A 72,089-nucleotide genomic window follows, 5' to 3' on the forward strand; every position below is an offset into this window, starting at 1 on the left:
TTTCTTTATTAATATATAGAAATACTTTTGATCATATAGACACAGTAAATAATAAGATTCGCATAGGAGTTGAGTTGGGACAAAAATGTTGAGTTTTGTTACTTATTAATAATTCTGGGCTTGATTTCACTTACATAGAGTCTGTAATAACCTGTAGAATGCATTGTGAAGGTTTTGTCATGTTTAAATGCATTTACACTGCTAAATGAATGTTTGTCACTAGTTTTTAATAAGTTTCCCGCCAAAATGTTAAGAGAGACTATCTGGGATGTGGGCTGTCTCATGCACAGTGTCCATGAGCTACTTCAAAAGCTTCAATTCTCAGAATTCTCACAGAGAAGCTGAAAGCAGCTGGTCTTACCTTTGACCTAGATATCACACTGACACATCACAGATACAGGAATAGCAGATTAATAATATGTGTTAGAAACCTATGTTCCAAACATATACATTACTATAACTCATTTCATTCATCTGATTGACAAGCATAAATAATTTTATAACTCTATACTGGAAGAAATTGTCATGTGATATATTTTAAAGCAGTAGTATAGCATGTTTGTAAAATCTGGTTACTAAAATGTGTTTGCTGTGCATTATTTTGTATAAAGCAGACAGATTTATTGAAGGGACAGCAATGTAAGATGGTGCTCAGTAAAGATACAACTCAGTGAGATCATATATATATATATATATATATATATATATATATATATATATATATGTATGTGTGTGTGTGTGTGTGTGTGTGTATGTGTGTGTATGTGTGTGTGTGTGTGTGTGTGTGTGTGTGTGTGTGTGTGTGTGTGTGTGTGTGTGTGTGTGTGTGTGTGTGTGTGTATGTGCATGTGTATGTGTGTGTGTGTGTGTGTGTGTGTATGTGTGTGTGTGTATACATGTGTATATATATATATATATATGTATATGTGTATATGTGTGTGTGTGTGTGTATATGTATATATATATATATGTGTGTGTGTGTGTGTGTGTGTGTGTGTGTGTGTGTGTGTATGTGTGTGTATGTAGATATGTATATAAATGTTTCTGAGAATCTGCTTAACTATGAAGTATGATTTATAACAATTTCTATGAATACAATATTTTATTCTATTGGCAATAATGAGTTTGAGTAAATGCTCATATACAAGCAATTCAATGTTTTTTGGAAGCTGTTAACTGTATTTACATGACAGAAAATAGATGCATCCTAATATATGTAATGTCTGAATCATATTAGCCAAAGTTTTTGATTTAAATGAATGTTAGAACGTATTTTCTCTCCTCTTGATTTCTAACATCAAGATTATTTGAATGCTATTTGAATACAAGTGTTTTATATTACATGGATGTATATAGTAGTATGAACAGTTTAAAAAAAAAAAAAAAAAAAGGTTTATTTTAGTTTATATGATGCTGTTTTACCAAATGTGTAGTCTTGTCTTGCTAGATAATTGAATTGAAAACTGTTAACTTCAGTTAAATATAACTAGTATTAAATTGATAAGGTGGTAGCTGACGTACTGCTGCTTAGGGTAGGGGGTTAACTTGAGTGGTAAATACTACTCTAAGTTGGAGTTTACAACTCCAGGCTGGATGCAAGGTTTAATCCTTACATTATTTTCACTTGTTCATTGTTATTTGTATATAGTTTTGACATCCACAATATATTTTGTACATTCATTGTCACTACAAACAAAATTGAATCCTATACGAAATCCCATAAGAGATTCAATAAATACAGCTATATTTAAAGGTACACCTAAAGGAGGAGATGTAACATTACTTATCTTGTTATTTGTTATTTTGATCATAAGATTCTTAAGTTTTAAAAATGCCAAATGACATCTTTAAAAGGAATTTCTTTAAACATTAATGGATTGAATAATCCATGTAAAAGGGCAAGCCTAATAAGATACATTAATTTACATAAGGCCAACTTAGTCTTCCTACAAGAAACCCATCTCTTGAAAAAGATATTGATAAACTAGCCACAAACAAATATACAGTATTGGTTAGTTCAGAGCACACTCAGAAAAAGAGGAGTGGCTATTTTATGGAATAAAAGTATGCCCATTCCTAAAACCATTAAGTCTTATCAGGATGACAAAGGAATGTTTTGTATGGTTACAATACAAATTAATGGGAAGACTTACACTTTAATTAATGTATATTGGATACCTGGAATTGGTATTAATACAATGAAACATCATCTTGATAAGATCATATCATTCTCTATAGGAGATATTATTTTAGCTGGTGACTTTAATTGTATACTACATGAAAGTGATACTACCACTATAGGAAAGAGAAGAATTACATCTAATGCAAAACATTTAAAGGATTTTGCTAATTCTTATCATTTGAATGATATTAATAATCAGATAGATTCAAAATAATTACCATACACCTTTTTTCTAACAGATACAAAACTTATTCAAAAATAGATAGGGTCTTTATTTCTAACCAGATGGTAACAGATTTAATTAATTCCAAAATCATTTCATGTCCTATATCTGATCATAATTCAATTGTTTTTGAATTCATGATAAAAAATACTCATAATGTTCAGATCAAAAGGATACCAGCATACTTAACTCAACTAAAGACTATAAAGAATATATACTTTCAGAAGTAAAACATTTTTTAGACATAAATAACACTCCTGAAGTCTCCATTGTTTATGTTTGGGATGCCTTAAAATTATATCTATATGGACAAAGTATCAGATGGTATAATAATAAAAGGAAATCTTGGGATAAGGAATTGTTAGATATTCAAAGTAAATTAGACTCATAAACATAATAATAAAGAAAATATTATGGACAAGAAAGTTATTGAAGAAATAAACAAACTAAATGAGAAATGCAAAGAAATTTTAACTCATAAAGTTAAAATAACTTTAGAGAAATACAAGTTTTGTCTTATTCAATAAGCCCCAAATACTTACATAGACTTAAAAATAAAACAAAAAGGTTGAATAAACAAAACCATATCAAAGAAATCTTTTCTCTAAGGAAAAGAAGAATGTTTCTAGTATACCAGAAATACTAGATGAATTTAGAAATCACTTTCACAAAATTAACCATAATAATATTAACATGGAACCTAAAGATAAAATAAAGGAGTTTATAACCACAAATATGAATAAAAAGCTTAATAAACAACAGATTAAACTATTGGACAAGGGTATTTCATATACAGAAGTTATTACACAAATAAATAAGCTTAAATCAAACAAAGCACCGGGTAATGATGGTATTATACCAGAGATATATAAAATCCTTTCTAAAAATACATATTCATTAATACATAAGGTTTTTATTTTGGCCCAAACTGAGTTAATAACTCCCCCATCTTGGCAATATACATTTATTTCACCAATTTTAAAACCTAATAAAGATCCAACTAGATGTTCTTCTTATCGGCCCATCTCATTACTTAATGTTGATTATAAAATGTTTATGAATATCTTTGCTGATAGATTGAAGACAATCATTCCCGGCATTATAGATATAGATCAGACAGGCTTCATTGTAAATAGAAATACTTTTGATAATATAAGAAGAACTTTAACATTAATAGATTTTGCAAATAGGAAAACGAAAGATTTAACACTTATTAGTCTTGATATAAGTTCAGCATTTGATTCAGTAAGTTGGGACTATCTGTTTACCTTAATGAAGTGCACAAACTTCTCGGATGCATTTGTAAATCTAATTGAATATTTATACAAAGGAACGTTGGCTTATATTAAGGTAGGAACATATGTTTCACAAAAATACCCATTCTTAAAGGTACAAAACAAGGATGTCCACTTTCTCCACTATTATTCACTTTAGTAATGGAGCCTTGGGCTAATTTGATCAGAAACAGTACTGACATAGAGGGTTTTGAAATAGATGAAAATACAACATCCAAAATTCAACTTTTTGCAGATGATGTTCTAATTACATCAGCAGGATCTAATTCTTCTACACAGTCTCTATTTGATAACATGATGAATTTTAAAAGTATTTCTGGTTTAATATTCAATGTTGAAAAAACTAAAATACTACCTATATATACACGAAAAAATATTCTCATTAGTGATTTTACTAAATATGTACCCAATTCAGGTCAGATAACTTATTTAGGTATAATACTATCTAAAGATATTAAATCTATTATATATAATAATTATAATACCTGTTTTCTTAATATACAAAATCTTTTTAATACCTGGAATAATATGTTTTTTACTATGGAGGAGAGACTTACAATTATTAAAATGATAATATTCCCCAAGATTTTATACTTAATACAATCAATAATACTTCCACCTACAAAATTATCAAGAAACTGAACACACTAATGTTAAATTTCTTATGGGCACCTACTAGACCTAGGATTGCATTAAAGAAACATACTAATAGCTGGTCTCAAGGGGTATTTCTTTTCCAGACTTTAATTTATATACTATCTCTTCTATTGTAAAAGTTATTACTTTATTAATAGATCAGTTATATGTCACAAAATGGAAAGATTATTGGGAGCTAATTAGTATACACTTCATGAAAATCTCCTTAACACATAAAAATATGATTGTAAATAACTCCATGTTATGGTTACTAAAGGAATTTTGTACTTCACCTATTACACCTAAACATATGGTTTGTTACCCATTAAATATTATTATTAGTTATCGTGACTTTATATTCATGCACCCTAAGTATAGGGAATGGAATTTTATTGTATTTCCTATAATGTATACTCAGGGTATGCTTTTGTCATCTACATCTGAAGGAACTCATTTAGCTATAGATAATGATCTAAAGTACTGGTATCAGTTGATATCTGATAATAAAGTTAAAAATCTAGATTTCTTAAAACAAGAATTTGATCTAAGAGAAACTTGCTGGTTAGAGGTTCAGACCTTTAGACAACATCTCATTAATAAAATAGATTTAATGTCTATAACTGTTAAAGAATCTATTCCAACACTGATTGATTACTTGATATTAAATTTACAACATAAAGTTTCTGATAAAGGTAAACTTTCATACATACATAAAGTTATCAGACAAGAAACTTTTTACAGTGTAGATTCATACTGGAATTATTTCACTTCTATTAATGGGGACCCACCAAATCAACAAGATAAACAATATATATTGGAATCTGCTTATAGAACTACGTCTTCCATTGTCTGGAGACTTTATACATGGAAATTTTACATAGATCTTTTATACACCTTTGATGATGAATAAAATAAATAATAAAGATAATCTATGTAAGAGATGTAATGTAGAAATTAATGCTGACTGGGCTCATATGTTTTATGACTGTATAAAATTGAAAGAATACTGGAAGTCAATTAATGAATTTTTGCAGGCTCTTTTACAGATAATTTCATTATTTCTAAATCTCTTATATTATTCAACACACCTGTACCTCAAAGTGTTAAAAAGGTTAAGCTTCCCTTGTTATGGTCTATTCTAGCAGTGGCTAGGAAAATAATAACTAGAAATTGGATTTCAGATACACCTCCTTCGTTCAATGAATTTAAAAATGTTATGAATATAGTGTGCCATATGGAAATAAACACAATTAGGACTAGAACAAACAGAAAAACATCTTATTTTATTGTATGGGATAATTTACAAAATTTGTTAAAAAATTTTAATTTCAATAGCATGGTATTTTAGTTTAATTAATTGATCTGATTGTAGTGGATGTCTTTGTAAATACTTTAGTTGTTTTGTTGAATATTATAATAATACCTATTTTTAATTACTTGCATAAAATTGTTATGATATTTCTCTTATATGTTAAAACAATAAACCTGTTTTGAAAAAAAAAAAAATACATTTGTTTATTTAACATTTGTTGACCGGGAATGTCCGACTAGGTTCCACAGATCCTGTTTTCAGCAGAGGCCCGGGGAGAAATGCTCCAGAAGCATGTCTTTTAGAATATGGGAGGAAACCCACGTGAACACAGGGAGAACATGCAAACTCCACACAGAAGGCACCGCAGCCGAGAATCGAACCGGAGAACCTCTTGCTGTGAGGCGACAGCATTAACTGCTGCACCACTGCGTCGCCCAAATCCCCCTCCTAATGTATTTCATATCTGAAACATTGCATATCTGTTACATACCTTACCTTTGTATTACTCACCTCCGCATGTTGTAGGTGTTGATTGTTCTTGTTTTTTTTTTTTTTTTGGTTTTGGTTTCCTCTGTGTGTTGTTCTTTCTTTTCACTGTTTTCCTCCTACTGCTTGTTTGTATCCGTCTCTCTGTCTGTCTGCTGTCTCTCTCTCTCACTTGCTCTCTCTCTCTCCCGGTTGGTGCAATGATATTATTGCATGTGTGGACAGCAGATACAGGCTGCATTTCTAGGTATCTGCACATGTGCATGTGATGGCCTCTGCACCAATTGATGCACAACATTTGGTAATTGCATACAGCCTGCTGTGTGGTAATTGCAGTTCTCACTGTGATTTCAGGACACTGCTATAAAATAGTAGGTTAGGTAGGCATAGCCCTTTCAGCTTTGCAAGGTGGGGACCATGCTTGTTTGCTGTGGACACTGTTGTCTCAGTCAGAAGGTTGACATATGTCTCATATCTAAAGCTGGATTGTAGCTAGTGAAATGCATGTTGTACTGAAACCTGGCTATTGCTTCTTCCAGTCCACTCTTCTCTGTGTGTAGGTTTACTCACACCTCCTAATGCTAACACTGGATACATGGGAGTATGTACTTTCTTTTCGAATTAGAGAATTAACTGGCATACAACAGTAGTTATTGCAATGTATTCCTATGGCTTTCCTATTTTCCCTTTACATTCACTCATTGTAATGCATGTTATATGTCTTTCAGCACCAAGTTATTGCATATCTGCTGCGGTGTAGTGGTACTGCATGCAGATTGGTGAGTCCAAGGTCCCAGGTTCGAGACTGACAAAGTATTTTATTTTGCTGCTGAGCAGTACAAGGGCCTTGTCATACAGAGTGACTAAGGCCCTTTTAAGCAGTTGTAAGCGGGTTTGCATGGGTTTGTGCGACGCTTAGCGATGCTAAGCTATGCTTAGCTCAGCTTACTTTATTTAAGCAATACTACGCCAAGCTTGTCTTAGCTTATCATATCTTAGTGATGCTAAGCTAAGCTTAGCTCAGCTTATTTTATTTTAGCAATACTATGCCAAGCTTGGCTTAGCTTATCATATCTAAGCAATGCTAAGCTAAGCGCACACATGCACACACTGGTGCAAACCCACATACTACTATTTACAAGGGCTCACTCCCGCTAACCCCTGCGCTCATTTATTTGACAGAAAAGTAAATGGGGAGATAGGAATGTAGTGATAAAGGGTGCACAAAGCAGGGAAGACAGTAGGGAAACCACCTCAGGATGTACAGGATGGGTGTGGAGAGGGTCCATAGCTGCCCATTTCTTTACCAGCAACAGCTGTGCATATGCAATACATTAGGAGGGGGATTTGAAACATTCCACCCCTGAGGGAGGGGTGAGGACAACTAAGTATGTAAGGTGCTACTGTAACATTATTCCCTACTAGCATGGCTGATTCTCTTTTCACAGTCATTTCATGCAATTCCACAACACCTGCTGGTTAAGGCACATGGAACAAGATTTGTGTTATGCCATTCCTATTTTCCCTTTACATTCACTCATGGTAATGCATGATATATTGCTTTCAGCACTGTGTTATTGTATACCTGTTGTGGTGTAGTGGTACTTCATGCAGATGGATGAATCTAAGGTCCTGGGTTCGAGACTGACAAGGTGTTATTTTATTTTGCTGCTGATCAGTACAAGGGCCTTGTCATACAGAGTGACTAAGGCACTTTTAAGCAGTTCTAAGCAGGTTTGCGTGGGTTTGCGCGATGCTTAGTGATGCTTAGCTAAGCGCACCCCCTCTTACTACTGCTTAAAAGTGCTTACTCCCACTAACCTCCGCGCTAATTTCTTTTAAAGAAAAGAAAATGGGGAGATAGGAAAGTGATGAAAAAGGGGGCACAAAGAGGGAAAGACGGTAGGGAATCCAGCTCGGGATGTGCAGGATGGGTGTAGGGAAGGTCCATAGCTGCCCATTTCTTTACCAGCAATGGCTGTGCATATGTTTGGAATTTGGTGTGAAATTTGAAACCTTCCACCCCTGAGAGAGGGGTAAGGACAACAAAATATGTTGTACTGCCAATTAGAATTATCAGTTTATATGTCCAGCGGTCATGTGTGCGAATTGGGCAGCTATGTATGGGGCGTAACTTTTTTGTGGGTACATATTGCCCTTTTTTTAAATTTTTTTTTTCAGGTGAGAGTGGAATGTGAGGTAGAGGAAGTAGGTATATTTGGGGGGGTAGGTAGGGGAGGTAAACAGACAAGACAAACAAGATGCATACAGGGGTAGAGTTTGACACATGGGGTGGATGAACACAATTGATGGGGAAGGATGTTTGGAAATCGCAAGCCCATGAGCCCACAAATGGTAACAGTGGAACTGAGATCCCCACCCATGGGCAGTCACCACTGCACCTTCACAGCCCCAAGGGTGGCTGTGCTGGGGGCTGAGTAGGAGGGGCAGGCTCACCCATGAGATGCACCACTCTCACCTAGAGCTTGTGTAGGGGATCAGTGACTGAACGCTTGATCTCCCTATGCACCACAGCATGGACACTAGCAAGGGTGACAGGTGGCCCTCCTCCGCCCATGCTTGCACGGGGGGATGAGCCCCATCCTCTGCAGCGTTTCCACCCGAAGGTGGCACAGGACCAATGGAGGAGGGGAGCCCGGGCTGGGCACCAGAGCCACTGGTGCCAGGTGCACTCGCCAACTGAGGTAGGACAGGAGGGTCCGCTGGGACCAACCTTCCCATACGTTCTGTGGTTAGGTGTATTTAATTTCAACATAAACAACAGCATTCCAGATTAGTTGTAACAGCATGCAGTAATATTCCCATTAACCCAAAACACCAAGGTTCCAACAGTTGAACAGCAAGCATTACACATGCATATATTGAGCAACAGTGGATATTCCAACAGCATGCAAGGATGTTTGGTAGCAACAGGCCACCATGAATGTGGTGTTTGAACAGGGCACATGCATCAACATCAATGCAAATATTTATAAAACAATAGGACATATGTCCCAACAAATATTTAAGTTTACACATACCCATTGAGGTGTGGAATTGCATGGTTTATGCACATACGGTAGGGTGTAGAGAAAACATCAGTTAACATCTTATAATGACCTTTTAGTCTACACTACATTCCCAGTGACTGCAAGTGTATCTCCCCTACCTGTATTATTACACTTCCCAACATACATTAGGTTGTGTCATGGTTTTGGCTAGTTCAATATATGCCTGACCTATATCTGGCATTAACTGTCCAGGCTGCTGATGTTACTGCTACATATTTCCTGTTTGCATTTATATTTCTTTATCTACATATTTGGGATGTTTCACATGACATATTCACTTTGATTTGTACAGAACCCTGCATTTCTTGATACACACTCACATTTCTGGTGAATAATTACATGCTACACATGTGCCAGGTTTACTTATTCATGCCAGCCAGTAAATTACTATTTTGGACTGTATATATGTTCCACAGCTACTAGCACTTTCATCACCCACTTTATATGGGACTGCATAACTCTGGGTTGCCAGCACATTTTCAAACAGTACTGTTTGTATAATGCAAGGGAACAACAACATTTCATACTCTGTGACACAGACACACTCTGGGTTTTAGACCTTTATTAATGACATTGCGCAGTTTTCCACAGGCTCACACCTTTATTTGATTTAATGTTGTTTATGGCAGTCATGTTCAAGACATATTATACCTTTATTAATAGGTTAGAACAATCTTTTTTCAGGGTCACTCACTTATGTTATATGAAAGTGCCTGCAGAGATATTATTCTAAACATGTTACCTTTCTTAATGGGTTACTACACTCTTTTTCTGCCTCTCTGACGTTTTTATCTGGCAGTACATGCAGAGGACTTATTCAGGCAATTATATGGCTGTTTTATTGGACTACAACACATTCTTTCATGCTCTCACTTAATATTTTATATAACAATACATGCAGAATAGTCACTAACCTGCCTGGTGGTGCAACCTTAGCAGCCTATCAGCATAGGCTTGCTGATTCGAGACACGGTCACCTGCAGTTGTGAAGTAAATGAAGGGATATTGAAACATACCTATCCATTATATGTACTCCATTATCAATTCTTACATACTGCATTCCATTGCTACTTACTCAGTTGTGGGGCATCCTGCATCCTACGGGCCTCCTGTATCCACTGGCTCAGGCGGTCCTGCTTTCGTCTCTTCAGGTCTGCATGGTGGTGGCGGACCTGCTCACCAATCTGGGGAACGCCTGTGGCACTGTTGAGGTCACAAGCTAACCGGTTTCACGCCTCTGCCTTGTACTCTGTCCCTTGGAACTGGCCCTGCAGGAGTCTAGACTCGTGACGGTGGACAAGGAGCCAAACCATATATTTAGACTACTCGATGCCCCAACGTTGCACTCAGAAGTGTGATCCCTCTCCTACACCTGCCATTCTGACTGCAAATGTGTGCCACAACCAGTTATGGCGAATATTCCCACCTATGGGGCTTAAATATGCCGCATTTCCCGAACTTTTTTCTGATTGGCCGTTTTGTAAAATTCTCGGCTAACTGCAGACCTGCTTAGTAATGGTTAAACTAACATTCATAAGTATATGAATGTTAATGGTGGCTGCTTCCCCTATGTTATCATGGCTTAGTGGTTCTGTACATTGATTATGATGCACAGGGTCCTGGGTTCGAACCTTGTAATTGTTTTATTTTAATACTGTGTAGACAGGCTAGGGGTTGTGGCTGCGTTTAAGCAACTTAGCTCTACGTTGCTCCCCGGTGCCCTACGGTGCTCTGGTTGGCACAACGCGCACGTCCGCGCAAACACATTGGGCTGGGTAAAACGCTTTTAAACCATGGGCAACTCTGTTTAGCTGGGTAAAGCGCTATTAAACTATGGGCACCTCTGTTTAGCTGGGTAAAGTGCTATTAAACTATGGGCACCTCTGTTTAGCTGGGTAAAGTGCTATTAAACTATGGGCACCTCTGTTTAGCTGGGTAAAGCGCTATTAAACTATGGGCACCTCTGTTTAGCTGGATAAAGCACTGCTTCAGAGCAGGCTATTATATATCTGGATCCTTTGAAAATATATATTTTGTTCACTGATACATTAGCCATTTCACTGCTTTTCATCATATTTTAATCATATATATGTCTGGTATTATTTCAAATACTGATTTAAAACATAAATGTGAAGGGGAGTGGTGGGAATCGAACCGTGAATGCCTCCTCTTTGCGCATACACTCTACCATTACGCTATTGCAATTTGGATTAATTTGCATAAGTAGTTCTTATATGCTCTTCAATGTCACAATTGCTAACTGTGGTTAAGCAACGGGCACACCCGCATAAACAAGTGCAAATACGGGCAGCTATATCGTGGATTTAAAAAAAAAATAATTTATTTGTTACGTTTTATAACTGTGATGGGGGTTTACAGTGTCAGGGAGTGTGGTGTTGGGTGCAAGTACATTTGCGCGAACTCGCTCTTGTTTGTTGACACTATGCTTTTTAAAACCTTGCAGGGGCGTGGACTTTTAGACTGTTCGGCAGTCGGAGATGCCCCCTAATTTCCTACTCAGTCCGTGTAAGAGTTACGGATGAGTCAGGGTGCCCTCATGAATATTCATGGCACGCTGACGTCAATCCATTCAACTGCAGCCTCCGAGTAAGACTTATTAAGTCTTACACAGAGAATTAGTAAATCCGTGGGACAGTGTTATCTTTTCACAACATTTTGGTTGTATTCATAATACTTCTTTTTAACTTGCTTGTCTACTGTCATTTATATTTGTCCAGCCTGAGACTGAAATAGGTCTATCTGTATTAGTGATCTACACTGATTACCAAATTGAATAAATAAATATGTGTGTGTGTGTGTGTGTGTGTGTGTGTGTGTGTGTGTGTGTGTGTGTGTGTGTGTGTGTGTGTGCATTTGTAGTAACTGGTATACATAAAATTAAGTAGGCAAGCTTAACATATTTAGAATTTCTAAGAAAGGAAGAAATGGATAATTACTGAGGTGTAGGAGAGCAAGAAAATATTGTGAAACCTAGTTAAGGAAAATGACATATAGGAGTACTAAGCTACTATCTGAAATGCTATGGTAAAGATAGTGTAAGTGTATACATTTAAGTTGTTGCTTTATAGCGTTATGAAGAGGTAATAGAATAAATTAATCTAATATTTAGGATGCACATCACTGGGTGTTGTTTAGGCATTGTTTAAGTTTTGCTTTCACAATCTTTGTTTATATGTTTTAGCTGCAGTTGAAGGACATTCCAAAGCTGTGAGAGATAATTAGAGTACACCTAGTTTCCTGCAGAATAGTTTGATTTGGCAGTAATTAAGAGAAGTTTTTCATGTTAGTATAGATCCTGAGTTGGTGAATAATGTTGTACGGTATTATATAATGCTGAGCATTTTTGGTGTTTATGGATGAGGTTGTGGGCTGTAAGTAGTCATGTGGGGGATAAGTAGTGTGGTAGTTCCATCCAGTTTAGTTGCTTTAGGCCTAGGCACTGATGTGTTTTGTCAGGGAAGTTGGTAGAAAATTTAACCATTTTATTATAGTATGCTTCAAGTTTTATCTTGTAGGTAGAATGAAGATTTGTAAAAATTGTTGATGCATAAAAGAGTGAGGGGAAGGAGATAGGACTCACCTTTTTTTTTTTAGATGTGTCTATGAGATAGGGTTTTGCTGGCTAGAGAATGCTAAGTTACTGATGGGTTTTCATGGAGACTTGCAAAATGTATTTTTCAAACTTACATTTTTTTCCCCACTGTGACTCCTAGTAATTTAGTATTGGGTATAATTTACAGTGGTATTATTTGCTCATAAGATGCAAAATGTTTGTTTTTGGCCTGATAGATGTTTGGTATGAAAGATATTAATTTTTGTTTCGATTTAGGAGTAAGTTAATAGCTGAGAGCCATGATTCAATGGATGAAAATGACTCTTGAGTATCTGTTTGTTTGTAGTTGTGAGAGAGTTGGAGCTGAGTAGATAATTACAAAGTCATCTATATACCGTACTTTGCAGGGCTGTTTGGTTGTGATACAGATATTATTTATAGAGATATTTAAAGGCAGTGCACTTAAGATAGATCCTTGAGGTACTCCTATGATAGGGGAGGAAAGGAGAGAGATCTTGTTGCTATTTTACCATTTGTCTATTTGAAAAGTAGCTATGGAACCAGGAGAGAGAGAGGAGTGAGTGAGGTCAAGAAGACACAGTTGTGTGAGTAACTACTGGTGGAAGACAGTGTTGAATGATTTGGATATGTAGAGAAAATGAATGGCAGTAGATTACCTGCATTTCTGTTCTGTTAATGGTATCAGGGAAGTTAAGGAGGGCTGCTGTTATGCTGTGATGTGTGTGAAAATCATGTTGAGTCTTGGAGAGGAAGTTGTTATCAGGGAGATTTTTGACAAGCTGACAGTGAATCTGCTATTCTAGGACTTTTGGTAGAGTGAATAATCTGTGTAGGTTCCTTATTTATATAGGGGTATGATGGAACATTTTTCCAAAGAGTGAGGACACAATTTTCTATGATAGAGTGGTTAATCACTATATAATTTGGGTAGGCTAGTTCATCTACACCAGTTTTAATATATTCAGCAGCCGTGTTCACAATGGACAAAGTTAGTTGGTTTTAGCTTAAGAAGTATTTTATGGTTTGCCTTTGTTGTATGAACAGACACAAATGGTGAAGAGTTGCCTTTGAGTAAGGAAAGAATGGCTTCCATGAAATGGGTGCTAAAATATATGGCAATGCTGGTATCACTAGTGGTTGGAGAGTGTGTGGTGGTTTATCTCAGATGAATGAGGTTGTTTATTGATGTCCATAATGCTTTAGAGCTTTTTTGAAATCTGTGCTGAAGGTTGGTGTAGTAAATTTTTTTTGTCAGTTGTAATTTGATTAGACATGCTGTAGAGATGTTTAACATTTGGAGGGTATTTTGGGTTTTGTTATTTGCCTAGACTTTCCAGGCTTTGTTTAGTTGTATCATGCATTCTGTTTTGACTTATTTTGTCAACCTTTGTGCTGAGTTTGATTCTATTATTTAGGTTCATGCAGATGCTAGCCCATTTAGTATGTTGAGAAATGTAGTTTTAAATGTAGAAAAAGCATAATCTAGAGGCATATTTTTTAACCTATTCTGGTTTTATTTTGGATGGTTAGCAATAAAACTTTCCTTATTAAATGTGGAAAGTTAAGCATCCTGCTATATACCAAATGTTATGTAAAATCTGTATTGTTGTCTGAGTGCAAAAGTTAGAAGGTGATCACTGATTGTGTTAGGTAAGCATACAGACATGCTTATGTTGTTTGATATTGAAGTGTATATCCAGTTTAAAGGAGATTGTCTGTCACTACTTTGATACATCTTGTGAAGGAAGTGATAAGCTAAGAAAGTCCATATTGGTTTATAGAGTTTGTGGGGGGTAGTAAAATGTATCACTTGCCAATAAATATTGACGTATCCCAGTATGAGAGTTTCCTGGGGAATGATGTGAGTTATCCACTGAAGGATATCCTCTGCTGCAGTGAAATTGTCACTCGGTGGTATGAATATGACTGTAATACAAATGGTTTTAAGTGTGTTCATTCTGAGGAATTTCAGCATTTTTGAATCCAGGCAGGGTATGCAGGTAGAACATCAATTCCAGAGAGTATTTTGTACAAGATGTCTACTCCACCTGCTGGGTTTTTTTTTTGTTTGTTTTCTCTAGCCTTTCTGTAGATGTTAAATCCTGGGGCAGGATGTCTTCTTCTATGAATGATTTAAGTTTGGGACATATAAGGTTAGGTTTGCATAGATGTCAGGTATCTTACTGCAAATGCTTCTGAGATTCATATGGAGTTAAAGTAAGCTACTCCATCTTGTACAGAGTGGGTGTGTGCTGGAAGTATTTTATTTAGGGGTGGTGAGAGTGGTGAGTGGTTGTTGTGCAAGTCCAGGCTCAGAATGGATAAGACCACTATGACTGACCATAGATATAAAATGATGCTTGTAGGAATATAGGCATTTATATGCATACTTGTAGTTAAAACTGTATTTTGGCAATGTGGGGCTGTGAGACAGACATCTGTAGTTAAAGATGTCACTGCAGGCAATTAAATACGGATTGGGAGATATGTTAAAAAATTTAAGAAGAAATGTATTTGACATCAATGGGTTGGTGGATGCTGCATAGGTAACTTGAATATGTGTAGCGTAAGATGTTGTGAGCCAGAGAAAGTTTATTATCTGGAGTATGAGTATGTGGTGAATAGACATTATGCTGGTGAAGGGATGTTGGGAAAGTAGAAAAGTTGTGTTTGGTTCAGTTGGATGGGACTGTAGGTAGGTGATGTGGCAGGTGATTATTTACTTGTTTGTATCTATTATTGTAGCCTTTGCAGTAGTTTGAGAGTTAGGAATGGGTTGCAGAGACAGAGAAAAGTTACAGTGGTAGGTGGATTACGAAATGCATTCTTTTGTTTTGTGTTTGATTGTGTTTGTACTAAGTAAAATGAGTATATATTATGATATTAACTATATTTGTGAAGCTTTGCTTATAAACCACTCCACGTAAATGCAATACTTACACTATTATGCTTGTTGTAAGCACTTTTTGTGGGCAGAGATGTATATTTTTCCATGCATGTATGCTGTTCATACACATGCATAAAAAGCTGTTTGCTGTCCACAACTGTATGCTGCAGACCTGAACCATCCAGAAGTAGTTGCATATCTATGTCATTGTATTAAAAAAGTAATACATGTAAGTTCAGATGAAGTATCACACATACACACGTGCGCACACACACACACATACACACACACACACACACACACACACACACACACACACACACACACACACACGCGCAAGCACGCACACACACACACACACACACACACACACACACACACACACACACACACACACACAGTCAGAATTATTTCCAGGTGAATGTTTATGAATAGGCAAATTGTCTCTTAACATTGGTATTGTTGTGGGTAAAAAATCTCAAGTTCATCAGGATAAATAGACACAGGCGCAGATTCAATAAAGGCTAACTGGTCCACTAAGACCATGTGCATATCATGGCATGACGTGCACATGGTAGCACACCAATCCACACCCATGTAGTGCTGCACAAACACTGGAAATATTGAGGAATGCTAACTGAAGCATAAGCAGCTGAATTGTTTGCTAATAAACCGATTCAAGATGGAGGAGCTATTCAAAAAGCTATAAAGCAAGAGTGTAGACTTAGTGCAGGTTTTCCCTGCAAATTGCAAAACTTATTGGAATACAGCCATGTAAGGTACTCTACATGGAAACAATGTTAAAGCACAAGCTGATGCTGCCACTGCAAATATACTTTGGGCAAGAAGGAGAATGGCATTTAGACCCCTTTTAACTTACCATGGTCTACATGATGTGGACACTGTAGTGTGCTACAGGGTGGATAGGATAGAGACACACTACAAGAACTGTGCAAACTCTGTCATCCACAGCTAAAAGCAAGGGCAAGCCAAGGGAACAAATACCTGTAGAAACTAAGGTATGTGTAGCACTTAGAATATTAGCTACAGGAACCTTTTAGAGGCCAACAGGGCATATGCTGTGGATATCACAGGCATCCGCAGCCAGAAGCCTACATCAATTGCTGAAGGCTATGCTACAACATGCCACTGATTACATGTATTTTCCCCATACACCCATAGAAACACCAGGATGACTACACAATTGCAAGTGCAAAACTCTTGAAACTCAGCTTTTGATATGGAAACACACAAACAGTACTTGATTTCCCCACCCCCAAAACAACAGGACATTGACAGTTTGTATAATCCAAGGAATAACACATAATTCTCTTGTTATAAATTCTTTCCACACAATTGTCACCAAAATGGGTCCACATTTACAGTACAAAAATTAGTTGTATATGATTACTAGGCACCTCTCACTGTGCCCAGCACTCCCCTGGTGGTGTCTATGGGCCATCTTAGAAGCATAACACCCCTGTGTCATTGATAATGCAAGTACTTTATATTTCTATGGAATAAGATAGAAAAGACTTAATCTAACCAGTTTTAGCAATAAAACGTGCAATGACAGTTATTAGGGTTGTCTGTCTGTGAAAGTCAATGCATGGCAAAAATGCCTATGCCAAGAGTGAAGTATAAAAAATGCATACAGATAAAAGTTTAATCCCTTAATGCATATGTACATAACAGGGCGGGTGGCCTAATGGTTAAGGTGTTTGCCTTACAAACACAAGGTGCAGGGTTGGAGTTTCACAAGGGATAATTGGCTAGGCTTAAAATGGCTTGCAAGGACAGTTAGCTTAGTACTAATCTATGAACCTAAGTATTCTTTGTAACATGTGATCAAATGTAGCATGTACCTGAAAAATCCAAGCATACTTTAGCAACATCATAAGCCTTCTGTGCAGATAAATCTAAAGGAATCATCTATATTCTACAAATATACAAGTCCCCTCACCTTCAAGTTCCCTAGCTACATGGTTACCTTTTTATGGTGTAGACTTACATATTTGGGCAGGGTTAAGGTGCAAATAAGGTGTGAACTCATTGGAATTGCTGAATCCCAAACCTTTGGATTCATGTTTCAGATGTAAACATAGGCACTACCTCAGTATTTGTTGCTAAAGGATTGCAACTATGAATGATTAGCAGGGAGGGGGAAGGAGTACACAACAATTCAGACTCCTTACCTGCAGTGGGTGTGTCAGCCAGGATACCCTTACAAAGTGTAGACATAATTGTAGCAAGCTTTGAAATGGAAGTGAACAGCACGCATTTCTCATTTTCAGTGTACTAATAACCTAACTCTACTTCTTTAATGAAAAATGTATTTTACTGTCATGTAATATTGTCATACATTTTAAGGACAATGATACAAAATGTCCTACAGACTGCATGTATGAGAGTACAGCACAGATAAGAAAAAAATGAACACAATATAACGAGAAGTAAACAAAATCTGTGTCAGTATGAAGAAATTTATTATAATCCAAGCCAATAGTAAGCGCTTTCATCTCTTATGCAAGAGATTTCTTCAGACTATGGCTTTACCATAAAAAAAACATATGCTTTAAATACTACATTAATTAACATTTTAAAACACTAATTAACATTTAAAAGCACAATGACATAAAAATGCACAATGATCATGCATACATTAATGCTTCAACCCCTTTCTTTTTAAATACATTACAAATTCTTCCCTGTTATTTAAACCTGGAGGGAAGCAAGCATTTAGTTTAACTTGCCAACAATATTCTAGCCAACCTAGTTCTTCTTCAACATTTACTGACTTAATATAATGAGAAGATAGAGCTGCACTGGTGCAAACAATACTCATAAGCAGTTGTGTGATCACTCATTGCACTAAATATGTAAGCAGCATGTACAAACAACTGAAAGTGTACAAGTGTTATATGTCTTTAAAATACAGTGGTGGAATGGGACTTTCTTATATGCACAATGATTTTCATTTCTTCTGCAAAGCTGTTTCTGTGGCAAAGAGTGATAAGACACCCTTGCTGTGTTTTGTATGTTCATTAGAGTTTGAGTTCACATCCAGAGTTGTGTAAAAATCTGTAATGTGTGTTAAGGTATATTTGCATTTGTTCTTTTACTTTTTTATAATATTAATATTTGTGTGGTGCGTGGCTTAATGCAAACATTGTAAAATGGATAACTACATTAAAAGTTAATGTTAAGTTACTTATATGATAAAGACTACATAAATTAAAACTGTGAGCAAAGTGTGTTTATAGCACACCTGGTAAACATGATGAACCACACAGTATATTGTATCTGTAGATCACAGTTCAAGTCCCACATTTATTTTTTAATGTTAAAACCTAATGAACACTTCTTACCAGAGTAATGCATGGGTGGCTCTGCTTGCCACTTTTGGGCATCACTTACCTTCATGCAAACATGGTCTAATGGCCCATACAAGAAGCAGACATGCTTGTTTTAATATTATTATTTTAAAGAGTTTTTTAACTGCTTTGATTTAGTAGCTCAATGGAATATTTTAAGAGCAATACTTTATGAAGGTATACAGGAACGCTTAGTTCCTAGTATGGTTTTGAACTGATTGAATGATTGTTTAATTAGATAATTGTGTTTAAAGTGGTTATAGGATTTTTTAAAATTAGTTGTCTTATAAAAGTGAGGTTTTGGGAATGTTTTTGAGATCTGATGAAGTGTACCTTGGCAGTACGTGAAAGCACTTATCCTTTATACATGTAATAAAACTTTTTTGCTTTTCGTGGTGGTCCTCACTCGTTTTGTTTCTTCAGAAGGTATTTTTTGCTTTTTGCTTATCGAGTTGGACCTTCAGATAGCAGCGGTATCTTTTTCCTCAGCTACATTAAAAGTTAATGTTAAGTTACTTATATGATAAAGATTACATAAATTAAAACTGTGAGCGAAGTGTGTTTATATCACACCTGGTAAACATGATGAACCACACAGTATAGCGTATCTGTAGATCACGGTTCAAGTCCCACATTTATTTTTTAATGTTAAAATCTAATGAACACTTCTTACCAGAGTAATGCATGTGTGGCTCTGCTTGCCACTTTTGGGCATCACTTACCTTCATGCAAACATGGTCTAATGGCCCGTACAAGAAGCAGACATTTTTAATTTCCAAAAGGATACATTGTTACCTCTTTTGCTTTACATCGTATAAACCTGCTTAGCGGTGTTGCGTGGTGGTCAGCAACACCTGCAGGTCCAGAACACCTTCTATGAGGAATCAGACAGTAGACAATTTCAAAACGGATACAGTGTATCCTGTGTGGTTTGCCACTGTGCACACATGCTAAGTGACATTGCATGTAATCAGCACACATACATAATAATTAATGTGAAAATATGCACCTGCTGCCTAATTGTTCCTTTGTCAGCAGTTGTAAATGAAGAATTATAGTACAGGTGAACCTGGGTTCTAATCTTTACTTACTGATCTTCTACTTTACTTTATATAAAAATGAACATTAGAAAAATACTTACACACAGGAATAATTATCTATTAGCATGTGCATTGAGCATGCACAGGATATCAGAGATATATTACCTGTGTAACTATGGGTATCAGTACAATTATGGTTCTACAACTACACATTTATTTTCTGAACTTTCATGTCACACACATACATGGTGAAACACTCAACTCTTTAATGTATATGTATAACTAATGAGCAGGTCTGACAAACAAGGTTTCAGTTACTTTGAGCACTCTGCATAGTAATGACTGTAAAACATAGACTTGTTGGATAGCCTTCCCTGTGGCAGAGCCTGGGTTCTGATCTAGCACACTCCCAATCTTATTAATGCTTTTCCACTCAATCTGAAAAAAAATATTAAACAATGTAAACATGATTACTAATAACAGTATGTATAAAACTGGAGCCCATATGAATTACATGTGTGACTGTGGGTATACTGACAATTATGTTTCTGTAATTATAATTGTCTTTTCTGGCCTTGGATGTCATACACACATGAATGTATAAACCCCCTAACTTGTCAGGTCACACACACACATGGATAACCCCTCACTCTGTCATGTCTACCCAGCCAACCCATAAACTAATATCAAGCATCATATTAACCGTCCTATTTGAAAAAAAAAACTGCTTTCCTGTCTGTTTGGCACTGTTACTTTCTACTTAACATCATGCAAACCTGGTTGGCATGGTTGTTCGGGTTTTGGCACTAGCATTAACTAGCATTAGTTAGTACTAATGTGATAACACAAATTGGCAGAAAAACAGTCTTAACTGTTGTTGTTTGACCTGATTGGATACGTCTGGAGCTAGAAGGGAAGCTGCTAAATTTAGGCCTCAAACGTGGGGTGTAGAGGAGTCCAGAATCTTTATTGGACTCCTTGTAAAGCACCATAGCTGAAAGCTGCTGCAGGGGGATTATACCTAGCCTCAGTATAAATCTGAGGGTTGGAATAGTCTGGCTAAGGCTGTACCCAGTGCAACTGGCATTCTACTCACTGGAAAGCAAAGCAGGCAGCACTTTAATGACTTCAAAAGGCACAAACAGAATGCACTCAACCAGTGGCTGGATATGTTCAGGACTACTGATATCCCACAGTTGTGTAAGTATATAGATAAAGATAATTTAAATTAGATAGAAAGTTGCATATAAGTGGGTAGCCGTGGTTGTACAGTGGTTAGTGTTGCCATCTCACAGCAAGAGGCTCTCTCGTTCGATCCTCGGCTGGGGTACCTTTTGTTCGGAGTCTGCATGTCCTCCCTGTGGTCATGTGGGTTTCCTCCGGGTGCTCCAGTTTCCTCCCACATCCCAAAGACATGCTGTAGGTGGATTGGATACTCTAAATTGCCCCTAGGCATGAGTGCATGCGTGCGTATTTGCCTTCTGTGGAAGGTTGGGCACTGGGCTGACAACTCAACATTGTAAAACTCCACTGCCAATCATGAGCATACAGATGATCCACTGTGGTGACCCCTAACCAGGAAAAGCTGAAAGAAGAAGAAAACTGCATATAGGCAAGACTGGTATGCATAATGGTCTTCCTCTGTTCTCTACTTTTCATTCAACACCCAACCAGGAGATAGCAGTGAACAGGGAAGTCCATGCTGATTGTTAAGAAAGACTTAGGGAAGCAAGAGGTATGTAAGTAGCACAACATAACTTATTTTATCTAAAGCATTGCTCTTCAGTACAGTAGTAGCAAATTAAGCTTGCATATCTTAACTGTAAAAATCAAACATGCATGCTTTAGTCTGTAGTATAAGCCGACTATAGTAGTTAATTGTCATACTATATTCAGACATTGCGGGTTCAAATCCCACAAGTAACAAATATATAGCAAACTCAATTAAAAATATTACATAATTTCAACAAAATTGGCATACGTGCCATGCTGTTAACTTAATCTATATTATATGATCAGGCATATTTGTCATATATGCATATTGTGAGAGTTACTTAGAGCAATCATCAATTGTAGTTTGTAGTTGTTAAAAAGTATACTTAAATGTAAAAGTAGAAATAAATTCTTTATATTGTACTAATTTATTCTATGTCACATATGATGGTACTAGTCACTATTTTTTTCTCCTACCCCAATCCTTATCTGTCTTTTTTTATTTTTATATTTGTGGTTACAACACTTTGATGTCAGCAATTTCTGGCATCTCACAAAATGCTTTACAGCACAGGGAGGTTGGTTAAACACTATGGTTTAGCCTACCCACACTGCAACAGCTCCTGCACCAATGCCCAGCACATCTGGGACCCAACCTGGCAGTATGGCATCTGCTGCCCTTGCATTATCTAGGCCCTGCACAGATGGTAGCATTACCCTGGTAGCTGGTGCAGTGGTACCCTCCGGGAGTATTGGTGGAGGTGGTGATTTTGTCACCTGCCAGATGATGCCAGGCATGTTGCATGAGGTCATGGAAAGCACCAATGGTGCACACTTCAGCTGGAATGAGAAGATGTTCTCCAGAATGCTGGGCAAAAGTAAATGTCAAGCACTCTAACAGAAAGCTGAGGAAGGAGACAGTGATGACAGTTTTGAGAGAGAGGACTAGATTTTCACTGTCCCCATGTTTGATGAGCATAGGCATCCAATGTGTCCTCCTTATTCCCAATCATGGTCAACCTGCTGTGTCCCTCACTGTCCCTGTCTCTTGTCTTGTTTTTCCTGTTTGTCTGCATCTGCTTCACCTTCTCTACTTACCTGACCCAGAAATATCTATGTCCCTTACCCAATATTCCTCTCTTACTGAAATAAAAAAATCATAAATGGGCACCTGCCCCCCCACCAAAAAAAAAAAATATCATCCCACACTTAATTCTCCGCTTCACACATGTGTCTTCTCAACACACTTGATTTGGTCCAATTGACTATACAACATGATTGCATTGTTGTCACCCCTCTTTGTTGAGGTGATAGTCCAAGTTCAGCCAATATTCTATGCATATTCATATTACCCTGTTGAAAAATGGATAGCTATGTTTTTTCCTACCTCCATCCTGCACATCCCTATATTGATTTCCCTTTCTTCTTCCCCCTGTTTGCCCCCAATTTCAACACTTTCCTGTCTACCACATTTTGACACTTTTAATCTGGCTAAAAAATAGAATAACACATACCACACACACAAATAAGAAATCCCCAATGAAGCCATTCACTTTTTGTACCCTGTGCTTGTGCAGAGTTTTGCACTGCACATTAATGCCAAGTGACGGTTAATAGCTCTTCACATCCAATGGCATGGTGCGCTTACCTCCTTGCAATGCTGCTTAAACCTGCTGCTCTAAGTAAGCATACAGTTAAAACAGAATAAACACACTTTAACTAAAATTTAATTTAAAAAAATATTTATTTAGTCTGATGGCTGTGTCAATATGCAACTCCATACATGTACTGTTGACATAAATCACTTAAGCACTGTTTATTTATATACAGTACTTCACTGCAGTCATTATGTCTCACATTTCAAATAATTACCACATGTAATTATTCAATTACACAATAAATACATATTTAAAATGATTAGATAGAGCTAGATTCAAACCCTGTATCATCTGGCATCAAAAATAAAAGCCTCAATGCTCTTGTAGCTGCTGTCACAGAGTCAGCTAATCAGCAAGTGTTTTCTTCCACTCAGTACTGTCCAAATTAATGATTGCCATACTTCTCCACTAAATGTTTGCATAGAGGAAAGCAAACCAATAGAACTCTCATAATTTTATCAATGAAACAGAGGCCCATATTTGATTGTTGCTTAACTATGTGCAGACAGGGAAAGCAGTATAAATACTTTTTAAAGTTAGACAATTTATGACACATTTCCAGTATGAACTATATATAAACACCATAGTATCTGTTAGCTGTGTCCAACATAGTCAATATAGATAAGTTAAAGTATGAGTCCTTAAATGTGCATCTCATATGCATGGGCACTTTGCCATCGATTGTGCAAACCATCTGCTTGGTGGTATGCTATGGAAAGTGCTCCATAGCATGTGTTATTTTGTTTACTGTCCGGTTAGTCTTCATTCCATTAAAATATATGTAAAAACACAACCAAAGGGAAGACAATTTTCAATGACTGAACACATATTTACACTCTAGTCATGTGTTACCTGCACCCATGCACTTAAAACTTGATATCTCAGTACTTGTTCCCAAATATCAACTACATACCATGTACATCTTTATACTGACAATACACAATTAGATTGTATAATACATGTACTAATGTGGACAGCAATTATTCACAAATATGAACAGTCAAATATGATAAAAAATGTGTGTGTGTGTGTGTGGCAATTTAAGTGTGTGATGTACATAACATACTGGGAAAATCATCTCATTTCTGCCACATGCATTCCTGACAGCAGTTTGCACATATTTTGTAAAGCTGTCTGTTAAAGTACACCTGCACATTGGGAACACAACAGGATATACTACATCTGCACTTTGCACACCACTCTCATAACAGGATATGGCAACCAGATCATATAATGATGATGGCATAATCTATAAAGACATACTTTAGTGGTGTTGCACTCATCACATACTGTGTTTTGCAGATGGGAACAAAATAACTACATGTGTGATAAATTGGCACAGCAGCCACATGTGTGTGTCTTTATGCATGCGTAAATGTGCTTGCATAGTCAGAGGAACATTAGTCTCTATTCTACTATCATCAATCTGGTAACAAGCAGAACTTTAGTATCTTGACAGTCATTCGTGGCTACCCATTCATTTCATACAGTGCACCCAAGATCTTCTCCATAACATCCAGTGATGATGTCATCAACTATAAAATTTCCAGCAACTTTGTAAAAGTCAGACTTGTGCTGTGGTGCTTGTGTTAAATAGTGAGTTCTCAAGTTAGTATACTTAGGTAGGGGTTCTAAACTCACGGTGGTCAACTTGTGTGTGTGTAGTCAGAAGAGTTTAACTGTATATCATACAATCAATCAGTCCTATGGAGTGTGAATAGTTTGACAGTTGTACATGCCTACATATCCATTTTATTCAGGCCTCCCAATATCTTCTCTCAAACATCCATTGATGATGTCATCCACTGTAAATTGTCCCACAGCATTATAGAAATCAGAATTGTGCTATGGTGCTTGCATTAAATACTGAGTTCTCAACTTGGAGTACTTAGGCTGGGGTTCTAATCTCACTGTGGTCACCTGGTGTGTGTGTGTGTGTGTGTGTGTGTGTGTGTGTGTGTGTGTGTGTGTGTGTGTGTGTGTGTGTCTAGTCAGAAGAGCATAAGTATGCATCCTACAGTTATCAGTGCAACTCCATAGAGTATAAATACTTTGACAGTTGTGCATGACTACACATCCATTTTATACTGGCCACCCAACATCCACTGATGATGCCATCCACTATAAATTGTCCATCAGCACTGTAAACGTTAGCTATGTACCATGGCTCCAGCATTAAATGCTGATTAAATGCTGAGTTCTTTAGGCAGCATACTTAGGCAGGGGTTTTAATCTTACTGTGGCTCAATGGTGTGTGTGTATGTGTCTAGTCAGAAGGGAGTAACTGTGTATCCTACAGTCAGCAAGCCAATCCAATGGAGTACAAATATTTTGACAGTTGTACATGATTACACATCTATTTCATTCAGGCCTCCAAATATCTTCTCTCAAACATCCAGCGATGATGCCATCCACTATAAATTGTCCAACAGCTGTGCAAAGGTCAGACCTGTGCTGTGGCACTTGTATTAAATACTGAGTTCTCTAGTCAGTGTATTTAGTTAGGTAGAGGTTCTAATCTCACTCTGGTTGACTGGTGTGTCTGTGTTTGCTTGGTTGACATTCAAGAGACCATTTTACACCAGCATGTGGGACACTGCTATTACCATTTTCTTCTTCTCACCAGACACTGCTGATATCATCAATTATAAAGTGTTGTCTGACCCTACAAAAGCCAGACTTGTGCTGGAGTGGCTTGTGCTATAAACAGTTAGGTAGGGGTTCTGTCCTGACTGTGGGCAACTGGTTAATGTGTGAGTGTCTTTGTTCACTTAGTTGACATTTGAGAGACCATTTTACACCAGCATGTGGGACACTGCTAATACCATTCTCTTCTCACCAGACACTGCTGATGTCATCAGTTATAAAGTGTTGTCCAACACTGTAAAAGCCAGACTTGTGCTGTGGTGCTTATGTTAAGTGGTGTGCTTTGTAAATAGTTACGTAGAGGTTCTATTCTCACTATAGGCAACTGTGTTTGCATTCAACAATCAGTTTGGTTATAATTTTAAAATGGTATGTGAGTCCACATCTATGTCAAGCCCTCCTCTGAACATCTTGTTGTATCATGCTATGATTATGTCATCCTATTTAACATGCACTATGACAGCATTCAAGAAAAACATGTGCTGTGGCAGTAACATTAACTACTGTGTTTACAAGCTATTTTACCTACTCATACAGGTGTTCTAATCTGACAGCCGGCAACTTGTATGTTCATACATACAACTATCACTTCTGTGACAATTTTACACAGAGATGTGACTCCACATCCATGCTCTACACTCCTCCCAACATGTTCTCCTCTACATACAATGATACCATCATACTCCATAAAGTGCAGTGGGACAGTGTTACAATCAGTCATATGTGGTGTTGCTATTGTGACACTACAAGGAATTCATATTCTATACCTGCACAGGTGTAATGTTCAAATCAGGTCCAGTCTACTGTTGTTTGTGTGGTTGATGATGCATTATGGTCATTATATGATCTTTAGAATCACTTTTCATTTCACTGCCACTTGGGGAACTCATCATGTAGCCCAGTGCATCCACCATCCTCATTTTTCTTCTGGCCACATATCATCCTTCTTGCAGAGGAGTGGAGGATGTCCTCATGTCAAATATGCATACACACATCATGAAGCAGAGTCCTTCCACGAGCATCTGCAAGCCATCTGCAGACCATTGCATTCATGATTGCTAATTCTGTCATGGTGTGGTGCACATCCCATATGGATAGTGGCAGGCTGTAATGCAATCCAACAAATATATACATAAGCACATTAGTCTTTTATCTTCCATAACATAGATATAGGGATTTGTTTTTACATGGTTAGAATAATTTATTTATTTTACATTTGTTAACCGAGTTAGTCTGACTGAGCTTTTGGCTCATTTTCAGCAGAGACCCGGGGAGAAAAGCTTCTCGGGGAAAAAACTATTTTAAATTTTTTAGTAACATAGTAATAACAATCAGCTTTAGACTCTTTCCAGCAGAGATCTGAGAAGAAAAGCTCCTCGGGGAATACAATTTTACAAACAGAGTATTAACAATCAGCAGAAAAATATGAGACTAGTTACAAACAAAGTATTAACAATCAGCAGAGGAATATGAGACTAGTTACAATATAATTTAAGCTGCTTTATACAAAATAAGTTAAAAGTCAGGAAAGGATTATGAAACCAGAAACCATAATTGCTAGGATTTCATGTGATGCTGGCCATTAGCCTAGTAATGTCCTATGACCCCATGAACAATTGACATATCAACATTGCTGTCATTGACGTGCTATATTGAGGTAAAGATGTACAGTATGGCTCAAGAGGGTATTATAATCTGTAATGTGAGCTAATGTATTGATGGCCATTGATGCCAGTACATTACAAACTCCTTCTATAACAGTTCTAGTAATATATCTCCTTAGAACTGTTGATGTAGTATGATACACTTTTATGTATATTGTTGGCATATTAGGACATGTATTGTTGTAGTGCAGCAGATCAACCTTTAACACAGTTCACATTTCACCATTACAGTGACACTTGCAGTATGGCACAGGTGTTTATGTGTCTACATACCATCATTAAATGTTCTGTGACAGACATCAATATAAATTCATATTGATTACATGGTCACATATGTCTTGTTTCATACACATGCTGTTATGCTGTGATAGATGCAAGTAATGTATCACCTGTTTTGATTTAATTGCAACCTTGTGGAATTCATTATATGTGCAGTTGTATTGCTATACCCAAGGATTGGTATTCATTGGTCTGATGAAGCGTATGGTAGCATACGCGAAAGCGCTTACCTTCTGTTTGTTTTAATAATAAAATAATAATAAAAAGTAAAAATTTGTTACGTGGAGAGTCGGAAGTTTTTTGCTATACATATACATTTTTTATACCCAAGGATTGTTAAGGTGGTCAGCAGCACCATTGTGTGACTTTACCATTTGTGTCAGAAAATGTTCTGCATGAGCCAATATGGCATCAAACCACTCAGACACAGCTTGTCCATGAAACATATACAGGTATATGTTCTGGAACTGATGTAAGGGCATGACATTGGTACAGTTGTATGACTGTGTACATAGTACCAGTGTATAGAGTGTGATGAATGACCAAAGTTGTATTTGAAGGCTTTTTCAAAAATAATTTATTCCAAGAAATGTGAATTGTTAAGGGGAATACACAACTAAGCACAGATATGTATGTGAATGCCACCAAACTTATCCAGCTGGAAGAAATAGACAATCTGCTAGCTGACAGTTTTTCTCACACATCAAAATTAGAGATATCTTGCTGTAGAGGGGGGTTAAATATACTTCTCCTTCTAAGGGGATCTATTTTAGTCGTACCTACATTCTCAAACATATGTCTCAAATTTAATTTCCTTGTAAATATTTTAATGTCTAATAACACTTCATCTACCTTTGGTTTCTTGGTGGGAATAAAAGAAAATCCTTTTGTGAATAAACTAAAAAAGCCCGGTGTGATCTCTACATCTGTAAAGTTATATATATTGAAATTGTTTTCCACATGCACTTTACAATGGTTCATGTGATGTATTTCTTCTACTAAACTTGTATTTTCTTCAACTATTATAGTCGTTTCACTTGTCTCTATTAATGGGGTATTGTCTAAACATCTATCCCCTTCCCCAATATGTTCACCATTTTTCTCTTGACTATTATTGTCCAATTGTATTTCATTAGGGATACATTCACTTGCAGTACCTCTTACTATCTGTAATGGGTTTCCACCCGTCCCATCTGGTGATAGTTCCCCATTGCCTCTGCATAGGAATAGTGCCTGTAGCGCGCTCAATCTTGTTTGTTTGCTGTGTGGAGTTCAATAAATTTGTTTGGCTTTATCTTCATGGGTCAGTAACTTTTTTACGATTTTTTAACGTACCTCGAGAGGTGGTGAAGTGGTGTTGCTTTGGAGATCTACCGGAGGATACCCTTTATTGTTGCAGCTAGCGGGCTTGGTGTATCTGTTTTCTTGAGTTCGTTTGTGGTGGAGAGGTGACTTTGTGGTTAATCTAAACAATCCCGTCTTGCTTTGTGATTGACTGTGCAGTTACTTGGTAAGAGAAGTTTTATTTGAATTTATATTTACTTCATACTACTGTTTTTCACTGTTTTTAGAAAGGAAGGGATAGGTAGTAGACAAGAAGATTTAATTTTATTTATATTTTGTTGTTTTTACCTTTCATTTCAGTGTTTGTTGTTAGAAAGGGATAGGTTTCAAACAGCAAACACTAGCCATCCTAAGAGACCTAGTCAGCTATAAATTCATACAGACTGCAGAGGGGATAATCCAGAGCTTAACTAAACAGTCCCATCTTGGTTTGTGATTTATTGATCTGGTAAAAAGTGGTTCTTCTGCAAGCAACATTGACCAGAAGCCACTCCACACATTCACTAGTGATGTAAAGGAATTCCAGCTTTTGAGTGATTTTCACAACTTGTGTGGTCAGAGCAATAACCTTATTGTACTTAATTTAATATTTAGTTATATGTTTGTGCGAATTTTCTTTTAGAAGTTGATTTAAGTTCTCTGAATTCTGTGGTAACTGATTTTGATTATTTCTTTCTTTTAGCATTTTTTCTTCATTTGCAGCTAAATATGGATTCCTTAAATGAGTAAGCCATTAACAATTTGCTAGAGCACAAATATCTTGTACAATGTAATACATGCTATGTATATTTAAAGGTAACACCTGATAACACTGGTGATCTGTGTTCCTCATGTCAAAAGTTGGTTAATTTGGTTATCTTTATTAGTAGTAAATCTAGACTTACTGATGACTATTGTACTTGTACAATTGGCACAGCTTGGAGAACTATTTTATATATTAATGACTGGTCTGATGAAATAAATAATGTAGGGCAAAGAACAGAACACATTCAGGAAAGGATGTGTCTGTTGTCTGTAAAGATCACTCAACCCGAATGAAACAAGATAATGCCACTGACAACTCTAAAATTTTGGATACAAGTATTCAGCAACCTGAGGATTCAGACTGTATAGAAAAAAATGAAAAAAAAGAGAAAGAAAGGGAGAAGTTCACAACAAATAGCAAAAAAAAGAATGATAAATATCTCTAAAGCAGAGAATTCATACTAAAAATAACACTAATTTGTTATGTAACACACAGACTAGACTACAGGGAATGATAATATTTTTCAGTCAAAAAAAACTTCAGTCTGCAGAAAAGGGCATCACTTTTCAAAAAGAGAAGTTAGAAAAAAAAGGCAAGGGGCGGGCGAAAAGGAAGAAATCAAAATTGAATATGGAAGGAGTAAAGAACATTCTTTTAAGAAAAAAAGAAGAGAAAGACAGATGCTGACAACATGGCTCAATTTGTGGATGTACAAAACTAGCTGGATGAGAACTGCATGCTTGCAAATGTAATATGCATTGAGAACAGTGGGATTAATAAGACTAATGGTGATGAAGATCATTCCTTTGTAACAATTGATAGAGCAGATATTATTGAATTAGAAGTTGATGATTCTTCAGATCTGGTCAAGAAAAATATTCTTATAATTGGAGATTCAATTATTAGAGGAACTGATACTTGAAATCTGCAGAGAAGATAATGAAGATCAAATAGTGTTATACTTGCCAGGAGCAAAAAATAGAGGATGTAAGGTAGGCTTTAGAATGCTTTAATGTAAGGAAGTACAAATCTGTTTTTATACGTCAATACAATTTGTCTCATCCACAAGGACTCTCTGACTGTTAGTTGGGAACTTACAGCCCTCATGGATAGCATAGCTTGTACAGGTGTTAGGACATATTTTTCACAAATTATATTTAGAAAGAAGAGTCATGTCACCATGAACGAGAAGATTTTTTGGGTAAATGCCTACATGAAAAAAGGTCCTAGTTTAAAAAATGGAAATGTGTAGAGCATCTGAGCCTAATTTTGAGCACACATGTTCAGAGTGGATGATGTGTACTTGTCAAGATCAGGGAAGAGAATTTTTGCAGCAGATATTTTGCAGTATTTGAAAAACACAAGGCAGGATTTTTGCTAGCTCAAAATTTTAACAGTTCACAGATAGCAACATTTGATGCATCTTTGATGGTTATTAATGCTAGGAGCATAAATAATAATGTTTTTTATTGGAAAAGTTGCTATGTTCCCACAAGATTGATGTTGTTTATGAAGCATAGTTAAAGAAGAAATGACTGGAAACCAGATCTGTCAGGGTATACATGTTTTTACTGTAACAGACATTCTAACAAAGAATCAGGTGGAGGTGTTAGGATAGGGAAGACAATTAAGAGACCTGTGATTGTTGCATGTTCAGTGATAACACCAATACTGTACATTGTGTATCTGTGACAATAAAGACAACCCTGGGACATATAACAATTGTTGGAGAGTATAGACCACCACAGTCAAGTGCTGATGACCTAAAGGAATTCATACATTTCTTGCAAGAAACACAGGAGGGAAGAATAATAGTGGCTGGAGATGTAAATCTAACAGAAGCAGGCTGAAATAATATTGATTCAACAATGCTAGTAAATTCAGACTGTAAAAAAAAAAAAAAAAAAAAAAAAAAAAACTACCAGAGAACAGAACGTGCTAGTGTTAGTCATTGTTTGTGTTTCTAAAGAAATTGCTGTTACTTTATGTCAATTGGTGTGCTGTGAATTTGTTGCTAGATAATTCTGAAAAACTGAAACCTAAACCAATGTACAGAAGATTAGTTACAGATTATATGGAAGCAAAACCATCACTATGAAAAAGTAACTGGAGTGATACATTCAGTAGAAAAACTGCAGAAGGAATCTGAAAATTTAGCAAGAGAAAATGAATGTAAAAAAAAGAAAAACATGTTTAACATTAGGATCAGGAGACCATACTTCCACAAGAACAGGATACTTTATTAAGATGAGAGACAAATAATATAAGAAATGGAAAAGATGTTGAACTACAACTTTGAAAACTGAAATAAACAAGTTGGACAAACAAATTAAGCGCAGTGTGAGCCAAGGTTAAGAAAAAAATTGAAGAAAATGTATATAAAGATATTGAGCATAATAGGCTACCATTTTATAGATACATAAGATGTAGAACAGTTAAAGACTTACAAATAGATAAACTGTGTGTAGAGTCTAAAATTTATTCTTAGACACAATAGATTACAAATATATTTACAAAATCTCATACAAGACAATTTGGTTCCATAAAGGGGATGATAAGTTGCCCTAGTGATATCCAGGTGACATCAGATAATGAAATCAATTTAGATTATATTGAATTATGCAAACTGGATACAACTAATGCGCAGGAAAGAGACATAATTAGTAAAAATGACTGGAGAACACTTCAGCAAGAATTTACAGTCATATTCAGGCAACTCTCATTTTGCACAGCTTCACAACATGCAACTACCCCCTTTTGTATATACCATTCTTGAAAAATGTCCTCTCTAATGATCATGTCAGGGTGCTTATATCACAAAAAAATCATCCCCATTGATATGTCACCTTTTGTGACAGTCACATAATATATAATAACTGCATGATGATATGACTATACCCACACAGGAGGTATACACAGCAGTACATACTGTATCATATAGATATGTGATTACTGTTCATGCTGCAACTGTTTTGTCTTTGTGGTGCATGTACATTAACTTGGCCTCATCTGCTGTACATTACCATATTTCACACGTCCTCTTTCCCTGTGTTTTCCCTGTGTTTATTCCTGCAATTCATGTGTGTGGCCTTTTACTTTTTGTTTTTGTTTGTTAGTTTGGATATTTTTTTGCAGACACCTTAATGGTTATGGACATCAGCTGGGTTTAAAGACCCTGTGTTTCTAGACTATAGCTAAACAGTCCGCTTACGCTGTGCTAATAAGGTCATAAGAAGGCTGAAACGTGCATGTCCACAGCTAGTGGCATTTGGCTTTGTTGGCCTGAATCTGTCCAAGCAGACTTAAAAGGAAAGATTCATGGACATTCAGAAGCCATATAGCGGAAGCACTTGATGTCCTTAAAGGGACATTTGCATATATAACACAGTTAATGGAAAAACGGGAAAATAGACTAGTAAATTCAAATCAAAATCCCGTAACAGAACTCGATGAAGGCTGTCCCACAAAAACGTCACTATCAAACAAACTCCAATCCAGTGTTGTAATTCACGAAGATTTAATAAACACATAACAAGATAAAATACACAAGTTAAGCGCTTCCATTTCCTCAAGCAATGGAAACTTCTTCAGAACAAACTAAATAAATAATTTTTGTACATAATCTAGCTCATTGATCAAATCACCATATCTTGTTGTCATCCGAGCCACCCTGATCATCTGTCCCTTAACAATATTCCTCTTCTGTAGTGGGGGATGGTTACTACCATAGTGGAGATAAGAATTCAAAAAACAAGCTTTCCTGTAAATACTAGATATAAATGTTCTATTGGTATAATCCTTTTTAATAGTTAAGTCCAGGAAGTGTGTTTCATCCATATTAAATTCATGTGTAAATTTGAGAAAGGTGGTGGACTCATTAAAGTACTGCAATGCCTCCAGGGCCTCTTCCACTCATATATAATGTGTAGTTAATTAGTCTAATTAAACTTTTAATTCACTTCCCAAACAAATTTAAAGGAATATAGTGGTGTGATTATTATTGCTTAAAACATGCAATTCATGTGTTTAACTTGTAATAATATACTAAATATACACTTAATGCTGTATTGCAAAAGCCACAATAAAAAGTGACTGTAAAAATAAATAAAATGAGTTAAATTAAGTTAAAATTAGACTATATCAACTTCTGACACCTAGGATTCGAAGTATAAATATTCAACGTATCAAACATGAAGTAAAACATCCAATAAAATAATCCAATATATACCTGCATAAAATCACCTATATATCAGGTGTTTGTTTTAACAACAATGTATGTAGAAACCAAAACTGTATATTGTTGTACCATAACTACCAAAATGAAATCTGTAAATGTATGTATATATATATATATATATATATATATATATATATATATATATATATAATGTACAATATGTAGTATGTATATGCAATATACACAACTACATGGTTAGTTAAATAACTCCCTATGGTTTTTAACCTTATCTTGTGTTTTTCTTTTAATTTTGTTAGCTCTCAATTTTAAAGCTGGTAAAAGAGACGTGATCATTCAACCCAGGAGTTCTGTTGGAATCCAGTCTCAGTTGCCAGATAAGTTCCCTGAAACTGAGCTGGTTTTCCCAATCACCACCTCTGCTGTTTTTGGGTACCTTTTCCATGACCCAAAATTTAAAGATGGCCTGTTTACAAGTTAAAGTGTGTCTATAAAGGGCATTAGTTTCCTTTTTTCTGTTAATATCATATGTATGTTCATAAACTCTCTGATGTAAATGCCTTTCGGTCTTTCTCACATAGTGTGCCCAACATGAAGTACAATGAGCCAAATATACTACTCTACTGGTGTAACACGTGCAATAGCATTTCCCTTTTAGTGTAAACTGGATAGTGGGTAGTTTAATTTCATCCGTATTGGCCATACATGTACAGTGGGGGCATTTACCACAGCGGAATGTGCCCTTTCTTTTGTTGTTATCCTCCCCTTGTCGTTTCCTTTCAAAAATAGTTTTTAAATTTGCCCCCTTTCTAAAGCTGTAACGTAAACGTCTATCAAATATACCTACACTGTAAGGCATGCTCTTAAATATATCCCAGGTCCTATTAATAATCTTTTTTACTAAATTAGTATTAGCGTTATATGTCATAACCAAGAAGGGAGTTTCTAAGGGGATGCTGGAAACTGCATGGTTAACATAATCAAAATTAGTGTCCATAGTAGTGTGAAAGATCATAGTCTCAATGTTCAATAAGGGAATATATTTTGTCCCCCATCCCTTTAATATTTCCTCCTTTAATGGAGAAATGATGGAGTCAGGGTAGCCTCTTTCCAAAAATAATTTTTGTACATAATCTAGCTCATTGATCAAATCACCATATCTTGTAGTCATCTGAGCCACCCTGACCATCTGTCCCTTAACAATATTCCTCTTCTGTAGTGGGGGATGGTTACTACCATAGTGGAGATAAGAATTCGAAAAACAAGCTTTCCTGTAAATACTAGATATAAATGTTCTATTGGTATAATCCTTTTTAATAGTTAAGTCCAGGAAGTGTGTTTCATCCATATTAAATTCATGTGTAAATTTGAGAAAGGTGGTGGACTCATTAAAGTACTGCAATGCCTCCAGGGCCTCTTCAAGTGTACCCCCCCCCCCACACAATCAAAATGTCATCCAAAAAGCGGTAATATTTAATAATATTAGTCATAAAAGGTGACTTAAAAACAAAATGTAATTTCCAAAATAACATAACGATGTTTGCAAAAATGGGGGTACAGGCTGCCCCCATTGCAACCCCATCAACCTGTTGGTAAATTTCATCTTAAAAATAAATAAACATTTTTTTAAGACTAGTTCTATATTCTCAAGAATTAGTCTAAATTCGTTGTTAGATAAAAATTTAAATTCAATTAACATGTATTCAAACCAATCAAGTCCTATGTTATGCGGGATGACAGAAAAAAGATCCTTAACATCTATGGTGAAAAATGCATAATGGGGTTGAAAAGACAATTGATTTAGTTTCTTTAATAGGTCCCAGGAATCAATCAGAATATGCGTATATAATTTGTAAAAAGGTTTTAGTTTTGAATCTATATATATGGCCAATGGTTGTGTTTTAGAGCCTTCTGATGTCACAATAGGTCTCAATGCCACATTTTCTATACCTTTATGTGTCTTAGGGATGCCAAACATAGTGGATAAAAAAGGTTTTTCCACCTTAAAAAATCTATATAATCCCTCGTCAATCAAACCCTGCATTAAGTTATCTTCTATCACCATGTCAATCTTTTGATAAGCTATATTTAATTCATTTCTAGAAGAAATAGTGTACCTACCATACCCATTTAAGATGTCCATCATTTTGGCAGTGTACATCCAATTATTCATTAATACAACACCACCCCCTTTATCAGGCTTCATAATTCTGATATCAGGGTGTTGAAATTTAATTTCTTCCAAAGTTAAACTTTCTTCTGCTGTCAAATTTGATTTTACATTTAAATGTCTGTTGTGACGTGCCAAAATTTTCAATTCATTAATAACCACATTTTCAAAGTTGTAAATGTCACACTGTAAGGCGGGGTTATAAGTACTTCCTCTTGTTAGAACATTCACATAACCGTTAGTATTATTAATGGTGTTACTATTAACATTACTATTTTGTTTTGCTAAAAATTCCAAGTTTAATTTCCTAGTGAACAATTTGATGTCTAAAAATAATTCTGCCATATCCAACCTCCTAGTTGGCACAAAAGTAAATCCCTTTTTAAATAGGGAAAAATGTCTGTTCTCGATTTTTATATCCGTGTAATTGTAAATAAAAAATTCACTACCTGGTTGACTAACTATAATATTTTCCTTGTTTAGTGTAAAAATGTCTGTTTCTAGGATCCTAACGTCCTCAGTTGTGTTTTCACCTATGTTTGGTGCACAACACAAGCCTGGACATTGTTCATTGTTGACTATAGCAGGTAATATGAAGTTCTCTTGATTCATATGTTGTTCACTGTCTAAATCAAAATATTCATTTTCTACAGTGTTATCCATGTTAACCTCACTGTAAGGTGTATCATAACTAGTGTGGGGATCATCTACTGATATCTCTGAGCATGTTGATTCGTCACTTGAGCATATGTAGGATGCGGATATAAATTCCATATTCTTTCGGACCTTCTTGGTCCCTCCTGTTCTAAAGGGATGTCAGTGTCAGTCTCATTATTCCCCCTTAAACAGTTCCCAGCGTCCAAATCTATTTTGCCCCTGCTGTCAAAATGTTCGTATTGTCTAGGTTGATTAAACCTGGTATTACGTTTATTCCAGTGTGAATAAATGTGTTGGGGTCTCCCCCTAGTATACCCATTGTTTTGTCCATTATGATTGTTATTGTGGTTATTGTTGTTGGTTATTAAATACACTTGCTGGTGTTCATAAGCCCAATCATCTCTCTCCAGTTTACCCATCTTTCTCTTATAATTCTTTGTCACAGTGCTGTCAACATCATTAAACAGCCTAAAGTAGTTGTGTTTATATTCCCTTACTGTAAATAATAAATCTTCAGTTATCTCCTTATTAATTCTGTCTATTTTACCTCTTAATTCATCAATTAATACATTGTTGTTTTTAATCATGACCTTAATTATGGCTAAGCCACAACCATTCAAAATTTCCACAATATCATTATACAACGTAGAACCCATAACAGTGTCATTGGGAAATTTGTTTAACCTAAGTGCCTTAGGGACATGTTTTCTTATTAAACACTCATTTAAAAACCAGTTGTCCAAATTTAAATTTTTAAATTTTAACATATATTTTTTCAACAGCTTACATTTCTCCACATATGAGGTATCATGCTGTTTTTGTTTTAGTCCCTGTTCGGGTCGCTCCACAATCCCAAAACTCTTATTTAACCAATCGGTTAAATTGATGTCCGCATATTTGTCAAACAAATTGTCATTATGTCCAGTAATATCTTCTCGACTGGAACTCTGTTCACTGTTGTGCCATCCTTGGCCTCCACCAGTTGCTCCATTTCTCGTGTTTTTCCTATTAGAATTGGCATCGCCACTTCGCACCGGTTGTGCGCATGGAATAAGGTCCTCCATACCCTGCGTACTGGTTTCTGGTTGAGTAAAGGCTTGTAACAGCCTTGTAAGTTCACCAATCAAAGACTGACATTTACAACTTTGAAAATGTGGTTATTAACGAATTGAAAATGTTGGCACGTCACAACAGACATTTAAGTGTAAAATCAAATTTGACAGCAGAAGAAAGTTTAACTTTGGAAGAAATTAAATTTCAACACCCTGATATCAGGATTATGAAGCCTGATAAAGGGGGTGGTGTTGTATTAATGAATAATTGGATGTACACTGCCAAAATGATGGACATCTTAAATGGGTATGGTAGGTACACTATTTCTTCAAGAAATGAATTAAATATAGCTTATCAAAAGATTGACATGGTGATAGAAGACAACTTAATGCAGGGTTTGATTGACGAGGGATTATATAGATTTTTTAAGGTGGAAAAACTTTTTTATCCACTATGTTTGGCATCCCTAAGACACATAAAGGTATAGAAAATGTGGCATTGAGACCTATTGTGGCATCAGAAGGCTCTAAAACACAACCATTGGCCATATATATAGATTCAAAACTAAAACCTTTTTACAAATTATATACGCATATTCTGATTGATTCCTGGGACCTATTAAAAAACTAAATCAATTGTCTTTTCAACCCCATTATGCATTTTTCACCATAGATGTTAAGGATCTTTTTTCTGTCACCCCGCATAACATAGGACTTGATTGGTTTGAATACATGTTAATTGAATTTAAATTTTTATCTAACAACGAATTTAGACTAATTCTTGAGAATATAGAACTAGTCTTAAAAAACAATTTTATTTATTTTCAAGATGGAATTTACCAACAGGTTGATGGGGTTGCAATGGGGGCAGCCTGTGCCCCCATTTTTGCAAACATCGTTATGTTATTTTGGAAATTACATTTTGTTTTTAAGTCACCTTTTATGACTAATATTATTAAATATTACCACTTTTTGGATGACATTTTTATTGTGTCTGGGGGGGGGGGGTACACTTGAAGAGGCCCTGGAGGCATTGCAGTAATTTAATGAGTCCACCACCTTTCTCCAATTTACACATGAATTTAATATGGATGAAACACACTTCCTGGACTTAACTATTAAAAAGGATTATACCAATAGAACATTTATATCTAGTATTTACAGGAAAGCTTGTTTTTCGAATTCTTATCTCCACTATGGTAGTAACCATCCCCCACTACAGAAGAGGAATATTATTGAGGGACAGATGGTCAGAGTGGCTCGGATGACAACAAGATGTGGTGATTTGATCAATGAACTAGATTACGTACAAAAGTTATTTTTGGAAAGAGGCTACCCTGACTCCATCATTTCTCCATTAAAGGAGGAAATATTAAAGGGATGGGGGACAAAATATATTCCCTTATTGAACATTCAGACTATGATCGATCACACTACTATGGACACTAATTTTGATTATGTTAACCATGCAGTTTCCAGCATCCCCTTAGAAACTCCCTTCTTGGTTATGACATATAACGCTAATACTAATTTAGTAAAAAAGGTTATTAATAGGACCTGGGATATATTTAAGAGTATGCCTAACAGTGTAGGTATATTTGATAGACGTTTATGTTACAGCTTTAGAAAGGGGGCAAATTTAAAAACTATTTTTGAAAGGAAATGACAAGGGGAGGATAACAACAAAAGAAAGGGCACATTCCGCTGTGGTAAATGCCCCCAATGTACATTTATGGCCAATACGGATGAAATTAAACTACCCACTATCCAGTTTACACTAAAAGGGAAATGCTATTGCACGTGTTACACCAGTGGAATAGTATATTTGGCTTATTGTACTTCATGTTGGGCACACTATGTGGGAAAGACCGAAAGGCATTTACGTCAGAGGGTTTATGAACATACATATGATATTAGCAGAAAAAAGGAAACTAATGCCCTTTATAGACACACTTTAACTTGTAAACAGGCCATCTTTAAATTTTGGGTCATGGAAAAGGTACCCAAAAACAGCAGAGGTGGTGATTGGGAAAACCAGCTCAGTTTCAGGGAACTTATCTGGCAACTGAGACTGGATTCCAACACACCTCCTGGGTTGAATGATCACATGTCTCTTTTACCAGCTTTAAAATTGAGAGCTAACAAAATTAAAAGAAAAACACAAGATAAGGTTAAAAACCATAGGGAGTTATTTAACTAACGATGTAGTTGTGTATATTACATATACACACTACATATTGTACATTTTATATATATATATATATATATATATATATATATATATATACATTTACAGATTTCATTTTGGTAGTTATGGTACAACAATATACAGTTTTGGTTTCTAGATACATTGTTGTTAAAACAAACACCTGATATATAGGTGATTTTATGAGGGTATATATCGGATTATTTTATTGGATGTTTTACTTCATGTTTGATACGTTGAATATTTATACTTCGAATCCTAGGTGTCAGAAGTTGATATAGTCTAATTTTAACTTAATTTAACTCATTTTATTTATTTTTACAGTCACTTTTTATTGTGGCTTTTGCAATACAGCATTAAGTGTATATTTAGTATATTATTACAAGTTAAACACATGAATTGCATGTTTTAAGCAATAATAATCACACCACTATATTCCTATAAATTTGTTTGGGAAGTGAATTAAAAGTTTAATTAGACTAATTAACTACACATTATATATGAGTGGTAGATTGTTGATTAGCTTGTTCTGAAGAAGTTTCCGTTGCTTTAGGAAATGAAAGCGCTTAACTTGTGTATTTTATCTTGCTATGTGTTTATTAAATCTTCGAGAATTACAACACTGGATTGAAGAGTTTGTTTGATAGTGACGTTTTTGTGGGACAGCCTTCATCGAGTTCTGTTATGGGATTTTGACATTTGCATATATCCTATGGGCCTCTATTCCAGGAGGTTTAAGATATCACACAGTGAAAACTCTAGCTTGGCTAGTTTTTTTTGTTTTTTTTTTTTTGTTTTTACTAATTGGTTTGTTTGTGTGACCTTTCTACTTTTTGGTTTTGCTTTTAGTTAGGATATTTTGCTGATACCTTAATGGTTATGGACATCAGCTGGATTTTAAGACCCTGTGTTTCTAGAGCATAGCAAAGTAGTCTGCTTATTCTGTACCAATGAGGTCATAAGAAGACTGAAATGTCCATATCCACAGCTAGTGGTGCTTGACTTTGGTAGCCTGAATCCATCCATAAAGTCTTAAAAAAGTAAAAAAGTCATGGACATTCAGAAGCTGTATAGCTGACACACTTGATGTCCTTAAGGGGTCATTTACATATATCCAATGGGCCTGTATTCCAGGAGGTTTATTACACAGTGAAAACTTTAACTTGGCAATTTTTTTTGTAGTTTTTACTAATTGTTTTGTCTGTGTGATTTTTTTGCTTTTTGGTTTTACTTATTTAAAACTGTTTATAAGTAGCGATTTTTCTAATCTCCTGGAGTTCTATTGGAATGATTTTGCTAATGCATTTCTTGTTTATGTTGAGGCTGAATGGGGTTCTGTAAGGAAGAAGAGTGTTGTCATCCTGGGAATGAAGACAGTTCGGGAGGCTTTGATACCATAAGTAAATGAACCTGTATAGCTTAGGGTCAGTTTAAATTGTATGAATGTTTTGGGATGAGAAAAGGGTATTGATATGAAGGCCATGTTTTAATCAGAGGAGCATGAATGGGTAAATGATTACTGAGGGAGTTGGCCAAACATTTGATTTGGGTGATGAAGTTGGGCGTATTTTTGTCAAAGGGTTTTGACTTCCTAGGTGTGCTGATTATATGAGATAAATTAAATGTAGCAATAAAATGGGTAAGAGTAGTTATTTTTGGTATGGACATGTCAAAATTAAAGTTATCACTTGCATTATAGTCATTTTTGTCGCCTTTTTTAAGGATGTCTTGAATACTGGTTTTATATAGTTTTGTACTTGTGAGAGTCAGCACATATATTACAGCTACCAGCAATGTAGTATGGTTCCCCTCAAAACAAGGATTAACTCCTGATTTTAAGTCCTTACCTGTTGTTGAGGAAACATAAGTTGTTATACAAGAATATTGAGAGGCAGGTTATTTTTTAGCCGGGTTTCACTTATTTCCAGACTATTGAATTTACTTTCAATGACCAAAGCTTCAGTACTATCTAATTTATTCATTATACTGTGTGCATTTATGGGACAAATGTTATATTCTTTCTGTGGTCTAAAGGGAAACAGAACAGAAACGTTTCTTGAAACTATTGGGTGAAATGAGGGGAGAAATGGACTGATGGAATGTCCTATTTGTTTTTGGTCATGGATAGGTAGTAATGAGTTAAATTCCATTTTAAAAACAGCATTGAGATGGATGTCTCTAATTATATACAGTCATAAAAGGCTCAATTAAAGGAAGACAATGTGGGTTTCATTTGAGTAATGATTTAAGGAGTTTTGTCATTTTTCTATTTGCATATGCAGTTGGCATTTATTCAAAGAAATGTCCAAGTACTCTACTTGTGGGAGAATATCTGTTGGCTGGTTTATGACTGGATGCCATTTCAGTCAAATAGGTTAATCTGATGACAGAGATATGGTCTTAAAAGATGCACATCAAACATCAGTTACATAATCAGTAAAGACAGAGAGGATTAAAAAAGTGGTTTTCTAGATGTAGCTGACATTATTGGCATTTTTCTATTCTTAATTTAAGAGTAGTCATTTTTAATGGAATGAGTAAGAGAGTCAGGAAAAGAAGACAGCTTGAGGTAGGTGTAGAGCAAGAAAGAATGTCAGATCTCATAACTTTAACAAAGAGAAGTAAGAGACTTTACGAGAAAAGAACAATTACAATTCTCAGCTTTGATTGCTTCAAAGTAGATGTTTAGGGAAGTAAATCAAATCTGTCTCTTCAATTATTTGGAAGTAAAGTAGTTCAGTGAAAAGTGGAGGAGGAGGAAAAGGAGAGAAAGTCAATGTTTGCACTTTTACTAGGGGTACAAGGAAGTGGAAAGTTTAGCTGAGATGGTGGTCAGACTGTCACTTTGAGTAGGGCTAAGGGAGATAAGTATGGAAATACCCTAGTAGGAAAAGTGTAGGCAGTAAATTCTTAAAAAAAAAAAAAAGATTAAAAGAACATTATAACCAGGAAAAGTTATTGTCTGGAGGCAGAAATGCAACAGGATGCTGTATAGGATGAAGGGTAAACAGGAATTGATAGATGTAAGATGAGTAGTAGGAGGAGGGAAAGATACACATTCACAAAACTGAAAAGAGTGACATGATAGGCTGAGGTAATGTTTCTTGTCTGTTGATGCAGGATGAGATGAATATTTGGTATTAAATTACTTAACTTTATAATTCTGATGGTTGTGAGCTTTAGGTCAGTCTGCCACATGCAAGAAACTATAACCCTTAGGTGTGAAACATTAGTAGATTAGCGCTAGTGGAAGAGATTGACTTGAGTAACTCATTTAAATTACTTTTACGTAATTCGGCTAAGATGATTTGATTGAATATAGGGAGGGGTTGGGTGGAAAGTGCAATGTATTTTGTGCTTCTAATTTTAATAATATGGGTGCAGAGCAAGGACGAAAAGGAGGGTGAAACAAAGCCGACCATAGCAAATCTGAGCAGAGTGATGCTATCAGCTCCAGCTCAAGAGAAATGATAGTGAACTGGGCATGACATTGAAGGGGAAAGCAGAGAGAGCAAATATTTTAACAGATATGGGTATCTTTATCCACCTTGTTTTTTTTCCTAAAACAGCTGTGACACTGTATCAATATTGATGCTTTGCGAAAAATCCTTATTAAACTTAATCTAAACAATCCCGTCTTGCTTTGTGATTGACTGTGCAGTTACCTGGTAAGAGAAGTTTTATTTGAATTTATATTTACTTCATACTACTGTTTTTCACTGTTTGTAGAAAGGAAGGGATAGGTACTAGACAAGAAGATTTAATTTTATTTATATTTTGTTGTTTTTACCTTTCATTTCAGTGTTTGTTGTTAGAAAGGGATAGGTTTCAAACAGCAAACACTAGCCATCCTAAGAGACCTAGTCAGCTATAAATTCATACAGACTGCAGAGGGGATAATCCAGAGCTTAACTAAACAGTCCCATCTTGGTTTGTGATTTATTGATCTGGTAAAAAGTGGTTCTTCTGCAAGCAACATTGACCAGAAGCCACTCCACACATTTACTAGTGATGTAAAGGAATTCCAGCTTTTGAGTGATTTTCACAACTTGTGTGGTCAGAACAATAACCTTATTGTACTTAATTTAATATTTAGTTATATGTTTGTGCGAATTTTCTTTTAGAAGTTGATTTAAGTTCTCTGAATTCTGTGGTAACTGATTTTGATTATTTCTTTCTTTTAGCATTTTTTCTTCATTTGCAGCTAAATATGGATTCCTTAAATGAGTAAGCCATTAACAATTTGCTAGAGCACAAATATCTTGTACAATGTAATACATGCTATGTATATTTAAAGGTAACACCTGATAACACTTGTGATCTGTGTTCCTCATGTCAAAAGTTGGTTAATTTGGTTATCTTTATTAGTAATAAATCTAGAATTACTGATGACTATTGTACTTGTACAATTGGCACAGCTTGGAGAACTATTTTATATATTAATGACTGGTCTGATGAAATAAATAATGCAGGGCAAAGAACAGAACACATTCAGGAAAGGATGTGTCTGTTGTCTGTAAAGATCACTCAACCCAAATGAAACAAGATAATGCCACTGACAACTCTAAAATTTTGGATACAAGTATTCAGCAACCTGAGGATTCAGACTGTATAGAAAAAAATGAAAAAAAAAAGAGAAAGAAAAGGAGAAGTTCACAACAAATAGCAAAAAAAGAATGATAAATATCTGTAAAGCAGAGAATTCATACTAAAAATAATACTAATTTGTTATGTAACATACAGACTAGACTACAGGGAATGATAATATTTTTCAGTCAAAAAAACTTCAGTCTGCAGAAAAGGGCATCACTTTTCAAAAAGAGAAATTAGAAAAAAAAAGGCAAGGGGCGGGCAAAAAGGAAGAAATCAAAATTGAATATGGAAGGAGTAAAGAACATTCTTTTAAGAAAAAAAGAAGAGAATGACAGATGCTGACAACATGGCTCAATATGTGGGTGTACAAAGCTAGCTGGATGAGAACTGCATGCTTGCAAATGTAATATGCATTGAGAACAGTGGGATTAATAAGACTAATGGTGATGAAGATCATTCCTTTGTAACAATTGATAGAGCAGATATTATTGAATTAGAAGTTGATGATTCTTCAGATCTGGTCAAGAAAAATATTCTTATAATTGGAGATTCAATTATTAGAGGAACTGATACTTGAAATCTGCAGAGAAGATAATGAAGCTCAAATAGTGTTATACTTGCCAGGAGCAAAAAATAGAGGATGTAAGGTAGGCTTTAGAATGCTTTAATGTAAGGAAGTACAAATCTGTTTTTATACGTCAATACAAATTGTCTCATCCACAAGGACTCTCTAACTGTTAGTTGGGAACTTACAGCCCTCATGGATAGCATAGCTTGTACAGGTGTTAGGACATATTTTTCACAAATTACATTTAGAAAGAAGAGTCATGTCACCATGAACGAAAAGATTTTTTGGGTAAATGCCTACATGAAAAAAGGTCCTAGTTTAAAAAATGGAAATGTATAGAGCATCTGAGCCTAATTTTGGGCACACATGTTCAGAGTGGATGATGTGTACTTGTCAAGATCAGGGAAGAGAATTTTTGCAGCAGATATTTTGCAGTATTTGAAAAACACAAGGCAGGATTTTTGCTAGCTCAAAATTTTAACAGTTCACAGATAGCAGCATTTGATGCATCTTTGATGGTTATTAATGCTAGGAGCATAAATAATAATGTTTTTTATTGGAAAAGTTGCTATGTTCCCACAAGACTGATGTTGTTTATGAAGCATAGTTAAAGAAGAAATGACTGGAAACCAGATCTGTCAGGGTATACATGTTTTTACTGTAACAGACATTCTAACAAAGAATCAGGTGGAGGTGTTAGGATAGGGAAGACAGTTAAGAGACCTGTGATTGTTGCATGTTCAGTGATAACACCAATACTGTACATTGTGTATCTGTGACAATAAAGACAACCCTGGGACATATAACAATCGTTTTAGAGTGTAGACCACCATAGTCAAGTGCTGATGACCTAAAGGAATTCATACATTTCTTGCAAGAAACACAGGAGGGAAGAATAATAGTGGCTGGAGATGTAAATCTAACAGAAGCAGGCTGAAATAATATTGATTCAACAATGCTAGTAAATTCAGACTGTCAAAAAAAAAAAAAACTACCAGAGAACACCAGAGAACAGAACGTGCTAGTGTTAGTCATTGTTTGCGTTTCTAAAGAAATTGCTGTTACTTTATGTCAATTGGTGTGCTGTGAATTTGTTGCTAGATAATTCTGAAAAACTGAAACCTAAACCAATGTACAGAAGATTAGTTACAGATTATATGGAAGCAAAACCATCACTATGAAAAAGTAACCAGAGTGATACATTCAGTAGAAAAACTGCAGAAGGAATCTGAAAATTTTGCAAGAGAAAATGGATGTAAAAAAAAGAAAAAAAATGTTTAACATTAGGATCAGGAGACCATACTTCCACAAGAACAGGATACTTTATTAAGATGAGAGACAAATAATATAAGAAATGGAAAAGATGTTGAACTACAACTTTGAAAACTGAAATAAACAAGTTGGACAAACAAATTAAGCGCAGTGTGAGCCAAGGTCAAGAAAAAAATTGAAGAAAATGTATATAAAGATATTGAGCATAATAGGCTACCATTTTATAGATACATAAGATGTAGAACAGTTAAAGACTTACAAATAGATAAACTGTGTGTAGAGTCTAAAATTTATTCTTAGACACAATAGATTACAGACATATTTATAAAATCTCATGCAAGACAATTTGGTTCCATAAAGGGGATGATAAGTTGCCCTAGTGATATCCAGGTGACTTCAGATAATGAAATCAATTTAGATTATATTGAATTATGCAAACTGGATGCAACTAATGCGCAGGAAAGAGACATAATTAGTAAAAATGACTGGAGAACACTTCAGCAAGAATTTACAGTACAGTTATATCTATTATTAATAGGTCATATAAATATGGGGAGATTCCTTAAGATTGGAGACATGCACTTAATAAACCTGTCTTTAAGGGGAGGGGTAGTAGAACAAAGCCAGAGTTATACAGACATTTATGTCTACTTTCATGTTGTGGAAAAAATAAATAATAGAGAAGGTAATATTAGATAGGTTATTGTCAGAATTGTAAAGGCTGGGACTTAAAAAACATAAGTCAGCATGTATATATTGAAAATAGATCTATTACCACCTCTAACATGATGTTCCATAACAATACAATAACAGCTATAAATGAAAATTTCAGCCATTATGTAATTTATGTAGATTTTATGTTAGAAAAATATGTATTAATGTATATGTTTAGTGCTTATTAGAAGCTAAAGGGATTAACACATTTAATTCTATTTTATGTACAGCTTAGTTTTGTATGAAAATATAAGATGCTTTTAAAACTACAATATGCTTTCTGAAACTGCAAGATGCTCTCTGACTTAGTATTTGCTAGCACAGCAAAATTCATGTTTATGCCTTTTGGAAATTTACTGAGAAGCAGGTGATTATCTGCTAGGTCAGGAAAATAATGAATAGAACAATACTGTTTTCTATAATATTATTGAACTTGAACAATCAGCTCTGTTCGTGTTATGAGAACATGCACAGCTGCAGAAAAGATAGATACAGTTGAACAAAGACTGCTTGAAGAAATGAACTATAATCTGTACTTGCTTTGTGCTCGAATTAGCCATAGTACCTTGAATGGTAACATTGCATAGTGAGAAGTTGTATCTGACTGGTGGTCATCAAGGCCACGTTGTTTTTCTTAGGAAGTGTTGTTTGTAAACTTGATATGCCAGCAGAAAATCATGGACAAACAGCTGCTATGAAATAATATTGAAAGAACTTGTGATTTATTACATCAGCTTAGTAGGCAATGCCTTGTAAGAAATGTATAAGAATAGCTTCACTTCCTGATTCTAGTTAGACAAACTCTGTATTAGCACGTTTTTGTCTCCTTGCTGCAAGATTAAAGTGCCTTAACCTGAACCTGCCATGTGTTGATCTTTTTGAAGTTGTTTTTCCTTTGACAGATTGGTCCTTCGGACCGGAAACTCTCACTTCACCTCAGGTCAGATGGGCCAGGTGGCATGAAACTGTATAGGGAAGAGACCACATCGGTTGCTCTACTCTGAAAGACATCTGACTGAATTGTCGTTCAAAAGAGGCCAGCCACTTTTCTGATCTGCGACTGGAGGATGAGTTAACAGTTTTCCATCGAACCAGGCAATCAATCACGGAGGCTCAGGTAAGGTAAAATTTACCTTTATTCTGTTTTAGATCAGGGACTTGATTTGTATCATCTGTCAGGAGATTTGTCTTGTACAAGTCAGGGACAGGAAGATTGCAGTCTTGTCATAGATCAGGGAAACAGAATAGGTAAGGCAGTTATTCTAGATAAACTGTGAAAAAGAAAAATCGTGGTACCACGTAAAGATAAGAAGGGTTATGTAACATTTTAATAGTCAGAACAATATGGGAAATAAGTGCACAAAAAGATCCCAAGATCCACCGTTAACTGAAGATGCAAAATATATGCAATTACAGCGTGCCGATAATGTTAGGTACTATACAAAATGGGTTAATAAATATGAATTTGATGGCAAATTAGAAAAATCCTCACTTATTAAACTTGTCAAACAGCTTAAAACCGATGCAAAAGGTCAGATAAAAAAGCAACATCAATTAGGCATTCCTCAGGCACACAGGTGGATTGAGGAAGCAAACCCTAGGTTGCAAAAAAGTAATAATTCAAAAGCTATGTTTCTAGATAAAGAAGACAATAATTTAGTAATAGCATCAGCCCCTCCACCCCCTCTGCTTCCCTTACAAGAATATGAAGCGAGTGGACAAGCTGGTCCACCTCTGCTATACCCGGCTGTCACCGCGAAGCCAAGACCGTATGTCAGAGATTCCATCGAGACTAGGTCTCGAACACGTAACTTAAGAGGGGATACTGAGTTATATCAAATGAACAAAAATTCACGAGCTATGAATGAAGAAGAGATATGTCCACTAACAGAAGTACCAAATCCACAGATAGGACAGGAAGGGCAGGACCAGACTCTCCTAGTATATAGACCGTGGACACCGGAAGACATCTGGAAAGCCACAGAGGGAATCCCCCATCCAAAAGTTAATTTTAGAAAATTCTTAGAAGACTTACAGGGCATGAGGTTAAGTTATCATTTAAATGGAGAAGAAGTAGAAAAAGTAGCTAGACAAATCGTAGGTCCAGATTGGCACATGATCAGTGACAACTGGAATTCCCGTGACACAGAACACAAGCCACTCCCACATAGCAACGCAGAACTGGATAACAGAGTGAAAGATCTAACAGACCGAATCTCTGAGAAATGGAAGCCTAGAGCAGACTGGACTTGCATTAATCAATGCATCCAGCAGGAAGGTGAAACTGTTTACAGATATTATGCTAGATTATTAGAGTGTTTTAATAACCATTGTGGAATGCAGGTACCTGAAGGCCAAACACATGATTCCCCGTATGAGCAGCAGCTAAAGAATGCATTTTTGAAAGGCAGTATTTTGCCTATAAGCAGCTTTATTACAAAGCACATGGTAGACCATCGTACAAGTAGATTACAGTCACTACTTAAATATGCTAGACGTGCCGAAAGGCATTTTAACAGTAAAAAGAAAAAGAAAGCCCAAATATTTTCTGTAGAAGATGGAGCAGAGGTTTATGTAGTACAGTCTGGAAAAAAGGACAAGAAAAATGCCCAGGGAAACAAACAATCTGATAAGCGATCAGAGGAGTTTGAAGAGAGAAAGAAAAGGGGTGAATGTTTCAAATGCGGGAAAAAGGGACATTTAGTAAGGGATTGCAAGCAAAACAAGAAGGTAGCCATGGAAGATAAGGAGGGTGAGGACTGACTATATGATAGTCAAGAATCACTAGAAGGGAGTAACCAAGAAAAGACAAATGCAAATGTGATAGAGGGAGTAGAGAATATGATAGAAGAAATAGAGGAAGTGCAAGAAATCGCAGATAGTGAAGAAAGTGAAATTTTAGACTTAGCATTGTTGAGCCTAGAGTTCTATTTAGCAGACACGAAACTGGAAGTTACACTTCTGGTAGAGGGGAGGGAAGTAAAATTCTTGTGTGACTCAGGGGCATCATGGACCCTGATACATCCTTCCAAACTACCAGAAAATTCAGAATCATTTGATTACATATTAGTGAAAGCAGCTAATGGACAGCTGTATCGGGAGCCACTCTCCCATAACATAGCAATAACTGACCCTGTTTCAGGGACTACCCAGAAAAGCAAAATTGCTTTTTCTGCAAAATGCCCGGTAAACCTTTTGGGCAGAGATCTTATGCAGATATTTGGCATAGCAGTAGTTCCAACTATGCAGGGCATGGAAGCACAGCGACAAATGGATACTTTTGTGGTGCGATCGGAGGGCGAAACATTCTATTGGTACAGTCAGGACTTGGTCACGACTGGTCCAGGGGCAGTAACCAAAGAACTGATGAACGTAGCCATCAGTATGTCCCCCTCCCTTGACACTGATAAACAACATTTGTTGCACTGTACTCTGTATTATTGTAGCACACCAGGACCTGATAAGGAATATGAGCAAGAACTGTTTAAAAACCATGCAAACAGATTAGTATTATGTAATCTGTACTGGGACACGGAAGGGAACAGTTTAGCTAGCTGTTCATTGCCCCAGGAATTCTTTGCACTCTATAAATCTAATCGATTTCCACATGTTAGTTTAACTAAGGACAAGAATGTGAAATGGGCAAATCTAGGAGAAAAAGTCACAAAGTGGGAAAAACAGACAGAGTTAGAGTTGTCAGAACAGGGAGTACAGAAGCAGAAGTTAAATTGGATAACACAGACACACCCAGCTGCACACTTGCAGTCTAGCAAGGACAGCTGATTAGCACTCTTACTAGAAGAGGAAGAAAATGCCTTAGGGAGAATACCAGAAACTCCCTGGTCAACAGGGAAATCAGATGTAGGACTAATATGTACAGCAGGACCAGTTACTATTACGCCAAAATCAGCATTTAGACCACAGAAGAGACAGTATCCCTTAAGGAAATATGCAGAAGTAGGAATCAAACCTATAATAGCAGCTTTACTTAAGGAAGGAGTACTGGTAGAATCTCCCAATTCACCATGTAACACACCCTTATTTCCTGTCAGGAAAGCAAATGGAGAATGGCGTATGGTCCAAGATTTACAAGCTGTAAATGATGCAATAATACCTAGAGCACCTACGGTGCCAGATCCACACACCCTATTGAATGATTTGAAGCCTCAACAGAAGTATTTTTCTGTGGTAGATATTAGCAATGCATTATTTTCGATACCAATACACCCTGACAGCCATCATTGGTTTGCATTCACATTTCAGGGGAAAAGGTATACATACACGCGACTACCACAGGGATATTGTGAAAGCCCAACAATATTCACACAAGAGATGGCAAGCAACTTGGCAGGATTTAGCCCACTGAGAGGCAGTCAGATTTTACTTTGTGTAGATGACATCCTGCTGGCAGCCCCCACCCAGCAAGAATGCAGAGAAGATACCATAGCATTACTACAATTTCTAGCCACTCAAGGACATAAAGTAAACAAAAATAAGTTGCAGCTTTGGAGAAAGCAGGTTAAATACCTTGGATATGTAATGTCCAAAGAAGGTAGAACATTAGATGAAGATAGGAAAATAGCAATTTTACAAGCACCCAAACTGACTACCAAGAAGGAAATAATGTCCTTCCTGGGTACGACTAATTTCTGTCGGAGTTGGATTCCAAACTATGCCTTGGAGTCTGCTCCACTGACCAACTTGATATACAAGAAGCCTATGGCAGCACAAGATTTATTACAATGGACGCCAGAAGCAGAAACGGCTTTCTGCAAACTAAAACAATTGATAGCATCCTCATTAGTAATAGGATTACCAAACTATCATAAACGTTTTTTCCCAAACTGAAGATTGTAAGCAAGGTTATATGACATCAGTGTTAACACAGCAACATGGGGACAAGCAACACCCCATAGCTTACTATTCATCACAGCTAGACCCAGTGGCGCGATCCCTGTCCCACTGTGTACAAGCAGTAGTCGCAGCTGCAATGACAGTACAGGCTTCGGCCTCAGTAGTGTTGTTCCACCCACTCACATTGAGAGTGCCTCATGCAGTCACGATTATTTTACTGCAAGAAAAAGTAGCATATCTTTCTCCTGCTAGACATCTTTCCTGTATGACTATACTGTTGAGCCAACCTCATATGACAATTGAACGATGTATAACTTTGAATCCGTCTACCTTGCTCCCGACCCCTGCAGATGGCACAGCACACAGCTGCCTGCAGGAGATCAAGCAATAGACACTGCCTAGAAAAGATCTAACGGATGTTCCCTTGGATGATGCCGAGGTGACATATTATGTGGACGGCTCATGCAGAAGGGGTCCTACAGGGCAGAACCTAGTGGGGTATGCAGTAGTTTCTGATACTGAGATTTTAGAAGCAAAGTCTTTACCACACAACTTATCTGCACAAGCTGCAGAATTGATTGCCTTGACAAGGGCATGTACCTTGGCAAAGGGTAAATTTGTGAACATTTTTACTGACAGCCAGTATGCTTTTTCTACTGTACATGTTTTTGCGCAACAGTGGAAGAATAGAGGAATGATAACATCTACTGGTAAACCGATTAATCATGCGCAGTTTATTTTAGATTTGTTAGAATCTATTCAGTTACCTCAGAAAGTAGCTATTTGTAAATGTGTAGCTCATACCAAGCAACAGGATAGGATTTCAAAAGGTAATGCGAGAGCTGACACAGCTGCAAAGCAGGCAGCTTCAGCTTCAGAAATATTTCTTTTGAGTGAGGAATTACAACCTTCTGAGATTTTAGATTTAGAAATGTTGAAAACAATGCAGACACTTACTACGAAAGTAGAAAAACAGAAATGGATAAAACGAGGAGCAATTCTTGAGAAAGGGCTATACATCTCCAAAGAAGGAAAACCGATATTGCCATCTAATTTGTTTAGATATGCAGCTTTGTTGAGCCATGGGCAGTGCCATGTCTCAACAGGGGGGATGGTACAGTTAGTAAATCGAGTGCTGGCAGCATATGGATTTACAAACTATACAAAACATTTTTGTGCAGCATGCCATGTTTGTAACAAGCATCATGCACAAGGGTGTTGAAGCCTAAACAAGGGAGTTTCCCTGCACCACCATACCCATTCCATACTATCTGTATGGATTTCATAGAACTGAACAAATGCGAAAATAAGAAGTATTGTCTTGTCATTATAGATATGTTTTCCAAATGGGTGGAAGCTTTTCCGACCAAAAATTCAGATGCAGCTACTATTGCAAAAGTCTTTGTTAAAGAAATTAGTCCTAAATTTGGCATACCGGAAAAGATCTATAATGACAATGGCACACACTTTGTAAATCAAACTATACAACAGTTGAGCCGATATTTCGGAATTTCCTTAACCATTGTGCATACCACCCACAATCTGCAGGACTAGTAGAGAGGCATAATGGGGTTTTGAAAAATAAACTTAGGAAATTAATTAGTGAGACTCAAAAGAACTGGGTGTACTGCCTGCCTCTGGCATTGTTGAGCATGAGAACTGTTCCGAATGCAAAGGGGTTAACTCCTTTTGAAAAATTATTTGAGAGGGCATACTATATACCTCAATGGAAACCTCTCATGCCTGCAGTCCAGGAGGCCGACAGTTCACTCGCAGAATACATGAGACGACTTTTAAGTAATAAACAACTTTTGCAGTTAAATTCTGTTTCAGATAAAGAAAAAAACAGACCATCGGAAGCAGCAGTAGTCCCAGGCACGTGGGTCTAGGTGAAAGTCATCAAGAGAAAGAATTGGACATCACCGAAGTGGGAAGGGCCATACCAAGTGCTACTGTCAACACCCACTGCAGTCAAGATCACATAGCGAGCATCCTGGATTCATCTGACACACTGTAAATTGGTTAAAAACTTTGAACTGGACAGAAAATTTGTTACTGTTACACAAGAACAAAAATGACCAGATACAGAGCAAATAGAAATACAGAACAACCTCAAAAGTATTGCATGATCATTCTGTTAACTATACTGATAACACTAATCTTTTTGCTGTGGCCTTTCCTTTTTCCAGCCACACGAGCTGAAGTGAATAAACGAGATGCATTACTCATAGACTGGCATCTGAACTTTAACACTTACCAAGCAATTAAATATGTGTATGCTGAAACTTTTAATGTTTTGAATTGCTGGATTTGCACAGCTATACCAACAGCATATGGGGGTTGTTAATGACTGCTGTTCCCCTAGTGGTCAATGAGACCTGGGAAATTTTGATTTTTGATACTACGACTGTGAAACCACAAGACAAAATAGCATTGTACCTGCCTATTACACAAAAGGGAATTGTATGTTTTTACAAAAATGATACTATTCAGGTGGGTTGGAGCAATTGTAATGTGACTGTTCCTTATAAGTATTATACCAAAGCTAATAATGCAGGTTATATTTGTGATACAAACTATGACTCATATTTAGAATCAATGCACAAAACGGTTGATGAAGTACAACATAATCCTGTTCTTTAACTATCATTGATAAGAAAATGTTTCATGCAGGGCAAGTATATATTAATACTAAAGTAGAGAATTGTTATTTTGTGTGTGGGAAAAAGGCATACAAATGGTTACCTGAAAATTGGTCCGGCAGTTGTTTTTTGGGTTACCTGGTTCCGGCCATACAACACTCTGTAGTTTTGCCTCAGGGAAGAATTCGAAATGTCAGAGAGGTCACCAAGAAACCTGGAAATCCAATCAAGAGACATGAGAATCCAATAGGATGAATCGAAGCAGGCAGGAGAAACCATAACTCCATGAAAAACAAAGATAAACTGACACACATGGACTTGAGTGACACTATTATATCATGGGCAGGTATAGCCCCTGCATATGGCGCAGTGAAATCAATTTGGGAGCTGAGAAAACTGTCCAAACTTCTCGAAGTAATGAGCAATGCAACTTTTTCTGCTCTTGAATTAGTAACTGATGAATTGAACGCTATGAGAACTGTGGTGCTTCAAAACCGCATGGCTCTTGACTTCACCCTAGCGGCAAAACGTGGTATGTGTGCTTTAATAAAAGAGGAGTGCTGTTCATATATTCCTGACAACCAGCATGAGATAAACAACCATCTTGAGGTGATTCAGCAAGTGTCGGCCATGACCAAACTAGGCCCAAATCCACTGATGGATTTTTTTTCCAGAATTTGTTTGGGGGGTGGGGTAGCATCCTAATGAACATCCTGATTGCCATTTGTGTGGGATTACTCCTATTAGGAGTGTGTGTTTGTTGTGGTATTCCCTGCATGAAAAGATTAATCAAAGATTTTATAGACATGTCAGTTTCTGAGACTTTGTATCAAAGTCCTGAAATTGAAGAATTGTTGAAAAATGAAACACTTTCATAAGTCTAAACTGAATGACTCTCTTAACTGCAAATTCTGAACAGAAAGAGGTTAGGAGAAGAAGCAAACTGTTTATGCTTTTGAAAATAGAATAAAAAGTATTAACAGGGGGAAAATGTTAGAAAAATATGTATTAATGTATATGTTTAGTGCTTATTAGAAGCTAAAAGGGTTAACACATTTCATTCTATTTTATGCAGGGCTTCATTTTGTATGAAACTATAAGAAGCTTTTCAAACTGCAATATGCTTTCTGAAACTGCAAGATGCTCTCTGACCTATTATTTTCTAGCACAGCAAAATTCATGTTTATACCTTTTGGAAATTTACTGAGAAGCAGGTGATTATCTGCTAGGTCAGGAAAATAATGAATAGAACAATACTGTTTTCTATAATGTTATTGAACTTGAACAATCAGCTCTGTTTGTGTTATGAGAACATGCACAGCTGCAGAAAAGACCGATACAGTTGAACAAAGACTGCTTGAAGAAATTAACTATAATCTGTACTTGCTTTGTGCTTGAATTAGCCATAGTGCCTTGAATGGTAACATTGCATAGTGAGAAGTTGTATCTGACCGGTGGTCATCAAGGCTACGTTGTTTTTCTTAGGAAGTTTTTTTTGTAAACTTGATATGGCAGCAGAAAATCATGGACAAACAGCTGCTATGAAATAATATTGAAAGAACTTGTGATTTATTACGTCAGCTTAGTAGGCAATGCCTTGTAAGAAATGTATAAGAATAGCTTCACTTCCTGATTCTAGTTAGACAAACTCTGTATTAGCACGTTTTTGTCTCCTTGCTGCAAGATTAAAGTGCCTTAACCTGAACCTGCCATGTGTTGATCTTTTTGAAGTTGTTTTTCCTTTGACAATTTAACTTCGGCATTTGTTATGGTCATACACAAAATGCAGATCAATAAATTAAAACAACTAGGTATTTTTAAAATGGATAGCTACATAACTTACAATATTAATATGTTGATAAATACATCAACAACTAAGCATATGACATTTAGGAGACATAAACTGAAAGGTAAATATTTAATACAGCACACAGTGATTGAAACTGTAGACTCATTTAAGGACCTCGGTATATGGGTAGATTCAGCTATGATTTTTTTCTAATCATATCAACCAATTGACTAATATACTAGGCTATCTGCCTAAAGCCTTTATAAGCCCTAATGAAAATTTATGCCTTAATACCTTTTTGTGGCTTACGCCACCTTAAATGAAAAAGATTGTGCCATTGTGGTGGGCGGATTCCTGCCAGCAGTGACACAGAGATGATTCCGGCCCACCCACGACGATCTCCCATCCACAGGTCTAGATTTCTCTTTGGATCTCACAGGGATGGTGCTCTGGTTTCATCCACGCCGGGTCTCTCTTCTAAGGGAGTCCTCGAGCTAGTTTTATCCGCCATCTGGGTGCTATTTATATCAATATGAGGTTATAAGGTTTAAGTAATTTGGTTTTAACTTTTTGGAGCTTTGTGGGAGATTTGATTTGGGGCAAACCGGGTACCTGTCACCTCTGAACGATGTCTTGTCTCCTCATTAGTCTGTGTAGACGCAATCTGCTGAATAGAGCTCTCATTTTAAAGATCACAGCATGATTTAATTGATTCTTTATCCTTTATCCTTGACAGTTCTTTCTGGTCAGAGATATTGCGAGATGGGAGAGGTAGGATCGATTGGTGGATTATCGATGGAAGGTACAGATTGTCTGTGACCTCACTGATGGAATGACCCTATCAGGGCTCAGAATCCTCTAGGCACCAGGTTGGCAATGTTCAATGTAAAAGGTAGCCACTTTGTCAAAACTTTCAAGGTGTCAAAGGCTACTGAAAGTATTAACCTCTTCTGTACCCCCTGATTTGCCACCTATCTGATGTGCTTAGGGTTGTGTTTTCATGAATGGGGTTACCTTGTTTCCCTTTTTTATACATTTTTGGCGTTTAACTTCAGGCCATGGCTCTGGTTTCTCTTACCCCGCTTCTGACTATCTATCTCTTCTGAATCGTGTCTGATGCACTCACACTTTCCACTATGGTCTTAGTGGCTTCTGCGCTGGCTCAAAGAATCAGTCCTGATTGGCCTGTCTGCTGTGCTGTACTCCACCAGCCAATGCCAAGGGGAACCAGGGCCCAACCCCAGATTAACTGTACTTGGGCGCCAGTCTCTCTGGGACTCTGGGTCAGCTAACGCTGTGTCTAACCCGGCAACTCTAACCCTTGGGGTTCTGTGCCAGCTTGTAGTGCTTGGTGACATTTGGGATGGTGTTTTTGCTTTTCCAATTTACCTTTTCTACGGTATGGTTGGGTGGTGCTACTAGCCAAGCAAGGTCCTAAGGTCAAGTGACGCCTTTTCCTCATCAATGGCCTTGGTGACTGTTGGAAACTCACCAAAGCCAAACACATGATCTTCCCTGGTCAAAGCCAGTCAAGCAGTTTTTCCATTATCTGCAAGTCCCTATATTTTTGTTTATGAGCTCCATTATGATCCTCCATAGGCTTATGACATTCAGACTTGAGCTTCATGGGGCGCTGCCTTCAGGTGGTTGGGTCAGGCAGTGCGTGGGGGAGCGCCCTCCCCGGAGCCGGCTTGCATTGGGCAACTGATCCTGTGGTTAGGCTGAGATTAAACAGCTGCCGTTTAAAAACAGTGTTTAATCATTTAGCTCAGCACCTGGCACAGCCGGGGACACCATCTGTGAACAGCTAGCTGTTGCTTTGCTTTAGAGAGCAGCATTTAGCTTGCAGAGACTGCCGTCGGGGATAGCGGCTGGAGGTCCAGGAGGCTGGGGGGGGGAGAGAGGGGAGGGGAGGTTTGCACTGAACCTGTCTGCCAATATGTTAGCATGTCTTGGGGGTTCGTGATTTTTGTATCATTTTGGACCCCCACTTGTATCATCTATCAGGTTCCACCCCAGGGTTCACATATTTTGAAAAAGGAAAAGGCCTTATGATTGTCCTTTGAATTTTCTCAAATTTTCTCTCAAATTGGCCTTTCGTATTTTTATGAGTTTTTTTATTTTTTAACGATTTTTTGGACTCCTTTTATGGATTTTGTTCTATCATGTAATAGCTTTCTCTCCTTAAGTTTGTTTGTTGCATGTTGGTGTCCGTTACTAGACCGGGACGTTTTGCTTGCCTTTGTTTTTTTCTTTTGGTTTTGTTTGATTTGGATGATCCCCTGGTCCAAGGAGGTGTCAGCAGAAGGCAAGGCTGGCTTCGCTTCAGCAGCTTGGGTTGGTGTCCACTGGCTCAGGGGCCCAGGGCCACCACCACCAGTCAGTGTGAGTGTGAGTTTTGCTTAGAGAAGTTCTTCACTCTTTTTGTTTGGTTTGGGGTGGGGGCGGATGTTCCAGTGAGATGAGTTATGATCAGAGATCTCACCAAAGATATGAGGACTGTGTGGAGCATTGGAGAGCATTTTGTCCCCATGTTTGTGACAATGAGATCTAGTATATTTTCTCCTCTCGTGGGAACAGTGACTAGCTGTTCCATGGCATTGATAGTGATAGTTATAGAACTATAGGTTGTATAAAAAGATGTATAAAGTCTAGGAAATCAAGCATAATGAAGCCATTGTTTGTTAGTTACATTAGACCCAAACTTGAGTATGGAATAAGAATATAGAAATCCTACAAGAAAACAAGCATGAATAAATTGGAAAGGATACAGTGTAAATATACCAAGGGCATCTATGGATATGAACATCTAAGTTATTACGAAAGACTAAAATATCTGAACTTGTACAGTGTCTCTTACATTTATTTAAGAGGAGATCTTATTCAGGTATATAGGAAATTTAGGGACAACTACTTCTGGGAATGTTTGGAATTATCAAAAAGTACTAGAGAATCATCAGATAACCTATGTAGAAGATTCTATAAGAATAAGAAGTGTACTAATTGGTTCTCTGACAGATTAGCTGATGCTTGGAACAAACTACCAAATTACATTAAAGGAAGTACTAGTTTAGATATTTTTAAGAACAGCCTGAACATTTATTATGGGAACAAGTGTTTTGGTATATTGGCAAGCTAGAAGGGCATTAATGCCCATGCTTGAAACAGTTGCATGCATGTATGTATGTATGTATGTACAAATAGGACATGGCAAGTATCATACAACAATTGCAGAGGTGAAATTCTTAGTTACAGGAAGACTGTCCCACAGGGCTCATTTCTAGGCCCATACCTGTTTAGACTGTATTTTTCACTATCTTTTTTATCTGATGTGTTCTACAGTCTGTATGCAGATGACTTGAAATCAGGTAAACTGATTATATGTATTACAGACAGGGCATGTTTGCAAACAAACTTGACTAAATTGACCATTTGGGCACAGGAGAATAATATGCTGATAAATGCATCATAAACTAAGCATATAATATTTGAGAGACATAAACTGAAAGGTGAATATTTAATACAGCACACAGTGATTGAAACTGTAGATTAATTTAAGGACCTGGGTAGATCCAGCTTTGAGTTTTTCTAATCATATCAACCAATTAGTTAATGATAGTTATAGAACTACAGGTTGTATAAAAAGATTTATAAAGTCTAGGAAATCAGAAATGATGAAGCCATTGTTTGTTAGTTATATTAGACCCAAACTTGAGTATGGAAAAAACAATATGGAAATCTTATAAGAAAATAAGAATAAATAAACTGGAAATAATACAGTGTAAATATACCAAGGGCATCCATGGATGTGAAAATTTAAGTTATTATGAAAGACTAAAATGTCTAAAGTTGTACAGTGTACCTTATAGATATCTAAGGGGCGATCTAATTCAGGTATATAGGGCATTTAGAGACAACTACCTCTGGGAATGTTTGGGGTTATCAAAAAGTACTAGAGAATCATCAGACAACCTATGTAGAAGAGGGGTCTGAATGGAGAGATGATAAGTCAGCAAGCAAAGGAGAGAAGTATTGCTGAAACTGAATTCATCCACAAGTCTTGGTGAGTACCTTCATGAGGTAGACCCTGATTTCACAAAATCTCACCAAGATGACACAGATATATAGACTGTATTTTATATGACATATATCATGGGCAGAAGTAGGTTAAACATTTAAAAAAGATAGCTGGGTGCACAACAGCCAGGAAAATAAAGTGGCCAGTCCTGGTAGGCACACTGTTGCCAGGACTGGAAAAAATGACAGTGCAGAATCCTCAAAATACAGAAATATTCCTACAATGGGGCCAGCCCAGGTCCAGGGGGAGGATAGCCCCCCTGTTCTAGAAGGAAGTAGTGGTCCACAAAAATCACAAAACCTGATAGGCCAAAGAAGAGCCATAAAGACAATAGAGCAGACTACTGAGGACAAGAAAGAAATTACATATTGTTACTATTATGCAAAAAGCCCATAATTTCCAAAGATACACAAAAAGATTAAGAGAGAAATTAGAGGAAAGAAAAATACTTCCACAAGAAAAAGTGTCAGAAGCCTCCAATAAAAAATTGTGTTCACTAGTATAACAGATTTGTGAAAAGCATTATACAGACCAAGAAACTTTAATCTGTTTGGAAAAAGAAGCATCTGAGGATATGTGAAAATATAACCAACAAAACCTAGAGATTTTTGAAAAATAAAAAATATATATGAAAATGGGAAAGAGAGAGATTTGATCTGGTGCAATATTTATGCAATGTTGAAAGACAAATTAATCAATACAAAAAAGGCAGCCCCAAAGATATTCAAAGAGAAATATAGGCAAAGGCATCCAGATATGGAACATTTCACAATAAAAAATAATATCACAAAGAGGGAATGTAGAAAAGAAGATCAGTAAAGTAGATGTTAAAAAATAGAAATTGAAGTTATGGGATGCCTGTAAAGTGAAGGATTTGGTGTAGAAGGTCTAACACAGGTTACATTGCAGCATGATGGAACAAGTCCTCAAAGTAAGGAGAAACAGGAAGATCAGGAGACATCTGAAGAAGTAATATGGACATGGGGAAGAAAAAGAGATTTAATATGGTGTAGTGTTTATGCAAAGGAGAAAGCAAAACTAATTAATACAAAAAGAACAGCACCAAAGATATTTGAAGAGAAATACAGGCAAAGGAATCTGGGCATGGAAATCTTTACAATACAAAAAATAAGAAGACAGTGGACAAGTAGAAAAGAAGATTAGTAATGAAGAAGTTAAAGAAATAGAAACTGAGGTTATGGAGTACCTGCAAAGTGAAGGATTCAGTGTAGAAAATCTAACTCAGGAAATACCACATCAAGTCAGAGCAATGTGCACCCAAATTAAGTAGAAACCAGTGAATGGGAAGCAACAGGTAAGTTGCAATATGAGGATATTTTGGAGCCTTTCACAAGAAACTAGTATAAACATTCACTTGAAGTTGGATAGCAAGGGAAGGAACAGGAAACTGTTGCAACTCTGACACAATTAATGTTGAGGAGTGACAGGCCATTGAGTTCCCATATGACAGAGCAACGGATGACACATGATGAAATTGAAGAGAATGTGCCAAAGAAAGATGCTATAGAATGTTCTATAGAATGCTTGCTGGAAATGGAGAGCAAAAATCGTGCCCTCAGTTTAGAAGAAAATGAGCTAAGACAAGAGTTGCTTGATTTAATAGAGGTAGACAGACATATTGAGAGCAATGAAAGAAAACTACAGAAGGTCAATAAAATCCAAAAAGTTAGATATTTGATAAAAAAATGAACACAGTAATTAGGACTGTCATAGAGATCCATGAGATATAACAGAAGTAAACAGGGTATATTACTGCACAGCTAAATTAATAAAAGATAAAATTCTACCACAAGAACACAGGGTAGTAAGGGAAAGGAAGAGAAGAAATTGAATACCGTCATGGAAGTATTTAACAGAGAAAACTATAAAGCAATTAAAACAAGAAGTGTCACTGTTAGAAGAGTACAGAAGAGGGAACGGATCAACAAAAATACTTAGAAATATAGATGTGATAAAAGGAATGTGCAGAATCGCAAATAATAAACTAAAAATATCAGCACATGCAGAAAAACTTAGAGGATACACGGATAAATATAAAGGAAAAGCACAAAATAAATAATTTATTGATGACCCAAAACAGTTTTATAGAGAATTGGGAAACAAGGTAAAAGGAATTGAAAGACCACCAAAAAAGAGGAAATATATACATTTTGGAGAAGTTTCTATGAAGATTCTGTGGAACATAACAAAGATGCTAAATGGATAGAAGAAGCAAAAGAAAGAATAAGAAGTTCAAAGGTACAGGATATGAAATGGGATGAAGTAACAGATGGAGAGATTGAAACAAAGTTAAGAAAAGCCTCTAATTGGAAAACTCCAGGACCAGATGCAGTACCTAACTTCTGGTTAAAGGTTTTATCATCTTTGCACAAAGATTTAGCCTTGAGTAAGAACTATTTATATGCATACCCCAAAGACACGCCAACCTGGCTAACAACAGGAAAAGAGCGAACCTGCAAACTACCTTAAAAAACTATAGACCAATAACTTGCTTTCCATCAATGCATAAACTATACACTGGAATTGATGCTGATAGAGTTATATTCATTTAGAAGAAAACTCAATTATGGCAATAGAATCAAAGGACAATAAAAGAAAGTCATATGGAACAAAGGATCATTTGTTGTTAAATAAAGTCATAGTGGAGAACTTTAAAAAGGGGAAGAATCTACATATACCATGGATTGACTACAAAAAAAAGCATTTGATAGTACCCCACATTCATGGATAATAGAGTGCTTAAAAATGTATAAGGTACATCCTACACTGATAAATTATATCACCGTGACCATGAAACAGTGGCAAACCACTTTGAAGTTAAGTTGTGATAAAGAGCAAATTATTATTCCAGGGATAAAAATCCAAAGGGTGATATTTCAGGGTGACTGTTTTCTCACCATTGCTCTTTTGCCTTGCCCTTAACCCATTAAGCTGTCTACTTAACAGATTAGGACATGGCTATAATTTGGCTCCCAGAAAACCCCAAAGTATAAAGACTTCAAATCTTCTCTTTGTTGATGATTTAAAATTGTATAGCTCATCAGATGAGGACCTGAAAGCACAACTGCAAGTAGTCAAAACTTTTTCAGATGATATAAGAATGTTATTTGGTCTTAATAACTGTGCAAAAGCAACCTTTAAAACAGGAAAGCTGCAGCACCAAGAACACAGTTTTGGACAAGAATGTGATATAAAAGAATGTGTGCAAGAGGGAGTCTATAAATATTTGGGAAATGATGAAGGATCAACAATAAAAGATGAACAAATGTGAATAAAACTCAGGAATTTAGAAGATAAATTAATCCTGAAAACAGTGTGACATCTAGGAACAAAATTCAAGCTATAAACCAATTTGCTCTTCCTGTCCTAACTTAGTTTTGGAGTCATTGACTGGCCCCAAAGGTTGGTAGATAGATTAAACAGGAAAATAAAAAAGATGCTTCACGCTCATCAAATGATTTACAAAAATCAGTGCATACCAAGATTATATATTCCCCGTTCCAAAGGAGGTATGGGCCTCCTTGAAATTGATTGCATATATAGCTCTGCAATCATGGGACTGCAGACATATTTGCTGACCTCACAAGACCCAAACATAGTGAACGTTTTGAAACATGAGGAGAATAAATCTAAGATGACTTCCCTGCTTAGTCTAGCAGTAGCATATCAGCGTAAAGTGGGAATGGAAATCAAACCAGAAGTAGATAAAAATCAGGCAGCAACTGAATGTGCCAAAAAACAAAAGAAAGAATATAAAGTGAGGGATCAGATGAGAAGGGAAGATATGTGGAAGATGCATAAATATAGTTGCAATTATAGAAAACTCCTGGAAGAATCTCATGATGATCAGGATCAAATGCATGAATGGTTAAGAAGAGGCAAATTGAACCCAAAAGATAAAAGGTTAATATTGGTGGCCCATAAACGTACATGTTGCTTTACAAAGTCCATTGAACATGTGGGAGAAACAGATAAATGTAGGTTTTGTAAAACATAATTTGAAACAGTCGCACACCTTGTTGCTATATGTGACATACTAATGGCATAAGGACTGTATACTGAAAGGCATAATAATGTGACAAGACTGATGCACTGGGGATTGTGCAAACATTATGGTACTGAAATGGCTGAAAAGCACTGGAAACATGAGCCACAAAGCATCATCAAAAATTATGAAGTCTACATCACATTGGATTACCCATTACCAACAGTCCAAAAAATATTTGTGAAAAAAAACAGATATAATGATGCAAGAAAAGAAGGCAAAAGTAGCATTGATCACTGAAATCATTACACTCAGTGACTACAGTGTCTTGTGTACAGAGACACACAAAGTCATAAAATATCAGTATTTGCAAGCAGAAACAAGAGCAATGTGAAAGAAAGATACCCAGACAGTTCCAATAGTAGCAGGAGCAACGGGTATGAGAGAGCAGCTGATGCATGCAATACTCTACCAAATTATAGTAAAGCAAGCACTAGTTTAGATATTTTTAAAAACAGCCTGGACAGTTATTATGGTAACAATTGTTTTATTATATTTGCAGGCTAGAAGGGTATTAATTGCTATGCTTGAAATAGTTGTATGCATATATGTAAGTCTAAGTGAAAATGCAGCATAAGAATTTCAGAAATGTTAGAGGGACAGCAATAACAGTTATCATAACGAGTATACTTTCACTCTGAGATTTTATTAAAAAAGATAAGTGGAGGAAGTCCTTGGCACATCTCAGTTATAAGTGTTGCCCCTTTAAATATGCAGTTTCCCTCAGTTATAGCATCAGCATACTTATCACCCTTTAACACTCTCAGTATTTCAGCTATGGTTGTTTTGTAATGCCATCACATGGATTCATCTGACTTCCTGTAGTGTCATGCATTGTTCTTTGTTTCTGTCTCATTCAGGGTCAAGATTTGTGACACTGCTTATTCTGCTATCATGTTCATAGACTTCTGCAGATTGGTCATGCCTCTCTCCATCTTTCTGTTGAGACTATTGGACTCCTTGATATGTAATCAGAAACGTTTTCCTTTCTTCTCATATATGGTACTTTAAAGTGACAATGCTGATGACTTGGTCAACCCATTTCTAGTTTATGTAAAATGTTTATTGCTTATATATGTATGTATACTGTATATATCTCTTAACCATTAGTTCTTCAACTTACAAGACAGTTGACTAAATAGGAAGATGCAGAAAACTAATACAAATCAAAGCTTTTAAATCAGCTTTGTGGAAATCTATAGTTCAGTATGACTTTCTTCATATGAAACATAGTACAGTCAAAAACTCTCCCAAAGCTGGCTTAAAATGCACAAGGCTTACAGCTAGTAACTTTAGTACCTTGGTACTATGAATAGCCGCAATTCTACAGTAAGAATACACCTAATGGCTTCCAACACATAGAAGGAAATCTCCACAGCTATAACAATTATCGTTCCCCTTTGTTTTGCAGGATGGCAGCTCCACAATACTTTAGACATCTTCTTCCACTCAAAGATGCTGGAGAATACTCCATTTATTGTGCAATAGAAATATTTACTAGACTTATAGCAAGATTTGTAGACCTCACTCCATATATGCAGCAGCTTACCTTGACAATGTATTTATGTTTTGTAAAGAATGGGAAAATCACCTTGCCAAGGTCCAGGTTGTTTAGATTCTTTCAAATACTCTAGTCTACTGTAAGTTGGCTATGGACAAACCCTGATATTTGCTCAGTGTGATAGAAAGGAAAACTGTAAAAGCCCTGACTAAAAAACGGTAGAGGCTGTAACTAACTGTCCCACGTTTTTTGCCAAAAGGAAATTAAGGCCTTTTAGGGTTGGACATCTAGTACTAGAAGTTATTGCCTCTAAAGCTTGCCCAATGACTTATTTAACCAAGGGGAGGGCCCCTAAATGTCAAAAGGATGGAAGAGACGGACAAGGCTTCAAGAAATTGAAGATGATGCTGCATTCTGAACCTATCCTGTTAGCATCTTATTTCTTCAGTTTGCGGTGATCAATGATGCCTTTAAAATAGGCTTAACAGCATTTTTGGCACAGATTTGTTGAAGATGAGGAACACTGAATTTGCTGTATCATTTGGAAGTTTACTAATGCTGAGTAGGGGATTTAGAAATTGAGCAAGAGTGTTTGGCTATTAAATTCATGCTGTTTACTTTCAAGTGTTATCTCTTGAGCAGATAATTTTTATTAGCTATGGAGTATATATCACTGCAATCGCTCTACAGATGAACAAACAGTAATTAAAGCTTGTCAGGTAGGATTTATTAGTAGCCATCATTTGAATGGAGATGAGCTGTTCTGGGCCTAAACCACAACAGCAGATGCTACAACCAATGGGTCTATGCTGTGTTGGGGGGGTGATAGTGTAATATAGTGGCTGTCTTGTCAGTTTTGAACACTAGAGGGGGCAGTGGGGAAGGTAAAAAAGCCCCAAATTAATTTATATTGTGTACCAGAGAATTAGATGCTGACAAAAGACAAAGATTTACAAGTAGGAAGCAGGAAGACACACGAGAATGAAAACAGCAATATGTTATGCCTTACCTTAGCAAGCACAGTATGTGAGTTTGCTTATCTTAGACAGATTAACGTGCACAAAAGACCTTTGAGAGAGCACATGCAATAACCAGAAACACCACAGAGGATGTGTTTTGGTGCACTGAAGGCTAGGTTCAGATGTCTGGACACATCTGAGAGGGGGGATATGCACTGCAATATACACTTGAAAATGCAGCCAAGATAATAATAGTGTGCTCCATGCAGCACAACATGCTAAGCACAGCACATCACAGTCTTTCAGCTGCAGGTGTGGGTAAACTCCTCCAAGAACCCCAAATGTCTGAAGAGGACATCCCATGGGTATCAGCAGAGGATCAAGAGAACATATGGGACAAAATGCACAGATATAGGCAATGTAGGGTGTAACCACAACTGCAGGCCCAAGCAACATTGTAGTGTCTGAACCAAATATTTGAGTCATGACAAGACACATGCACATGAGAACACAGACTGAACACTGATGTTCAGGTATTGCCCCACCACAGCAACACAGACTGCCTCTAATGGCAAGTACTGACACACTGAGCTATATACATAATATAATTATAACATATTCCAACATGAACATATGCAAATGTGTCAAAACTGGGATCATCAACTCAGGGCACAACTGACACATGCATGTATACACACTCAGACTGTTGTATCACTGTATGATAAACAATAAGGGACACATAGTGGTATACATACATATATCTACAGTATAACAACATGAAAAAAGAGAAATACACATATCACAGTACAGTGATATTTCGATAATATGAGCCAGCTATGTGTACTACACTGTTGGACATACTCTAACGCAGTCTAGGGTGACCTTGTTGATGTCTCACACCACAGTCTGCTCTGCCCTGACCAAGTATAGACATATCTTGCCCTGGTTCCTCCAAAAAAGAGATGGATGGGGCTGCAACAGCATGTTAAGATGAAGGAGCATGACTGTGAGTTGAAGGCCTTGTGATTGGTGGGACCACAGCAGATGGGCCAGCAGTTGAACTCTGTGTAGGTTGGACAACAGAGAATGATTGTCTATGTCCAATGGTGATTCTGAGGAAAGGTGATCTCTCTCACAGGTTCCAATCCACAGAGTTATGGCCAATGGTGGTTCTGAGGACAGGTGATCTCTCTCACAGGTTCCAATCCACAGAGCACATTCAGGGAATGCAGAATCCTGCTGATGGTATGACACCACTGCAGGACAGTACAGGCCGGTGTGTCCATGGACTGTGCCACAACTAGCATACTCTCATTCTGAGCAGCCAATGCAGCCATAATATCACCATATCTGCACCCATGTCCTTCATGCATGACATGTAGCTGGTGTGCCACATGATCTGTGACACGGGCAAGTGCACAGATGTCTAAATGATGCAGATGCTTTGGCTGTTCATTTTCCTGCAACAGGAGGCAGAGACCCTCTGACACCTGGCCATGCACATCTGTTTGCCTACGTTTACTGTGATGCCCTCTTCCTGGTTGTTGTGTGGAACTGCCAGTAGCAGTGCTCTCAGCTGTGGTGTCTTGGTCAATGGCCTCACTCTGTTCAACATCCACTATGGCAGCATCCTCTGAATGGCTAGACAAGTGGACCTCCACATCTGAGGCTACATCTGCTGCAACATCACTGTCGACCTCATGGATGGTCTGTCCAAACAACTCAAGGTCCTCTCTGCCAGGGGACATACTACCATCCTGAGACTCATCTTAAATGCCATCATGATCACTGGATGGGCTGATGGATAATACAGATAGTTGATGTTCTACAAGATACAAAGACACAGATCAGGACAATGAGCCTACATCACATGGTGGATATCATCAAGACATACGGAATATATATCTCACTGCAGTGTTACAAATAATAATGACTTTACTTGCAGTCTACTGTATGTATGTTTCACGGACTCTACATAAATGAAGTATGTAATCTGTTTACATGACCAACATACATGACGTGTGGTGAATTAAAAAAAAACACATCTAGCAAAAACTCATGGGAAGATGGTGGTGTTGAACAGGGATGAACTTCAACTACTGTAGGGAAAAAATAACATTACTGATTACATCATTTACACCATTAACCAGGTGAACACAGTTAAAACATACAGAATGTGTGACATACACATAACACTCATATGTGCACTTGAGGGCATTGATACAGACTGACCTAGGAATGGTAAGAAGGACACAGCATTAATGGAGGTCAACTACAGGATTAACAGCAAGGACAGGTATGAACCATATTTAATGGCATACCAATGAAAGACTCCTGCTGTGGAGAGGTTGTGGGTTGTACTGTGGATCATGCAGTGGGAAAGTAAAGAGAAAGACAGCTTAGTCACGTACTTAAAAAGAATACTGACAGCATCACATATACAGCACAGTAATATGGGCTGTAAATATTCACATGATGGACATTACAGCTATGCACAGTACGGGTCTGTATTGAAAAATATTGATAAAAATGTCAGGTATCATGTGTGCTACATATTGTTGAAAGATATGACAATTTTGCTGTAACATACCTGGTCTGTCTGCACTTGCAAATGCATGGCTTGCCCTCTACTGGATGGACCTGTAGTGTACAATGTTAGGAAAACAATATAATGGTAAACAGCAGTGCCATGAAATGAGGTTGCGTACTAACAAGGTAGTTTTCATAGTAACAGTATAGAGACACTCACCTGGCGATCCTATACTAATATGCAGTGATTGTCTCAATACACAGATTTGTAATAGAAATAAAGCCATACAGTACATGTGTGTCCTGGAACTTCAGCTTCAATCCCACCACTTGTGATGCATCCCTTGCCTCTTGCTGTATGCAGTAAGGTCAGAAATATTGTGATGTCATCAGGGGGTCAGTGGTGGTCCACCACTGGTGGCATCCCTAGGTCTCTCATAACATGCCACTCAGTTGGCTGCTCAAAGGATCATGTCTGAGCAGCATCATCTACAGGCTTCTTGGGATTGGTTATAGCCTCCAATTGTATTAATCATGTTGGTAAGGTATGTCAAGGTTTCATTTCAATCAAAAGCATGCTCTCCAAACTAAAAACCTCATCAACAGCAGCCAACCTACTCCCCAGCTATTTCTTGAAACTCACATCAGATGCTATTGCTATCCCAGTCTCCACTCTCATAAACAGATCAATTGTTGAAAACTATGTGCCCAAACTCTGGAAAATATCCTATGTTACACCCATACATAAAGGCGGGACCTCCACTGAACTTAATAACTACAGACCCATTGCTTTACTCTCCTCCCTGGCCAAAATCCTAGAAAAATGCATCCATACCCAGATGCTAAACTATCTCCTAGACAGCAACATCCTGTCACCTACTCAGCATGGTTTCATACCTGCCCATAGTACCACTACAGCCCTCCTCTGCTTCACAGACACAGTAAACCATCTCAAAAATGAAGGCCTGCAGGTGTCAACTCTTTTTTTGTATATGTCCAAAGCATTTGACACAGTCTCACACCAAATCCAGCTAAACAAACTAAACCAATATTGCCTATCAAATTTGACTCTTACCTGGTTCCAAAGCTACTTAACTGACAGGTACCAAGTTGTGAAATGGGAAAATTCTCTCTCTCCTCAGCTGCCCATAACTATAGGAGTCCCACAGGGTTCTATCTTAGGACCACTACTATTCACAGTCTTCACAAATGACCTCCATACCTCCACACAGCATGCATCTATCATTCAGTATGCAGATGACACTACCTTAATCTGTGCTGCACAAAACATTCCTACCCTCCTGCAAACAACTCAACTAGCATTCTCTGATGTTGAAAACTACCTTACCAAAGGCCGACTTATCCTCAATCTAAAGAAAACTCAGCTTATGATTATAACCAGTTTTAACAAAAACACTGATGACAGTCAATTCACTATCTACTCCACAAATACTACTCCAATCACTCCAGTGGCACATGCTAAGCTATTGAGAATAACCATAGACTCCCACCTAAAATTTGATAGTCATCTCAACTTAACTATTAAAAAAGTACATGTCAAACTGGTATCACTCTACCGTATCAAACCATTTCTTACCAACAACACAAGATCAGCCACTGCTCACTCCCAACTTCTATCCACCCTACTCTATACATCTTCCATTCAACTAATCTCAACAAAACTGAACTAAGCAAAATGGAAGCCTGCTATAACAGAATTGCCCGCTTTGCTGCAAATTGCTCATATAGAACTCATCACTGTACTGCTTTGAGACAGCTCCACTGGCTTGAACTGCCCAACATCCTAACTTGCAATCAGCTCTGCCTCTGTCATTCTATCTATTACCTCCCCAATAAGTGTCCTGCCCTCAAAAACCTAGTACAACATCACTCAGCCAAAAGGCCTTTTAGATCATCAAGAAAACTGCTACTAGAAGTCACCAACAGCTACAATAGCTTTGGAGATGCGCTATATAGTAGTTCAGTGGCTAAAAAATGGAACTCTGTCCCCACTAGCATTCAAAACACATCATCCAAAGCCTCCTTTAAAGACCTCATTCGGCAACATCTCAAGCAAAGTTGACAGTGCCATGA

The sequence above is a fragment of the Protopterus annectens genome, chromosome 1.part1, assembly GCF_019279795.1.
Source record: "Protopterus annectens isolate FY-2018-M chromosome 1.part1, PAN1.0, whole genome shotgun sequence".
Lineage (NCBI taxonomy): Eukaryota > Metazoa > Chordata > Ceratodontiformes > Protopteridae > Protopterus > Protopterus annectens.